The following is a 60,948-nucleotide window of genomic DNA, read 5'->3' as shown; positions in this document are numbered from 1 at the left end:
GTTGTCGAATTATCTTTTTCATTTAATGGAATTGTTGTCGAATCTTCTTCAAAAGGAGTTATTACCGAAATTTCTTCATTTAATGGAGATATCAAAATATCTTCATTTATCGGATTTTCTTCTAACGAAGTTATTGTCGAATCCTCTTCTTGATTAATTAGTAACAATGAAGCCAAACCACTATTAAGATTCGAGTCAGTTGTGTTTTCCGCCACTTCGTGAAGCATTTTGGTTCGTGTTACAACCAGTTTTCCATTACATTTGTCACAATAACAAGGTACTTTGGTTCTTTTTTTGCTAAACCTTCTAGAAGATAGTCGGTTTGCTATCCTTTCCGAACCCATAATTTGATTAATCGATCTTCTTCTCGTCATGTTTTATAAAATTTGATAAAGAATCGGTTATAATTAATATGTACTTTAAAATTTAACGAAATTTTGACAAATGAAGTCAATTTTTCTCTTAATTTTATGAAATTTTTTTTTAATTTGAAAATTTCGGTTAAATTGATCCGTTAGCAATTGATTTAATAAAAGTTTAATTTCGAGATTTTGATTTAGTCGATTTAATTAAATTTTCAATCATGAGAAATTTTTTTTAATTTGAAAATTTCGGTTAAATTGATCCGTTAGCAATTGATTTAATAAAAGTTTAATTTTGAGATTTTGATTTAGTCGATTTAATTAAATTTTCAATCATGAGAAATTTTTTAATTTGAAAATTTCGGTTAAATTGATCCGTTAGCAATTGATTTAATAAAAGTTTAATTTCGAGATTTTGATTTAGTCGATTTAATTAAATTTTCAATCATGAGAAATTTTTTTAATTTGAAAATTTCGGTTAAATTGATCCGTTAGCAATTGATTTAATAAAAGTTTAATTTCGATTAGACTTTTTTTAACGATTAATTAACTTATAAATCAAATTTTGGTTTTATTTTTATCAAATAAACTTTTTCCCAGGAAAGCTTATTTTGAATTTATAAAGCTCCATCAATCGAATTTTTTTCGCAAAAATAATTTTATTTTTTCGATAAACAATTCTCGTAATTTTTATAAAATCTGCAATACATTTTTATATTGATCAACTTTTATATAAATCGAACAATATTTTTCGTCATTTTGAAAGAAAGTACTACTTTATTTACTAATTTTACTATTCTTCTGTTTATTAAAATCTCTATAAAGAATGAAACGATCTGGAAAAAAAAGTGTCGAAAAAAGTCGTCAAGAAATCTCACAAACAAACTTCTTCGCAGGAATTTGTAAGTTCCGATTCTCCCAAACAAATGTCGATATTGAAACAACAATCCGCAGCTTCCGGTTCCGGTTCTACATAAACTCAAAAACAAGCGTCGAAACAACAATCCGCAGCTTCCGGTTCCATTTCTACCAAAACTCAAAAACAAACGTCGATACAGGAATCTGCAGCTTCCGGTTCCAGTTCTACCAAAACTCAAAAACAAGCGTCGAAACAGGAATCCGCAGCTTCCGGTTCCGGTACTACCAAAACTCAAAAACAAGCATCGAAACAACAATCCGCAGCTTCCGGTTCCGGTACTACCAAAACTCAAAAACAAATGTCGATACAGGAATCCGTAGCTTCCGGTTCCAGTTCTACCAAAACTCAAAAACAAACGTCGATACAGGAATCCGCAGCTTCCGGTTCCGGTTCTACCAAAACTCAAAAACAAACGTCGATACCAGAAGCTTCGGAAGATAATGGGCCATTTCGCTTAGTGGTACCATCCAGCTTGTACTCGCAACAAAGCAGGATGGTACGCCGTCGTCAATGTGACCGTACGTAGAATTAACGCCCGTTGCACGCACAGCCGAACCATATAGGAGCAATGTACGTAGGGAATTAACGCCCATTACACGCACAGGCGAACCGTATAGAACAATATACATAGGGAATTAACGCCCGTTACACGCACCACCGAACCGTATAGGAACATGTACGCACGCCGAACCAATATAGGAGTAATATACGCATCGCCGAACCATATAGAGGAGAATCAACGCCAATTATACGTGAACCTTATAGTAGTAATTGGACTAGAGATGTAAATGGTGAGCTACAATTGACTTTTGTATTCATTTTAGAGTTCTGGTCGACTTTAACATTTTTTAGAAACGTATGATCTCCGAGAAGAAAATGCCTACTTACGGGGAAGAATCGACGAATTAAATCGGCAACTCGATAATGCAAATGGCGAGTTGCGTGACCTACGGCTAGATGTTGGCCAATTACAATCGTATAACAATATACTTAGTCAGGAAAACGACGGCTTGCGTCACCGACATTCATCTGACCTTCAAGATATCGAATTTGAAGAGGATCAATGACCAACAAAGCGTAGGAAAGGAAAAAATCTTGTGCGCGATCCTGAAGATGAAATGGAAGTAGATGAAGAAGAAGCTAGGGTTCGTCCAAAATTCCTCTTTCAATGTATGCTTTTAACGCTCGCTAAACCGATATTTTGTTCAATTTAGGCCGAGATGAAGACGATTCTAAAAACTTTTCCGATTGAACTAGAATTAATATACGATGAAAAGTTTAGCAGTGAGTCGAATGATGAAATTCTTCAACAGATTATACCTCGATTAATTGAAGCGATGAAGCCAAGGTATACTCCACGATACAGGCAAGTCAAGTCTTGGCTTGCCGCTTTACATAAACATCGCAGAGTGCGTTTGTTATATAAACAATGTGGCACTTTAGACAAAGATAATCGTCGTCTACATCGAAACAATCGGTTAAATGAGGTAAATAATTTCTTTATTATTTCAAAAAAAAAAATCTCATCATTCATCAAAACTTTAAATATAGAAAAAAGCACGACGAGTTAAAGGCGCAAAATCGCTTTTCGACAAAAATGACGAAAAACTGGAGAATTATGATCGAAAAGAACTTTTGAATGTTTTAAGCGACAACCGATATCACTCTCCAGAGTATTCTGAATCGGATGAGGAGCAACCAGACGGTAAAAGACATATCAATGTTTATAATCCGTCTTGGAGATCTGAAGAGGTTCAATAACTTATTTGTCGTATTTTTATTTTTTATTTTTTATTTGTTTTATTTTTTTCGTAATAGGGTTGATTTTTTTTCTAATAATAGTTAATAGATTTATTACAAAATATCTTGGACTAACACGCTTTCTCTCTTCAATCTGCACAACTGATACGAACGCGAAATTATGACGATGAGATATATAATATCGTCTCTCGTCATCCACGAGGTGCTCCAAATTGGACCTATGTGGAGCAGAATACGCCGGCCGATACCGACTTTTCTGAGCCGGAGACGCCGATTCAAACGATGGATAATCTAATAATGGCGGAAGATGCGGAAGTGTCGGCGGAGATGGATGAAATAGAGGTAATAGAAGATTCAGAACCAACGGGAATGGAAGAATCGGAACCAATTGGAGTGGAAGAATCGGAACCAATTGGAGTGGAAGAATCGCCGGAAACGGAAGATGAAACAGAAAAATGGTATAAATTTGTACTTTAATTTTTGTTTTGAGTTTTTGTTATACTAACTTTTTTTCGAATTTTAGATTGATTCGTCAGTTTTTTTTTGGATTTTTTTTTTGAAAATTATGGGTTTTTTTGTGGAATTGTGGATTGGATTTTTTTATCATTTTCGTATTATTTTCGTAGGAAATTTTTATTATTTTCGTATTATTTTCATATTATTTTCGTAGGAAATTTTTATTATTTTAGTATTATTTTCATATTATTTTCGTAGGAAATTTTTATTATTTTAGTATTATTTTCGTATTATTTTCGTAGGAAATTTTATTATTTTAGTATTATTTTCATATTATTTTCGTAGGAAATTTTTATTATTTTAGTATTATTTTCGTATTATTTTCGTAGGAAATTTTATTATTTTAGTATTATTTTCATATTATTTTCGTAGGAAATTTTTATTATTTTAGTATTATTTTCGTATTATTTTCGTAGGAAATTTTTATTATTTTAGTATTATTTTCGTATTATTTTCGTAGGAAATTTTTACTATTTTTGTAGGAAATTTTTGCGATTTAATTAAAATAATTGGTAAATCAATCGAAATAAAATCGCTATTTTAAAACTTAAATTTGCTAAATTTTGTCAAAATTATTATGGTCGATTTTATTTATTTTTGCAAATCGGCAATTTAAATCAATATCGATTTTTAGACGAATAGTCGATTGTTTATGACGAATTTCATTTGCATGGCAGGTTCGAATTTTATTGATATGTACAGCCGATTTTTTTTAACTAATTCCGAAACTTTGCCAATTTCTAATTGCGAGTGGCAGGCGTTACGGTGCAAATCGCCTATAAAATTAGTTGCCGATTTTTTTGGTACTGATCGGCTAAGGTCAGACCAAATTTCGTCCAACATTCGGCAATTTAAAATTTTGCCGAAATGGACTATTCTGACCAGTGTATTGCGCAATAATCCTTTATCTTATTCTGTTGCTCATGAACATAAGTGGTCTACTCATTTGCACAGACTTCAAAACATTCTTCAATTGTATAAGAAAGTATTTACTTCCATTCCCACTTTGCCCTTTTCTCTTTCATCATGTCGACAAGATAATTTCAAGTCACTTCTTGATAATTTATCTGATATCTCAAAATCCTTACGGGGACTTCATTTATTACAAGAAAAGGAATTTCAAGACTCCTCCATCCGTGCTCATTTGGACGATAGAAATAATAACTTTGAGACTGACCTTTCCTCTTTTATTGATTCAGCACTTTCTCGCACTCGTCGCCGTATCACTTTGGACCGTGTTTTTATCAACTATCCTACTCACCCCCAGTTGCTAACTGATCCTAAGGACATAGATGATGCTGTTGTTAACCATTTTCAAAACTTTGTACCTATAAAGTCCACTCCTCCGGTGTCTATCGATACATTACCTGATCGATGGTCTTCTGCCTATCAACCTATGGATAATGTGTTCTCCTCCATTTATGATTCTTTAATGATTCCCCCTACCCTTGATGAATGGTTCTCCACTGTTTCTTCCACTCCTAACGGTAAAGCCTCTGGTCCTTCCATGATTACATACGAAATGCTCAAACACCTTGGTACTCGTACTTTGGCTTTGCTCCTTATTTTAATTCAAGCATGCCTTTCCAAAGCTGATATTCCCGATTTATGGCGACAAGCAATGGTTTTCCCCATTCCCAAGCCTCACGAATGGAAATGTCAATTAAAAAATACTCGTCCTATTACTCTACTTGACATGATTAGAAAATCTCTTGTCAAACTTTTTTATAATCGCCTTTTTATTATTATGGCTTCACATGATGTTCTTAAAGGTGGTAACTTCGCTGGTCTTCCTGGTGGTTCTTGCCGTGACCCTATTATTACTTTAGAATCTATTATCCATGATGCTGATATCAATAAAAACCCACTTTGGATTCTCTCCCAAGATATCTCTAAAGCTTTTGACTCAGTCGATCTGACAATGCTACATTTTGCTCTAGAACGTATACGTCTTCTAGCTTCCGCTGTTAAGTTTATCCTTTTACTTTTCACGAAACGCACTAATCGCGTTTTCACTGCTCATGGATCTACTTCTGCTTATAGGGTTCACATTGGTATTGACTAAGGCGAAGTTATCTCTCCTCTTTTATGGGTTATATATATTGACCCCTTACTTACTGTTTTGAAGAATGAAATGATGGACCCTTATGTTCTTTTTACATCGTCTTTAATTGATTCTCCAAATCCTTCTTCTGATTTGAAGATTAATAATTTAGTATTTATGGATAACTCTACTCTTATTTCCTCGTCAAAGGCTGGCATGGAATTTATGTTATCCATTACTGAAGAATTTTATCAGATCAATAACACTTCTGCCAATCATAACAAATATGTGTTAATTACCAATTCGTTGCTTTTGACTTCGAATTCCACTTTATTCCCTATTACTTTTAATTTGGATTTATCCTCTTTAAATAGTGTCCCTTTCATTACTATTACCCCAATTTCTATGACAACTTCTTTTCGTTTTTTAGGCGTCTGGTTTAACATCAAGAGCTCCCGTGATTTTGTCAAAAAACAACTCAAACGCAAATGCTGCTCATTTGCTGTGACCATCCGACCCGCAAAGCTCTCCCCTAAACAAGTCGTGTATTTACATAATGCTGTTCTTATACCAAAGCTTGAATACCGGATGCAAGTTACTCACTTGTCTGAGTCTGACTGCCACCTAATAACGAGAAGTATACGATCTGTTGTAAAGCACAAAGCGAATTTTTCTCGTTCTTTACCCAATCCTATTCTCTTTTTGTCTCAAGCCTTGGGCTTGATTAATTTGTTTGCTCATCAACGACAATGTCATATTACTAATTTATTTTTAATGGCTAATTCTTCTTCTTTTTTTATTCAATCTCTTTTTATTTATAGATTGTGTTTAATTCAATATAATTTTTTGATTCCTATTTCTCCTCTTTTAATTAAGGACTGGTCTATATGGTCTTCTTTATTTTCATTTAAGAAAGATTATATCGCATGCACTATTGCTATCTTATCTTCTACTCCTTTTCGTTTGCTTCATACTCAACTTTCGAAGCTTCCGAACCTATCTCTGTTAGATGGATGCGTTCCTTTATTTGAATGCATGACGCCTAAAGCCTTTAAAGCTTATTTTCCCATTCTGCGAAAATGACAACTGTTTTATCTATCTCAGCTTGTTACTCCCCAAGGAACTCATTTAATTTCCTGAAAGGCTTACTATGACAATTTGGTTGGACGACGTGGCCCTGGTCGTATCCCTTATTGGTACAAAGATCTTCAACAAGCTACCACTATTCCTGACTCCAATAATCGTTTACTGGATCATTTCGTTACTATGCATACGAATGATTCTTCATTTTATGAATTAGCACCTTGTTTATCCTCTCCTCCCACTACAAAAAATTGGATTGTCACGTTGGATGATCTTGGTTCTCCCATCTTTGGCAAACAACTTTTGGTCCAAGCAAGCCGTGGTACTTGTTCTATTGTCCATTGGGTTTCTCCTGATTGTGAATCTTCGCCTGGTGATCTCATTAGACTTTCTCCTTGCTAAGGATGGTGCCGCAAATATGTAATTGCGGAATAATTGTGATTTACGGTATTGCGGAACATTGCGGATTTTTAAATCTAAAAATCCGCAAATCCGCAAATCCGCAATTATCCGCAATCCCGCAAATATTCCGCAAAAAAAACTTTCTTTTTTTTAATAAAATATAATTACTACTAAAAAAAATATTTCTATTTATTATTAATAATAAAAGAAATTATTTTACATAAAAAAAATTAAAAAAAACGCTGGAACCTATAGTTCCGGCGTTTTAATTAAAAAAAAATTTAAAAGAAACCGCCGGAACCTATAGTTCCGGCGTTTTTACATAAAAAAAAATTAAAAGAAACCGCCGGAACTTATAGTTCCAGCGTTTTAATTAAAAAAAATTTAAAGAAAACGCCGGAACCTATAGTTCTGGCGTTTTTATTAAAAAAAAATTAAAGAAAACGCTGGAACTCATAGTTCTGGCGTTTTTACATAATAAAATTAAAAGAAAACGCCAGAACCTTAGTTCTGGCATTTTTATTAAAAAAAAATTAAAAGAAAACGCCAGAACCTTAGTTCCGGCGTTTTTATTAAAAAAAAAAATAAAAGAAAACGCCAGAACCTTAGTTCCGGCGTTTTTATTAAAAAAAAAATTAAAAGAAAACGCCGGAACCTTAGTTCCGGCGTTTTTATTAAAAAAAACTAAAAAGAAAATGCTGGAACCTTAGTTCCGGCGTTTTTACATAAAAAAATTAAAAGAAAACGCCGGAACCTATAGTTCCGGCATTTTTACATAAAAAAATTCAAAGAAAACGCCGGAACCTATAGTTCCAGCGTTTTTACATAAAAAAATTCAAAGAAAACGCCGCAACCTATAGTTCCGGCGTTTTTACATAAAAAAAATTAAAAGAAAATGCCAGAACCCATAGTTCTGGCGTTTTTATATAAATAAATTAAAAGAAAACGCCGGAATCTTAGTTCCGGCGTTTTTACATAAAAAAATCAAAAGAAAACGCCGGAACCTATAGTTCCGGCATTTTTATATAAAATAATTAAAAGAAAACGCCAGAACCTTAGTTCCGGCATTTTTATTAAAAAAAAATTTAAAGAAAACGCCAGAACCTTAGTTCCAGCGTTTTTACATAAAAAAATCAAAAGAAAACGCCGGAACCTATAGTTCCAACGTTTTTACATAAAAAAAAATCAAAAGAAAACGCCGGAACCTATAGTTCCGGCGTTTTTACATAAAAAAAATTCAAAAGAAAATGCCAGAACTATAGGTTCCGGCGTTTTATATAGTTCCAGCGTTTTTACATAAAAAAAATCAAAAGAAAACGCCGGAACCCATAGTTCCGGCGTTTTATATAAATAAATTAAAAGAAAACGCCGGAACCTATAGTTCCGGCGTTTTTATATAAAATAATTAAAAGAAAACGCCGGAACCCATAGTTCCGGCGTTTTTATTAAAAAAAATTAAAAAATATGCTGGAAGCAATAGTTCCAGCATTTTTGTATAAAAAACCTATTAGTTCTGGTGTTTTTTGTATGTAAGAAAACACCAAAACTGAATTGCGGAATTACGGGCTACTAACCGCAATTCAACTTCAAAATCCGCAATATTGCGGAATTTGAAAATCATTTGCGGACCCATCCTTACTCCTTGCCCTGGCTGTGCTGCCCATATTTCCTTACCTTTTTCCAAAAAACGAAATGCTGATTTAACCCTTTGTACACCTACGATCTCTTTACAACATTCGCTCATTCTGCCTACTACCAATGAGCGGATCAGACGTAATACTTCTGAAGTGACTTCTCCTTTTACTTAGGCTGATATAGAAGATGGTGTGCGTCTTTATTACAGTAGATTGGACTTTGCTTCTGATTTCCCTTCTGCCGATACCATTGTAGCTCCTGTTGCTCCTATCACTATTGAATCCTCGACTGCTGCTGTTTTTGCAAACTCTCCGTTGGTCGCTTCTCTGGACTCGTGATATATTTTTTTCACAGATGGATCTCTTATTAATTTAGGCACTCCTGATGTTTCTATTGGCTGGTCCTGGATGCAAATCGTTCCAGATGCAGGCTTTCCCAACTCAATCGCCACTTATGCTCACGGCCTTATTCAAGATAATCCTTCTTCTTCTCGAGCTGAAGCTGCTGCTATTTATGCAGTTTTAACTAGTATCTCTTCTCGCGACTCAGAAGTTACTATTTATACTGACTCGCAAACTGCCATTGATGGTCTTCGAAGTTGCTTTTCCTTTGTCTACTCAAATAGTCGTCTGTACTACAAAACTACAAATTTTGAGCTTTGGGCTATTATTGAGCGAACCATCCTCTCCAAGAATTTGACCATCCTTCCCGTCAAAGTTAAAGCTCATTCTGGCAATTATTTAAACGATTTTGCTGATTCTTTGGCCAATACTGCTCATACTGCGTCATCCAGTATTTTGATTTCTGGAATGGACCTGGCCTCTGCTCATGATTTTGTCTTAACTTATGACAATGATGTTGTCTGTGAATCTAATCTGCGACACCTTCTCAAACAATATTATCAAACGCAGTTAATGCGTGATTTGTTAGACTTAACGTGATTTCACTTTATTTCTTTATTATCATCTAATATAGATTATATTGTCGACTGGGATCTTACCTGGTTCACTTTAAATTTCAAGCCTTCTTATGATGCATCCTTTACTCCCTGAGCACGCTTCAAAACACCTAACCTTTAAATTCAAACTTTTCTTGGATGATTTGCCTACATTGGAAAAGCTTAAACGGATTCGACCAGACTTATACATGGACGAATTAACTTGCCGTTCTTGTATCAACCGCATGGAAGACCTGATGCACCTTTTTATGTGCAAAAGACATCGTCTACCTATGCAACAAATTCTTCAATCTTATCAAAATCATTTGATTTCCAAAATTCTGGAAGCCGGTAAATTGGCTGACATTGATTCCACTCCATTTATTGCTAAACTCACTTATCTTTCATGCTGGTCCTTTTCTTCTACAAATTGGTCCTCCTATGCCCTAGTCCGTGGTTGTCTACCCAAACTCTTTATTGACTTATTCGTCGATTTATCCATTCCAAGGCTTTCTGCGATAAAGGTCATCGCTGCTATTCATAATAATTTTGTCCAAAAATTCAGAAGACGAATTTGGAATTCGCGTTCTTATGAAAAAAGTAGATGGGAAAACGCGATGAATATTACCTATAAATTGAAAACTACTCCGATGCCATCTAATTTGCCATTGTCAACGTACATACCTTACTCATCTTTACCTCCTCCGACCCTACACGATTCACGTGACTCTGGAACTGATTGGTTAAAGAACTCGATGAAATATGGTTTGCCTTAATTTAATCACTTTTCGGGTTTTATGGGTCGTCTAATGGTGCTACTTAATAACAGCTTTTGCAGGATGGAGTGTCGATTTTTATAGTGGGCATGCTATTCATTATTTTGTTAGCATAGTTGCTTCTACTTTGGTTGGAATATATCAAAGGGGAAGATCTGGGGAAATTTAGTGTAATGCGATTTTTTTTTTTTAGATTAATTTTTTTACTTTATTTTTTCTTAGGAGACTATATAGCTTTGTTTTTAGTTAGTTTTATTTTTTTAATTTTCTTTTTAATTTTCTTGTAAATTGTAAAGTTCAAATAAATTTAATAAAGATAAAGGCTACTATGCCACATTTACCTAGTTTTTGACCAGTTTGATGCACCTTTTTATGTGCAAACAACATCGTCTATCTATGCAACAAATTCTCCATTCTTATCAAAATCATTTAGTTTCTAAAATTCATGAAGCTGGAAAATTGGCTGATATTGATTTATCTCCATTTATTACTATACTTACTTCTCTTTCATGTTAGTCCTTTTCTTCTACAAATTGGTCCTTCTATGCCCTTGTCCGTGGCTATTTACCCAAGCTCTTTGTTGACTTATTTGTTGACTTATCTATTCCAAGAAATTCTGTGATAAAGGTTGTCGCTGCTATCTATAACAATTTTGTTCAGAAATTCAGAAGACGAATTTGGAACTCACGTTCTTATGAGAAAAGTAGATGGGAAAACATGATGAATATTACTTACAAGTTGAAAACTACTCTGAGACCTTCTAATTTGCCATTGTCAACGTACACGCTTTACTCATCTTTACCACCTCTGACCCTACACGATTCACGTGACTTCAGAACTGATTGGTTGAAGAACTCGATAAAATATAGTTTACCTTAGTTTAATCACTTTTAAGTTTTATGGGTCGTCTAACAGTGCTACTAAATAACAGCTTTTGCAGGATGGAGTGTCGATTTTTATAGTGGGCGTGCTATTCGTTATTTTGTTAACATAGTTGCTTCTACTTTAGTTGGAATATATCAAGGGGAAAGATCTGGGGAAATTTAGTGTAATGCGATTTTTCTTTTTAGATTAATTTTTTTTACTTTATTTTTTCTTAGGAGACTATATAACTTTGTTTTTAGTTAGTTTTATTTTATATTTTTCTTTTTATTTTTTTGTAAATTGTAAAGTTTGAATAAATTTAATAAAGATAAGAGCTACTATGCCACATTTACCTAGTTTTTTACTAGTGATATAGATTATGTTCATGCATATTTATGGTCTATATTCTGCATGTGTAATGTTAATACTAATCAAGGATATGAATATAGTCATTTCAAGGAATGGAAGAATGAAATAACTGAAATGGAAAAGGAATTTGACAAATTATCAATTGTGAAGCCTAGACTGACTTTAACTTCTTGGGCAATAAATGTGCGAATTCTATTACAAGAATTATGGGCAAAGAATTTATAAAGAAATATATGGCCATTGCTTTTATTGTTGGAAATTAATAAAAATCAATGATAAAAGTAATCATGTTGAAGCTGCAGACTTGTTAAGAATCATTTTTGTACAAAGATGGAAGTGCGCGTCTTATCCAAAAGATATCATACAGAAATTATAGGAGGAGACCACTTCATATTCCAAAAGAATTTGGGGAAATTGGTAAGAAATGATAATACCATTAAGGAAAAGAAATTTCTAAGTATGCCATATTTTGAGAAAAAAATGATTATGTACTCGGTCTATTGGGACTTGTTCATCACAAAGTTTAACCAAATGGAGTCTTGAATGAATATTTGAGTTTAAAAAAAAATAAATTATAGGAAATTATTGTGATTTATAAGTTGAGATACAGAGAATTTATGAAAAAGAAACTATCAAAGTTTGAAAGTTAAGTAAATAAATAAATGTAAAAATTTAAACCAAGCAAAAATAAATTAATATTTTGTTGAGAATTATTTTAAAGATAAATTTAGGGAGAAATCTTGTTTATTCAGCTTGCGGCAGAAGTTGGGTGATAACAGGTAATCTTATCAATGACCAAAAATAATAAACTGATTAATTACCAGTTGATATTTAAAGAGATAATATAAGATAAAAGCTATTTAATAATGAAGAGATAGTAACTAATGCTTATATATCTTATTATGTTATTTTAAAAAAATATTATATTAAGTCAAGCAACTTAACACTTCTATACAGTGAAGTGGTCAGTCATAAGTAATTCAATAAGCTGATAGGTAAAATTTTTTTAATTATACTTTTGATAAAGATGATATTACTATGATCTGAATATTTAAAGAAGGTATACTTCATGAAAGGAAAGTTGCAATAGAGAAAAATTATAGAGTGATGCATTATATATTTACAAAAGGCATCTTACTTTTATAGAAGCTGGATATAAATATCATTAATTAGTAGTATAATAAAATATTGCAAGTATTAGAAAAGCATAAGAAAGCTAAATGTAAAGTTCAGTTAAATATGATAAATGCAACAATCACAAATAACTTATTAGTTCTGTTGTAAAAAGACCTAGTTTTTATTATTTTTATGTTGTGATATTATTTTAATTTTTTCTTTTATTTTTTAAATAAAACTTATTTTATATCCAACATTTATCATTTTACATCTAACATTATTTATGTATAGATAACTTTAATTAAAAAAGAAATATGGTCTCTTTTAAGAGATGGTTTGAATGAAAAGGTAATTGGTCAAAATTTTGAGTCTTTTATAACATGTTACCTTTGATCTCAAGATGACAGGTCAGTCTTTTCCTTCGGGAGAAGCCCCACTGTGATGTTGATCTTTTACTTCACTCAGTATATTAATAATGTTTAAATTTATTTACTTTTGTAATTACTTTAACATTATTAACAATAAACATGATCATACCTTTACAAAGAAAAAAAAACCAAAAGTTGCATTCTACTTCTATAGTAAAAAAGGTACTTGATATCAGTCAAATATAATACTTAAAATAGGTATATAAAAATTTCAGATACTGAAATGATTTAAGTAAATTTATTAAATTGATATTTATAGTATTACAACTACACTTTTTAAAAGTACCTAGAATAAAGATTATAATATAAAATATTCCACAAAGTATAATTCTTGAAGGAAAATAAAATAAAATATATAAAAATACTATATACTTCTAATCATAAATATTATGACTTAATTAATTATGATCAAATTGTTATTAAAAAGTTTATAATAAAATTAAAATTATTTTTATTACTGATTTACATATTTATTACTTGGCAACAACGTATCTTCCATTATGATTCTCAGTAGTCATTTCAGAAATCGTTTTATGCAAGATTTCCCATTCATCATCACGTGGATTTGCCAACTAAAAAAAAAAATTTCAATAAAATGGGACGGTTCTAAGTAAATATTTATATAACTAAAAATTACCTCTCCAATATCATAAATATGGACTCGACCATCCGAAGAACCGATTGCTGTCTTTCGCCCTTCCTTGTCCCAATTAATTTTATTCAAAGCTTTAGCTTGACTTCCAACTTGAGTACTCACAATTGGCACCTATTAAATATAATGTGAGAATTTAAACTCTAACTCTAATAAACTTTTAAAAAAATGGGTTCTTACCTCTGTGTCAACATTCAAATTCCACAAAGAGAATTTTCCTGTACCGTCTACAGAAGCAAACAGAGCTGGATGTGTGGGGGACCATTTAACATCATAAACATAATCATCAGCGCCTTCAAATGAATATAATGGAGTAATTGTCTGTGGTGATGTCGATGGTTTTGAAATAGACTATTTTTAATGGAAAAAATTTAAATTAGTACTAATTACTGTCTTGTATAAGATAAATTGTTGGTTTCTTTTCTATCTTACTTTAGCTCTCCACAATTTACATGTCCAGTCCACAGAAGAAGTCAAAAATAAATCTGAAAAGTTATGTTGACCAGTCATAGGATGAAAATGAAGACCTGTAATAGGTCCCCAATGTCCTTTATATACATCATATGGATTAATACCGGCTTTGCTGTTGTTAATAAAAAAGAAAGCCTTAGCATCTGATGTTATGTTCTTATTGCATCATAGAAATCAATTAAGTTCTTTACCCGCCAGCACGGCCATATCTATTAGCTTGATAAGCAATACCCTCTTCCGTACCAACCCAGAAAGCTGCAGTTTCATTTTCTGGAAAACCAAGAGCTGTAACCGAAACTTCGTCTGTCTTGCTATGTTCGGCATGAACTAGTTCTAGGGTTTCCTAAGAAGAGAAGAAAAGAAAAAAAAAATAAAATAAAACAATCCATTAAATCACTGTTTAAACCACGAAAAATCAATAATTACCTGTGGTTGAGCTAACATATCCAATTGCCAAGAACATATTAATCCATCCGTACTTGCAGTGATGAGATTATGAGCATTTTGTGTCCCCACCATTTGCATTGAGTATACAGGATGAGTATGCCCAGAAGCTGAAAGAGGTGTTTTGAGAACAGGTAAAGATTTTGATCTCATGTCCCAAAGAACTATTTGACCTGAATATGTTCCTCCTATTACAAGAGTTGGGTGAAACTCAGAGAACATTGTAGTAAGAACATCCGACTACGACAGGTAAAGGACATTGATGAGAATTGATGAGAGGGTTAGGTTATGTATTATATTACTTTTAAAAATTTACTATAGTGAAAGAAGAAGTACCTGCGAATGGAAAACATATTCGGGTCGTTCTAATAATTTTAAACTCCATACTACAGCGACACCGTCTGGTTCATTCATTGCCATAGGGTTTTTATTATATGAAGCAACACAAATTTCAGGATTCTAAAACAACAATTTTATTAATATCCTAATATTTTAGATCACTGAAAAACAATAAATCAAAAAATATTTAGACATATATTTACTTTGCGCGACCAATTTACATCAGTGACTGAACGATTTTTGGTCCATCGGTCGTCAAAGAATGAGTTTACATATTTAACCCTGGAGCCTGACTGGTCATCACTTTTATATAGGATAATATAAGGATGAATAAATAAATAAATAACACTTTTAGTAAAAAAAAAAAAAATATCTTACTTCTCATTGTCCTTAATAATTGAATAATCTTTCATATAATCATAATTTTCATTAAGCACTCTCTCAACAATTTTAGTTGAATGATCAATAAATTCAACAAATTCATTTGAACTAATAATCTTTTTTCTAACATCTTCTGAAATATCTTTAAGTTGTTGCATTTTCTTCTTTTCATCTTCCAATCTCGATCTTTCTTCTTCCAGAGCAGCTTGACGTGCTTTTTCTTTTTCCTCTTGTTCTTTTAAAAATTTAGCTCGGATTTCGTCTTCGTTAGGTGGTGGTGGTCCAAAGGATCTTTCAGTGGTTTGAACTTCTTTACTGTAAAGAATGAGTTCCTAATGGATAGTGATAATTGTAAGAAAATCAGTAATTTATTATGATAAATAATAGAATTCAATTACTAACTACCTTTGGAGCAATATCTAATATTACTGCTTCGAAAGAAGAGAAATCTGGAATATAACGGGAAGGTGCCAATATACTCGGACTGCATCATTCAAAAATTAAAACTATTATTTACAAGCATTCAAATATTGACGGACAGTTTATAAACTTTACCTTTGAGGAACAGAAGTTCCAGGCGAATAACCTGTGGAAATAGAACTGAGACGTGCATGATGTGAGGTTATTCCCTTTTCGGGCTCTACGTCGTCAGATTTTGATGATGTTGGTGTTCCAGGATGGTCTCCAGTAGCTTTGTCTTTTAACAGGGATTTGACAAGATCATCGATCTGTTCCTTGCGACTCCTTTCCTATATAAACAAAAAAGGTAAACTAAAGCTGAATATTAAAATCGTCTTTGTAAAAAACACGAAATTTATGTTGCTAACCACAGATTTTTCCTCTTGTTTCTGAGTCGCAGTGGTAAACACTTGTTTCCTCTCTTCTCTTGCACGACGAAGTTCGGCAAGTTTTTGCCTTTTCTTTTCTAACTCTTCTTTTCTACGTTCCATTTCCATCGTGAAATAATTTTAAATTGTTCCGTTAAAATTTTGGGTTAAAGTTGATAAGGCCGGTTTAAAAAACATTCGCCGCCACACGCTAATGACCCAAAAGCAAGGAATCCAATGGATTAAAAAGATTGTACATATTTGGAAAAACTGAATGCGTATATCACGTCCGTGATATATAATATAAAGATTGTCTTTTTTGTATGGTGAAATTCTCATTTTTTATTATTATGAGTTGTGCCTTCTCAAAATTTAAATATAGCGCGTTAGGCGTAAGGCTATATTCCAACAAAGTTTTAGGTTTATTTTCAACCACGCATAAGCGAAATTATGCAGTTTCCACTGAAGAGGTAACAATAATGTCAGTTTTAAATAACACCATATAATTTAGCACGTTTTTTGAACATAAATTGGTAATTTTTATTAAATTCTATCCTCTAGAATTTTTTTATTAACAACGTTCATGTTTAACTTTCGATTTAATTTTTACATAGCCTTTGAAAAAGACACCTTTGTACGACTTTCACGTTGAAAATGGCGGGAAAATGGTGAGTCATTAAATTTTTATATTTTCTAAAATTATTCAAGAAAAAGTATCATTATCGATATATATATACGTATATTTTAGGTTCCTTTTGCTGGTTGGTCTATGCCAGTTCAATATTCAAGCTTAGGAGTGCTAGCGTCGCATCTGCACACTCGTGAGAACGCTTCATTATTCGATGTATCACATATGCTCCAGATGAGGTAAATCGACAAGATCATCGTCCCTTTTATGATGACTGTCTAATCCATAGCGGTTGCTAATTTTTAATCTATATATCTTCTTAGACTTACTGGAAGAGATCGTGTGTCTTTTCTTGAAAAGTTAGTCGTGGCTGATCTAGAAGAATTACCAGTTGATAATTCTATTTTATCAGTTTTCACTAACGAAAATGGAGGCATTATTGATGATACTGTTATATGCAAACATAATGATCACATTCATATAGTCTCTAATGCCGCTTGTGCTGATAAAGATACTACTCATATTCGTAAAGAAATAAACAAATTTCAGCAACGAGGTGGCGATGTTAATTTAAAAATTATTGATGATCATGCTTTGTTGGCTCTGCAAGGTATTAATCAATTTCGAAAGTATTATTATTATAAAAGAACGTAAATCTATATTTTTAAATAGGTCCCAAAGCTGCATCAGTTCTTCAAGAGTTATGCGATAAAGACTTGAGTGATTTTATGTTTATGACGGCACGCCATCTGAACATAAAAGGCTTTGATTGTCATGTGACGCGTTCAGGATATACTGGGGAAGATGGGTTTGAGGTAAAAATTATTTTACTTTTACTTATAATTTAATTTCACTATCTTTGTATACTTTGTATATTATTATTAATAACTTTGCTATTATTAATAACTATGCTATTTTCAAAAATTATTTCATTCCTTTAACTTAAATTTAATGAATTATAATTTTTCAATATTATTATAAGATTGGCGTTCCGTCACCAGCTTCTGTACATTTAGCAAACCTTCTTTTAAAATATCCCAGTGTTCAACTAGCTGGGTTAGGTGCTCGCGATAGTTTGCGATTAGAAGCTGGATTATGTTTGTATGGTCATGATCTTGATGAAACAACGACACCGGTAGAAGCCGGTTTAACGTGGACAATTGGTATTTCAATTTGTTTATTAAGTTATTGTCAAGTTTACACTTTTTAACGTTTAATGTTCGTATTTTATTTAATAGGCAAACGAAGAAGAAAAGAAAGTGATTTTTTAGGAGCTGAACATGTAATACCTCAAATAAAAGGAGGAGTAATGCGTCGACGAATTGGTTTTATTGTTGAAGGTGCACCGGCAAGAGGTATTTTTTACAACTTCTTTTTGGTATTTATAGACAATATTAATATAGATTGTTTGATCAGAAAATGCTGAAATTTACAATAACAAAGACGAGTTAATTGGTAAGACATATTTTTTATTTATATCTTTCTATTATAGTATTTATTTATTTTTGTCTTATTAGGCAAAGTAACAAGTGGGGGACCATCTCCTTCATTGCAAAAAAATATTGCGATGGGTTATGTTAAATCAGGATATCACAAACTCTCAACTGAACTTCAGGTTAAAGTTAGAAATCGCATGCAAAAGGCTCAAGTTGTTAAAATGCCGTTTGTTCCTACAAGGTATTATAAATAAATATTTAAATAGATGGAATAAGAAAATATTCTTTTGTTTCAACATAATTTTTACTTTGATAATAATAGTATAATTTGGCTAAAAGCAATTTGGTAATTACAAGTATAAATACAAATAAATTGATTTATTGAAGATGCTCCACTGCAAAAACATTATTTGTTAAGCATCTCGTCCAAGGCCTTAATTTTTTATTGTCGTTTCTTTCACTAAATCTAACATGTGACAGCTCTATAAAGTCACATGATTACTATTTAAGAAAGTTCCGCAGTAACGTATTTCAACTGTATTTCATAACATGCGCCAAACTATTTTATAATTCATACATTTTTTCATTAAACAATTTAACATCACTTTACATTTCTATTCCTTCCATGGCTCAAATTCTCGTAGATGTTTTCTTGGTGACTTTTACCGAATTGAAGAATGATCTTTCTTCTTTATATTCATGTGTCTTGGGAATACACACTCCCACACTCCAATTACTAATTATTGCGTCATATCACGTATTTTGATAACTATAAAAACTGTCAACTTAACCTTTAGTTATCAGTGATTATATCCCTTGGTTCTAAAAATGTCCACAACAGTAAACGAGTCTTTTGTATCTTCTCGTCGAAGTTCCTTAGCCTCTATTCTAAGCATCTCCTCATCAACTGCTTCAAGTTCTCGTAGAGGTTCAGTAACATCCGTAACTTCCTTAGATCTAACTGCAGATGAGTTGGCGTTTCAGGAATGTATTGAAGTTATCGATGCTAATGTGGAAGAAGTCATCACTAATAAAGCGAGGGAGAAAAAATGGTGGGTCGACGGTAATTACAAAATCATTGACGAAAATAGGTAAAGTCATAGTCATAACACTACATAAATTCGATTCTCAATGTTCACGCTAAATTTGTTTCATTTTATTAGACTCCCTCTGATCCTTATTGAAGGTGTAAGTTATGAAGAGTTCGAAAAAAAATGTGAGATCGCGAACGCAGCAAGGTGCTGGGAGTTTCTAGACGGAATTGTAGTCATAATCGAGTTGCCAAATCGTGATCATGAAGTTGCACATCGTACATTCTCTAATCAATTTAAACGTCAGGATCCTCAAGATGCAGTTGATTCTTCGGGATCAACAAGTATGTACTTTAGTGTTTGTTTGTGAATGTATATTACTATATTGATTTTGTTGTATCCAGCTTGTCATGCTACCCCAGGACGTATAACAAGGGGTTCTAGTAAACAGCCGGATGATTCATTTGTACCAACACTTCTGCCTAAGCCAGCCCCAAACCCTTGTGATCTTCTCTTGAATTATATTATTGAAAATACAAAGACCAATCTGAATCATCTGAATCTATAATGGTTTATAGGGTAATCCTTGGCCTACCATTATCATTGAGGTGGCTAATTCAGAAAGTCTTTCGAGAATAATGCATAAGACTACTCAATTCTGGTTGGCTCCGAACCGTGTAGAGGACGTGTTTGTACTAAAATTATGGAAATGGACTTTAGGAAGAGATCAAAACGGAACTCCTTTGCGCCGTTTCACAGTTCAGTATTACTTTTTTTGGTGTCATTTCATTTATTTCATTTGTCTAATAATTGTCCTGTGTTTTTGGCAGTGCTATAAATTCTGTCGTAGAAATGGTGTAGTAAACGTACACGGAAATTACCAACCAGTACAAATTGTAAGAATTAGTATTCTTGGCATTTGCTTTTTTTTTCAATATCATTTATGCATGTATTTTTTTTAGGTTGAATTCGGAACCATTGATAGGCATAATCAACCGTATAATGGATGTACCGCCCCAGGAATGTGTATTATGAATATTTTTCCAGGTTGTATTTTCCGTGGCTGTCCTCGAGTCCCACCATACCCAATCAACAATGTGGTTATTGATTTCTTTCCTATCCAGCAAGCAATATTTCGTGCTATGTAGATTAGCAATAGAATTTTTACAAAAAAAATAGACATAAAAATTTGGGCTAATGCACTTTATATATAATATGTACAAAATAAAAAAAATGGCGGAATAAAATACTTTATTAATTCTAATAAAATTTGCATATCTCAACCTGTATAAGCATCTGATTACTTTTGCCAAGAAAATTTTTTATTAATACATGCAAAAATAAATACAAAGGTTCGGGACGTAGCCCGCGATACATGACGAATTTTTTTTTCTATTCTAATGTCTATACATACGATATTTTTTTTCGAAAAAGATATGACTATCTTATTTATTTTCTGTTTTTACCCGCTTCAATGATTCCTGCGATTCAATCTGGCGACCAAACACCCATTAATTTGCCCGAACAAGTTCTTGAGTTTTTCAAGCAAGACTTTATCGAATACACTCTCATTAATGGGAAAAGCAAATGGTGTTCGCGAACTCAATAATACCTCGACATTCCCATTATCGCTATCGTTATATTCGCCAGTAGTAGTAACTAACTTAATTATGACCCAGTCGACCCCTGTCGAAACAATACCATACATTACATCTTCGCGCAAAGCCTCATTATATGTGTGTTTCTTTTTATTACGCTGGGATGAAGCTTGTAATTGGATTGCATTCTGACCAACCCCCTAGTTAATATCCTCTCTTTTAGCCTCAGTAACAACGATAATCGTGTCTTATAATCCAATCCAATGGCCCTTTACCATGACTTCCAGGTAACTCGTATTCTGGACATACTTTCACTTCGCCATCATAACAAGAGGCTACGCCATGAAGAACGGAAGAAATAGGTTCGCGTCTTGTTGCTTCGTTTGCACTAGTGACGTGAATGCAGGTCTTATGCTTCATAGTTCATAGCTATATCTTCCAAAACGTGGTCCATTACCCTTTTGTAATCGGTTGTGTGACTTGTGTCAGCTAACTCTCCATCGAACTTTTCAAATTTAATGATTATTTATAAACGAGTTTATAATATATTATATAGAAATTATTTTTTTTTTTTTATGTTACATTTTTAGGTTTAAAGTTTTTTAAATTTAAAATTTTTTAGTATAGACATAATTTATTAGTTTATAAAAAAAGATTTTAGTATTAATACTAGGTTTTGCAATTTGATTTGACATTTTAATTTAAATTTGATTTGGATTTGACAAATTCAAATTAGTTTTAGATTCAATTTTTAAAAAATCCCAATTAATATAATCAATCAGTTACCTTTTAATACTTCTCAGATTTTTACATATCTTTCAATAATATAAAATCATTATATCTATTATTAGAGAACTGGTATATTTATAATTAAACCTTCTATAGTTTTAAATAATACTAATATAACTTATACAGTTTAAATAAAAAAGTATATTTCAGTGATTCAGTCAATATTAATAATAAAAATATGATTTTACTATTATTAGATTTCTCTTATTTCTCATGAAGTATATTTGTCATTGCACTATGATGAGTAGAGTTTATCTTATTAATATATTTTTATTTACCAATCTACTAATAAAATAACCTGTTTCCTTTAAAGATAATTTTTTTTTTTAAAAAAAAAATTCTTTTATTAAGATATATATATAAATTGTATTATATAGTATGATTTTTTTTTGCATAAATTGAATAATAAACTTATAATTAAGATCTATATCATCTCTTAAACCGTATTGTAGGCAAATTTGCTCACAATTTCTAAATTAAGATAAATAATACTATAAAAAATTCTTTAATTTTGACCAGATCGTCACATAATTTTGCAGCCAAATTGATCTACATTCTGGCCATAAATTGTATAAATTAGATATATACAGTTGATCATTAAAATTGGGTACAAACTTAAATCTAAGTTAAATTAGTATAATTTAGAGTTCTATTAAAGTTAGTTATTTTTAAAACTAATAAATATAATTTATAAAGAAAAAAATAGATTAATTGGTATAAAAAAATTACTAAGCTTCGTTTTTTTTAAAAAAAAATCATTATAACTAATCATTATAACTTAATTTATGCATTATATTTTATTATCAATTATACAAATTACTGTATTATAATTACTTTATAAATAGTTTGTTAAAATGTATGTATTTTTATTTTGTATTGTTATGGTTTTTTTAAGTAAAAATCTAAATTACCAATAATACAAATTTTTTTACTTTTGAATTAATAAAAAATGTCAATTTGTAATTAATAAACATATTCTTTTTATATAGTTTTACAAACAATTACATTATTATTAATTATTATAAAGTACTAAATGTAACATTATATTTTTTTCTGATAAATCTAATTGACTTTCAGATTTGTTAGAGGTAAGACAATCTCATCTCTTTCCCTTGCTTTTCTTTCTTTTCTGTCTACATCTAATTTAGCTTCATTATACATATAAAGACCAACAAAAGTTAATGTTATACCAACACCTTGTATAAAAGTGGTTTTTTGTCCAAACCACAATATACTGGCAGTTATAACAAAAATTCTTTTCACTAATGATGCGATCGAATAAGTTACAGGTGATGTCATCGATAAGATTGATAATGCTAAAATGACTTGCGTAAAATGCGTTGTGCCATTTAGCCAAAAATAAAATAGTATCGTCCATCCACTTGCAGCATTAGTATCGGTTGATGATGATGTAAAATATTCTAATAGTAAATGAAAACCATCATAATATAGCCACATTGGAGTCATTATACTAAATGCTAATAAACTTGAATAAAATGAAACATTCAATTTATCCAACTTATGTGTCTCATACCCAGAATGTTTCTCATTAAAGAGAATTTTTTTTGAAAAAATATTTTGGGCAACAAAAATTACGGTAGAAATTAGTGCAAATAAGAATCCAATAAAACTTGATGCTGCTGAGGACGAACACGCGAGCATAACTCCAATTGTGAGTGGTATTAATGACACATATACCGGATAAGAATAATTTACTCCAAACCCAAATCTATAAAAAAACACTGTAAATAATGGTGATAACGCCTATAGAAGAAAAGAAAAAGAATATAGTTAACGATTTTCTCTTCGTCTACTCTACTCTCACTTCGTCCTTACCTTTATTGTGTGAACAAAACTAACTGGAACTTGAGATGTAGCAATACTCGAAAAAACATGACTCCCTATTTGAAATAAACATAACGGTAAAGTTCTGCGTATAATATCAATGGATGGACTTCGAATTTTAGTTAAACCCATTCCTTGTCCAAAAGAATAACAATAAATTCCAACAAATCCAAATTGTATCCACGTAAGAGTAACCGGATAATTAAACTGATTTAATAATTGTTTGCCAGTGTTATTAGTTATGGCTGAAGACGCATACCAACACAAACAATATACTAAAAATTTTAGCGTGTCGTAATTTAATGTATTAAATGTATTAAATATATTAAATTTAATTTTTGTAAGGTTTAAAGGCGAAAATTTTGTTTTAATTTTTGATTTTTCACGTGAAATCCCTGGATCCCTAAAATTAAGAGGATTAACTTTTTCTTCTTCATGTTGACGTAATTTTCCTATAAGACTTTCATAATTATGCTGCGTTACAAAGTCTAAATTCTGCAACCCATTTTTAAACATATGTATATTTGGTACCGTTGAGGATAATGTTGTATGACCTTCTGATGGTTTTGAAAACGATCTCTTCCGTGTTGGTCCCTGTTGTTTTGCTTGCTGACTACTACTATACCCATTAGTTACAAACTCCATATCTATTCGAGGACTATCCGCAACAATTCCGTTTATTGTTGTTGCTGTTATTGTGGTGCTCATATTATTAAGATTAGAAGTTTGAAAGGAAGATGAGTTATAAGGATTAGTTGTTCTCCTTTTTGATGTAAGTTTTGGTGTTGAATAAATTTGTGCCTCCGCTATATCTTCTGCATACGAGCTAGTAACGTTAACAGGCGAAAACTCTTCTGGAGGATTGGGTGGCATTGTTTTATTCCTTCAGAAGTTTTTTCTTTTTATTAAAAAAATTTTTGTTTGGTTGCTTGGTATTTAGGTATAGGGGATGATGTGCTGAATTTATACAATTTATTAACCCACCTATCAAACTTATCTCCCTTCGGAAGTTTTTGGAATTCCTTTTAAACTATTTATATAATGAATGTTGTTTATTTATAGTTGTGCCAGGTTTTTTTTGTGGCTTTTTTTCTGATTTGCTGGTTTTTTTGAGGCTAGGTCGTCATAGTCTTAAAATTTCCGGTTAATAGTAAACAGATTTAAAAGATAACATCCGTCTTACCTGCATTTTGTATAAACAGTAAGTCCGATATTCTGGGAAGCAAAAACGACATTCTGATTGTTATCTTTGTGTGACACTGCTATTTGATTTTTCGTTGTTCTTTAATTTTAATTCTCAACGATAAAGAGTAATTAAAAACTTTCTATTTTTAAGCAAACGTTATTTTATAAATAGAGAAATAATTATATTATTATTTATGATGTACACCTATGCAAAGTATACGAAATTTCCTAATCGTTATTAATTATGATCAATTAGATAAAAGTTTTTTTTGTCATTTGTTTTATACAGATATTGTTATAATCTTTCAATTATATGATTAGAAAGATACACCACAATATATTCATCAATGCCATATTTACTCTCTTCCATTAGCTCTTCCGGTTGTAAATCGACGTCCAACCTTCGATTTACTTCTGAATCGGAAGCTTGCCTCTAACTTCGATTCTTCTTTCACATCAACATTCATAGAAACATTTTTTGCTTGAACAGGAAATCGTTCAATTGGTTCAGGCTTATTCCCACTTTCCGGATAATCTCTCTTTTAAATTTAATTATTTTTTTAAAAAAAATATTAAAAAAAAGAATACAAAATAAAGGGGATAAATTGCAAGTACACAAATTACCTTTCGTCGTTTTGACCTCAATTTAGTACCAGGTGATAACCAGTCATCTATATCTCTCATATTATTAGAATTTTGACAAGAATCAAATAAATCATTATTAGTTTGTCCTGATTGAATTATAACATTTTGGGAAACGTGTTCGGTTTCTTGTAACTATAATAAAAACAACATATTTATAGTAATTTAGTAATTTATTAATTCTAGGTGTATTTCAACAACTCACCATTAAAGTATTATTAAGTTCCTCTGTTTTTCGAACATCATTAACTTTTGTATCTACATTAGTGAATCTCCCCGATGTTGATTCCTATATGTTATATTTAAATGAATAAATAAGTTTATAAAAATGAATGTAAATAAAATAAAATCACCAAGATCATTGCATCAATTTCGGTTAATGTTAAAAGTCTACGAGCAAATTGATAATGTTGTTCATTTTTTAAAATCTCTGAGTTTTCTTGGGTAATTCTCGAATTTCCACATTCCTTTTTCATTAATAATCTAGTTAATAATTTTTTTATTATTTATTCAAATCCAATATTTGAAAGAAAATGAATCGACATTTACTCCGGGCGGAGAAAGTTTAGATATTACTGAGTCACTACTTTCTAAGTTTACTTTATTCTACAACAAAACAAATATTAATCAGTGTTAACAGTGATGAAATTTATCCATATCTTTACTTTTTCAGAAGCCGATGCGACATTTTCCGAATTAACATTGTTTTCCAAAGAATCCTAAACGTTTTGTTTCGGTTCGAAAATCAGATCTAAATTTATAAATAACAAAAATATATAAAATACTTACTAATTGGCATTGTAAAGATTTATTATGATTTTCCATTTCGGATAGCTTGGATTTTAACGCTTGCTAGAAAAAGAATAGTAGCAATAAATGAATATAATGATTATTCTCGATTCAAAAAAATCAACATACATTTTCTTCTGTTAAAAAAGCCTCTTTTGTTTCCGCTTCACGAATTTTACAATCACGTTTACGAATCTCACTTTCATGTTCTATATTAATTCTCTTAACTGTTTCCTGGTAATCGTTAGCAGCGAGTTTAAGCGCTTTATTCACTGCTTCTTTGTTCTAAATTATTGAAGTTTAGACTGATTAATGGTCTGATCTCACATTTAAAGTAAGTAAACGGAAATTACCTGCAGATAATTGTTACTAATCTCCACAAGGGATCTGCTGTGTTCGTTTTGCAACTCGTCATATTTTAATTTCAATGAAGTCAGTTGTGATTCAAATGAACTAGCCCTTGACTTAGAAGATAAAACATGAAATTAATGGTTTTATTATAAGGAAGAGTATGGATAAAATAAATTTATCTATATTTTACTTTCCAAGTCTCCAGCTCAGATATTAATTCTTCAATTCTCTTTTTATCATCAAAGCTTTCTTGACTAAGTTCAGAAACAATTTTTTTATGCTCAATTTGAAGATCCAGCTCCAGGATATCAGCTGTTCCAACAGCGACTAAAATTTACAATTAAATTTTATATAATCGTTCATTTAATATGGTTTAAGAAAGAAATTAAGTACCAGTAGAAATGTCCGTTTGACGGCGATCTATTTCGTTTAATTGAGATTCTAATTGTGCAATCCTATTTAATGATTTAACATAATTTTTTTTTTAAGTAACAAAATTAATGTCCGTAGCATTAGACAACTCAGTCTACCTTATATTATTTTTATCGTTAGTCTTGGATAATTCTTCTATTTTTTGTTCAGAACTTCTCAATTCAATTTCAATTCTAAAGCGCTTTGATATTTCGTCCCGACATTCGTCTTCTAGACGTGAACGATGAGTACGTTCCTCACGGTATTCTGATTCTAACCGAATACGTTCTTCACGCAATTTGGCTTCAAACTGACAGCGTTCTTTGTGAAAATCATTCTGTAGTATATAATGGTCCTCACGAAATTTTGCTTCGACACACTTAATATCAATTTCATGTCGAGCACGCGTCATTTCCATCTCTTGTTTGAGTGAATGAACTTCTTTTTCCGCATAATCCTTTGCTTGGCTAATCTCTACTTTAAACTCATCTTTTTCCTTTTCAACTATGCCTAACTGATTTATTCTATAAAGGAAAAACCCGCGTAAGGTAAAGAGAAGGTGAATATATAAATGTATAATCTTATCTTTAAAAAAATCTACCGCTCATCTTTCTCCTTAATTATTGAATTCAATCGGGTGCATTCCAATTTGGCGGACTCAATTTCCCGATCATTATTGGCTGTTAGAGAAGTAATTCTAAATTAAAATAAATGAACGAAATTATCAGTTGATAAATAAAAAATTTATCAGTTTATAAATTAATAACATACTTTTCTTCATTTTCTTTATTCGACTTTACCAAATTTCGATTATCTTCTTCAGCACGCTCAAATTTGAGTTTGAGTTTTTGAAATTCTTCTGCATATGCTGACTTCTCACTTTCAAGCTCATTTAACAAATGTTCTAACTTTAAGCGAATAGCATCAAGAACAGATGATGATCGCGATACTTTGTTATCTATCTCCTGTGTACCTTGACGTGATTGAGTTATAGCGTTATTAAGATGTGCGTTAAGTTCAGAAATTTGTGCAGTTTGAGCTTGCTCTAAATATCCAAAATTTTATAAAAATCTAAAATATTAATAAAAAAAAACAATAAATTTAAATACTAAAGACATACGTGTTTGAGATATTACGGCGTAATTATCCAAGGTTGATTTATGTTTAGTAGTAAGCTTACTAAATTCTTTTATCAGAAAATTCAATTTGAGTATTTATAAGCGAATAAAAGAAATGTTAATGCCATTTACCTAATCTCATTGACTCGATCTCTTTTTCGATTCTTTCTTTCTGGCTATATATTTCTTCAATATTCTTGCCCATATTACAAAGTAGGTTTCTAAACAAAGAATACTTTAACTTGACATTATTTATCCTTTCTCGACTACGTTCAGTATAACTATTTTGACGTTTGACCATTGACTCCACAAAAAACATACGCTCGCGATAATGAGATAAAGAATGTTCTTTATGTTCTAAAGTATCGCGAAGTGTGAAAGTCTGACCACGCTGATAACCAATCATATTAGTTTGGATTCCTAAAGTTCATTAGAGTTAACAAATAAAACGCGAAAATATAACGCATCTCACCAATTCTCCTATAAGGTAATCTCTTCTAATCACCTCATCTCTCCATCTTTGAACAGCTTTAACTATTAGATTTAAATCATCATCACTTCTTAAATGACCATTTGTATCAGAATTGCTATGTTCCGTATTAGGAAATATATTGTTATCCTTATTTAAGTTTGCCATAACTTGAAACTGATTTGAAGAGTCAACTTTATCATGAAATTTAAGCTTTGGCTGTTGATCATCAACTTTTGAGTAAGATATTTGTATTTGTGTTCGAGGTGTTCGAGGTGATGAAGTATTGCTCGAAGGGTTTCCAGAACAATAGGAATTAGTATTATTTTGATTATTTTCCGGAAGTGGTTTTTTAAATAAATTAGATTTTTCGGTGATATCTTTGTCATTTTCTTTAAGTATATCGGTACTATCTTTTATTTCGTTATAATCTAAAGTTGTCTGATCTGTACAAGTACCAGATTTTGTATCATGAACTAAATGTTTATCCTCGGATAATGGTTGCCCGGACAATTCTAGAGATTGAGGTGAAGGATTATCAAGTAAACTATAATCAACATAATCCACATCATCTGAAGTCTTTCTAAGTTTCTCTTGAATTGGGGGTGTTTGATCAAAAGTATCGTTAGATTTATCGTGAATTGAAAGTTCTTGATTAGGATGTTCTACTGCTTTTTTATTATCTGAGGAATTCCCTTGATTTAAAATTTCCTTGTCTGAAATAGTTTTCTTTTTAAAATTAGGTGGGTTAAGTTTAAATGGCTCATTTGTAGTGTCTTTTAATTCTTTTCCATTTTTCTCGAAAGATAAACCTGCAATATTATTTTGAGCAGCGGGTGAACTTAGCGGATTATTAATCTCTTTCTTTTGAAATTCTTTAAACGATAAACGTGTTCTTGTCCTGAAAAGCGGAGATGCAAATACATTTGGAGTTTTAATATTAGTATTGATATCAGATGCATCAGAAAACTCTGCGGCTTGGTCATGAACAATTCTTTTTTCCTTTAAAAAAGGATTCCGATTTTGGTGTTTAAAGAATAATTCTGGTTTTTGCCTTGAATCATTAGCAAAAATCGAACGAGATAATGATTCAAATTTTAAAGTTGGTGATATTACTTCAATATTTTCTTGGTTAATTGGTTTGGAATATTCCTCCGTAGACATGTTGCTAATTGTAACGAGTTAAATTAGTATAAAACTTTTTAACTGAAAATTATATATATATATTTTTACTTTACTGAAAGTAAAGAAAACAAAGAAATTTGAAAGTTTAGGTTGAACTTTATTTTATCTTTCAATAAATAATATAATAAAATTTTTATAAGCTTAAAAATTTAAAAAGATGTTAAAAAATTACGATAGTCAATGTCATTGTTGTCTGTTCCTCATGAGAGTCAGTCAATTGCATTGATTAACATAAACTTTAGCTTAAATCTTGAAACTATAATAGTCAATTATGAGTAAAAAATGAAACGAAATAAACTTTCTTAGATACAGTTTATATTAATTATCACGATTTATTCACGAACAACACGAACGACATCAAAAAGTAATCATATTAGGAGCACTATAATAATATTTATTATTATGGTTTTTTTTTTGAGTAAATTACATGATATTAAATTAGGTGATAATATATAACCGCGTTTATAAATGTATTTCATTTTAATGTTATTAGTAATTTTAAGTTAGTAATTAATACCCATTATTTACTTTGATACTTACCAATCATCTTAAGAATTAAATAGCTAAAATATCTCATTACCATAAATATAAAAATTAGTTTAATTATCTCCAAATAAATTTGACTTCAGGCTCAGCAGCAAGAATTTCATCTAGTTTACGGGCACTACAACCCTCCATTGTACAGATCTCATCATAATGATGCTTCCCATTAAGTAATCTTTAATGTATGCAAGAGAACATCAATAAAAATAAAAGGAAATATATATATTTTTTTGATATTTTTTTACTCACTTTCGCAGTCGAGATGGTAATTCACTTTGTTGGTTATGTGGTTCAGGTAATATTGGATATTTGTGAACTCGATATAAAAACCCTTTGATTACACCAAAGGATATGAAACGTCTGAATAAGTTTACAGGAATTGTAAAAATAACCAGTTAATAATAATTCAACTCTAGTTTGTAAAAAATTTTTTTTTTACAATACCTTATGTCTATATTCAGAGACTCAACTTGATTATCCTGAACCCATTCTTTGAGTGTAGATCCATGTTTTAATGAACAGTATAGAGAAAATAATTTGGCAAACGAAGGTGGTGTCGTGCCTACAAATAAAAAAATGCTTAATATCAAAGGAACGCAGAATAGGTGTCAATATTTTGCTTACCAGGTTTTTTCACATATGATAAACATTCGCTCTGAACTGTTTCATCCTCAATTATTCTCATAATATCTGGTTTTACGGCATATACATTTGAAAACTAAGAAGTTGAAAATGTATTTACGTTCTTATAAAAATAACGCGTCAAGAAAATAAATTTTATTTTATTGATTACCTGGAAAATATCAATCATGATAACACATCCATAATACCTAATGAAAATAAATTAAATAAAACATTAACCAGTTTATTAAAACATTCGCATACACGTACAACAAATGTTCCATGCATTTTCTAGCAAGTCCATAATCCACATCCGCCATTTCTGCTATTTTTTTAACATGATGTATGCCATTTATATGCATCGCTATCTAATTCGTTCAAACGAATAAAGTTCTTTTTTAGTTAATTAAATAATAATTTTTCAAAATTCTCAACTAGCCTTTTTCATCGTAATATCCCAATTGTCATCCATCAATGCTTTAAGATTAACTGTGCAAATTGGCACTTGATAATCATAAACTGGCGGAGGATTACGATAAGTTGGAAATAATTTTAAATTAATTGTATTTGCAGAGTCTGAAAATAATTTAATAATATTTATTTAGAATTTACTATCAAGCGAATAGCTAAATAAAAAAATAATTACTGACTGATCGGGATTTGGCATTCGCAGTAGCTATTAAGATCCTCAAGAAGTTGTTCGATAATATTGTACATAACATCCTTTGTAGCTTCATTTGACAAAAACTCATTTTCAGTCTTTCAAAAGAAATATTAATTAACTTGATGATAATGTAATAAAATTACAATTCTACGGCAACTTACTTCTAAAGAAGTTAGAACTCTCGCAACTTTTCTTACAACAGGTTCATAACTCGAAGTATCGGCATCACGGTCAAATACAAAACTTAAATTAAACATAAATGCATTCCTCTCATACTTATCATCTTCTATATACACCGGGAATCCCATAATTTTATATGATTCAGTACATATACTAACTAAATGTCCGCATAATTGTTGTTTTGGTATAATATACTCCGAAATTGAATCAAAATCTATGATCGATGTTGACAGTCCTGTGGATATTATGGAACCTTCTGGTACTTCAAATACTACCTTTGGCCCTTTATTGAGATCAAATACTGAATAAAATATTGAAATTAGACGCGGTGGAATTCCAGCTTGAAAATCACTTTCTTGTTGAGCGTAATCTTGCATATCAAAAAAAAATTAAGGAAAAAAGGGAATTGAAAATTGATTATCTGATGAAATGTGCATTAATTGCATCATTGATTTTTTTTTTTACCAGATTATAGCGTTATATGGTATTTTTAATCTCACCTAATTAAGAAATTTGTACAAAAAAAACTAAAGATCCTTCTTTATTCTAAAAATTTTTGTTTGAATTCCATAATGTAAATCATTTAGGAAAAAATGAAATATTAAAATATTTTCTTTGTTTCCTCTTATAGTTATATTGAAACTATTATACTATCTCGTTTTAATACTGAATTGCAAATAGCCAATAGTTTCCTTCCAAATTTTTTTTCCTTTTCATTTATATATAAACGGACCTTCGCTTTCACCATGTCTTTCAGTCCTTGCAATTATAATACAAGTGACATTTCAACTTTCGAACTGCATGTTGACTCTATGTTGCCAAAGAGAATTAACGACCCTATCCATGTAACGTATAAAATAAATTTTAGGCTCAATTTTAAACAACATATTAATTAATTTATTAATAGGGATTAATGGAATTCGATGATTGGGTAATCCAATTCATCGATACTCCACATTTTCAAAGATTACGTAATATAAAGCAATTAGGAACAACTTATTACGTATTTCCTGGTGCCAGTCACAATAGGTTTGAACATTCTATAGGTAACGAAATCAGGTCACATTAAACCCATAATTCTGGCTAAATTAGGAGATCATGAATGATTTTGTCCAAGACTAATCTGTTATATTTTAGGCGTTGCACATCTTGCCTACTCTTTGGTGAAAGGACTTCAGGACAGGCAGCCTGACCTTGAAGTTGAGAAAGATTTAGAATGTGTGACATTAGCTGCCTTGTGTCATGATTTGGGTATGTTGATCAATCTGAACTGACCGTAAGTCCTCCATTCCATTTCGAATTGATGATGTATAATTTATAGGACATGGCCCATTTAGTCATGCTTTCGATAATGAAGTTATTCCACGTACAAGGTTAGTTAAAGAAATTATCTAGCATTCTAAATCATTACTATCACATAATTTAATTATTAACACCTTTTTTATATAAAAGACCCAATATTGAATGGAAACATGAAATAGGTTCTGAAAAGATGTTTGATCATCTTTTAGAAACTAATGAAATAGATTTTGAATTAGGTACAGATGATGTAAAGTTCATTAAAGCTTTAATCGCTGGGGATTGGAGCAAATGGTAAATTTATGAACATTCTATTGCTGTGTGATTATCATATTCAAGAAATATTCATATATGATAATTTAAATTTAGTCCAAATCGATCTCGATATTTATTTGATGTAGTTGCAAATAAACGCAATTCAATTGATGTCGATAAATTTGATTACCTGGAACGTGATTGTTACTATCTTGGGATGAAATCTGTGTTCGATTTCTCAAGACTTATGAGATATTCACGTGTTGTCGATGAACAAATTGCGTATTATTTTAAGGAATGCTATAATATTTATGAATTGTTTCAAACACGGTATTCTTTACACAAGCAGGTTTATAATCATCGCGTTGGTAAGTGAATTTTACACAGTTTGTTCAGTTTATTCTTAGTTTTATGATTCAATTAAATATTTACCTATGTAAATATTTATGTAAAATGTCAGGCAAAGCCATAGAATACATGTTATGTGATGCTTTAGTTGAAGCAGATTCAATTCTCGGAATATCAAAAAGTATCGATAATCCGGAAGACTATTTGCAATTAAATGATACAATCCTAAATCAAATTGAATTTTCAAAAGAACCGGTAAATTACAGTTAAATGTTTGTACATGTAGTGTTAAGATAAATAGTTTATCTTATAATCCTTTTTAGGGTTTGGCAAAGTCAAGAGAGATCATTAATCGAATCCGAACTAGAAAACTTTATAAGTTTGTTGATGAATATTTAGTCTCTGATGAGTTAAAAGACCACTTAACTGAGGTAAAAGTTAGACATGTTTAACATTAAATATTTAAACTTATAAATTTAATGAATATTTTTGCTTATATAACAGCAAAAAATAAATGCTCGAGAAATCATAGCGCACCAGGGGGAAAATGATAGACTCGAGGAAGATGATATAATTGTGGATCGACTTAAGTTGAATTATGCAATGAATGATAAGAATCCTGTTGATTATGTTAAATTTTATAATCAATATAATTTGGATGAAAGTAAATATTTATTAATACGTATTATATAATTCGTATAATTTCAATTATTTAATTTATTTCAAATCTTTATAGCCTTTAATTTGACAAAATCACAAGTAAGTTATTTTGTTCCAGAGAAGTATGAAGAAATTAGTATTCGGATTTTTGCCAGAAAACCTGAAAAGGTAAACTTATTAAATTTATTCGAGCATATGTTTTCAATATTATATTATTAACCACTTTATTTATTATCAGATGAAACCTATTCAGGAATGTTTTCGAAAATTATTGAAAATCCACGCTCCTCATAATACAATACCTAACGAAGAAATAACTCCGAGTCGGGGCTATACATTACCTGAAGGTTATGAAACTTCTAAAAAAAGACGTCATTCAAGTCAAAGTTCAAATGATCAAAGAATATCAAAACATAGAGTTAGCATTATTAATTCATAAATTTACATATTTTCTAAATTATACTGAAAATGTGTCAAATATTTGTATTTTTACTTAAGTTTAATGTAAATTTTTTAATAAATAATAAATTATACTTAATTTAAAGAAATTTTTATACATAAATATTAAAATGTTTGTTACTTAAAATAAAGTCTTTAACAATAATATAGATAAGAAAAGTGCGTAGATTCATCAATGATGTAAAATGCTGAGGTTGCTAGTTGTCTGATCAAATCCCATTCACTTAGTTTTGTCCTGAACTACTGTACGTGTAAAATATCATGCAAGACTATAACCAAGAACTTAAGGCCAACAAGCAATAAAATGTAATTAATAATAAAATAAAAAACAGCGCTAAATGAATACAGTACCTTCGATTCAGATTTCATGTTATGTAATTAATAATATTAGTAATAAAATTTCCGGGTTTAACATATACAGCATATAGTGTGGTGCAGATTGTCACCATTTTATTTGACAATTAGGATGTAAGTAGTATATAACTTTGTACTGTATCTTATTCTACTGTAGTAATCTCTCTTATCCTGCTGAAAATGTTTGTGGTTTGTTGCATGCATGTTCAGAATGATATGAATATGATGGTATAGAAACGATGGAGAGGTAGTGTGAAAATAACCACAAAATGCCTGGATGACATTTCTCTTCAGAAATATAAGGATGACAAGTTGTAAACAGTTGTGTAAAATGTGTGAAAACTGCCAATTGGCCACTATTATCCGGCCACTTTTCAGTATAAAAAAATTTATAAACGTATATATATATTAAAGATAAAAATTTAAGTTAAATATAACTATTATCTGTTATGTCTTTATCTACTAATTTAAATAATAAATTCTATTCTCATTTGCAACAATAACTGCTTAAATTCTGATATGCTATTATGAGTGGTATGCAAATGTAAATTTTTAAAGTTTGTGTAAGTTTGCTTAGTTTAAAATTTAAAACAGTAAATTAAGGACATTTTGTTATCTAATGATTGTAATTTCATAATTTTAGATTCATTACATTTGTCTCATTGAGAGAATTCGAATGATAATAATCTTGCATTTATGGTATTGATATTTGGCACGTAATTTCACTTTAAAATGTTTAGACATTAAGTTTAGATGTTCTCTATGGTATCTTTTGTTCTGGTGATTGGATTTTCATAATTTTTAGCTCATTAGATTCGTCTCATTGAGACGATTCAGATGGTGGTAAATTTATGATGATCTGATTAATATTGACCGAATTATGGTATTTTTTAACCTTCTAAATATTTTTTTGTGCAAATTGTAAATTTATGTAATATATCTCCAAAAAATTCTGAAATGATATAAAGCAATTGAATCATGGAAGTTTATTTATTGTTTTTGTTATTATTGTTAGTACAAAATTATATGTTTCTTATATTACATCAACATGTGATGATCTGCATAATTTTGGTCAAAAGAAAGTGGCCCCACCATCTGGTATTAATAATACAAATTGTAAATAAAAATTGCATAGAAAGAGTATGACCCAAAGTATATCATAGATTTCACTTTAAAATAGTAATTATTAACAAATATCTATTAATACTTAAATAAGAAATACATAAATTATAGTAAAATAAGTTATTTAATGACTTCTAGCTATCTCTGAGAAATAACCCAACAAATCATCCATAGAAAATTCTAAAGTAATATTAGCATTGGGATAACATTTATTAATTATTAATGTAAACCTTTCATGATTACGAATTACTTCTTCCTCTATTGCATGCCATACAACTTGCAACAAACGACCTCCTTCTTCTTCCTTGAAATGTTTTTCAACTCGCTTGTACAGTGAGTCAAGACCTTTCTTAATCTATAAAACAAACTAATAAGTTAATTGTTATATGAAAACGATATACACTTAAGAAATTTTATTTTACCTCTTTTCCAGGATATTGTGATATAACTTTCTTTAATGCTGCTTTATTAAATTGAATTCTGAATCCAACTTCTTCTGGAGCTGTATTTGTTCTCAATAAACTTTCTATACCTTCAAAAAATTCCTAATCATAATACAAAAAACTAATAAAATACATTGTAAATAAATATTTAAATCAAACGATAAAAATAATACATACCAGCAATTTTCCAAATGGTCTTCGAACCATTGCTTTAGCATATGCCTCCATATGTTTATCATACGAACTCTTTGCATATCTCATAAATGGCTCAAGAATATTAATTCGACGTGAACGAATTTCAGAATAAAAATAATGCATATTTTCTAGTAAAAAAAAAATGTATTAAGATAACAATACATTAACCACTTAAAATTATAATAAATACCTAAAGTCATTATATGAGCATTCAATTGTTCTTTGTCATCGACAGGAGAATCCGCATCTTTTGCGATAGCTTCTACACATTCGAACATTGTTTTAACAATGCGTTCATATGCTCTATTTACAATACTACGCATTTCAAGCTTCTCTGATTCTATCATTGAATGTTCAATGCGTTCAACAAAGCGCTATAAAAATAAAACAGATAAATTTAAAATAGAGGAAAATAATAAGAAGATAGGCAATTAACTTACCGGAAATATACGCATAAAAACAACTATGCCCTTTCGCTTTTTTGTTGTAACTTTAGTTTCTTCAATAGCTTTAAGCTGATCATTCTATATCACAAATTAATATTAATATAAATTTATAATAAAATAAAATAAATCAACATGATTTAGAAGCAACTTACAATGAATACTTCAAATTTGCCAAGACAATGTAATCTTACTTTCTGTAACATTCTTACAACATAATCTTGGCCAATTTTTTCATTTGCATGCATATACTTTTCCAGAGAAGCTATCATACCAATAACTTGACTTTCGATAAAAAAAAATTCGTTATCAAATTTTTTGGAAGATAAATATGATTTTTGTATTTAAATTATACTTACATGTTATCATGCTTACAGCCATAATCAACGAATGATGACAACTCTTCAGGCAGAAAACTGAAGAGTTTTTCCATATGTTCACTAAAATAATTAAACCATATTAAATAAATCTTAGTTCAATATGTATCAAACATACAATTATACTAACGTTAATTTATTTTGCATTCTAACGTCTTCAATGTTCCGATCTTCTTTTTTGGTTTCGGCATATTTTTTTAGATGGAAAAAGTCAACAATGAAATTTTGCTCATTAACCACAAGTGGTATAATAGTTAGAAGATTGTGGTCAAAAGCCTAGATATGTTAATTGAAAATAAAATATGAATATGAATACACCCTTAGATAATATAAAAAATATTAGGTAGAAAGATTGAAACTGCTTTTAAAATTATATTTACCTCTTCAGGTGGTAGTTTGCCACCACCTCCATCTTTAAATTCCCACGGTGGCTTTGTACTTTCTGACGTCAGCCAATTCGCGTAGCCATAACTTAAACTGGCACGGCCACTTTGATTTAATGCAGCACTGAAAACTTATGGCATATAACAATTGATTAAAATTGATCGAAAACTCGCTAAACTTCAATCATATAAGACACAAAGAATCTCACCGTATGTTGCTTCTTCTGCTAATTCCCTCTTTGACAACAAATGCCTCATTTGTGACAGATATTCCTTTGTCTCTTTCTTATATATAGGTTCTTTGGAAATCACATAAAGCTAAACACGGACAATTTATTAATGGTTTTTCTTTTTAATATAACGTAATCTATATTTGACATACCGACTGAATTTCCAAGTGTCGTTTAGGATCCATTTCTTTCATCCATAATGAGAGTCCACGATATTTTGATAAATTTTCTACTATACTTTCATGATCTTGTATGGTAAGAGAGTTATGACGAGGTCCTCTGCTCTTGTCACTTATTAAAGTTTCTGCCTAAGACAAATGGTCATTTGAAATCCACCCAAATCATCAATAATAACGGATTTGAAAAAAAAATATGAAATTAATCAAGGGTAAGTCTAGATACCTATCTTACCTGAAATTGAAAAATCATTCTCATATATTCATAAAATCGGGAACAAAAATTCTTACAGTGGAAATTGTAAGTTTCCAATTTTTCTTTTATAGCCATCATTTGTCTAGTACCTAATAAAGAAAAAAAATAATTATTTATATACGGAAAAATTAAATAATCTTAATAAACTCATCTTATTCACATACTTTCGTCGAACGGGGTTTCTAATACGCGCTTTATTTGTGCTGCAACATGTTCAATATTCTGAATTCCTTGTACGGTATCCATTGATTCTTTAAACAATATCTGAATGACTTGTTCGGGCAAAGTGATAGATTGCTATATGAATATAATAGCTAATTAAAATTCCATTTCATAAATAGAAAAAAATGATATCGTATTTTACATACGATTAGCCTATCAAGTTCAGAAAGCAAAGCTTTTTGATTTGCAGTTTGTACTTGTAATCCCCGATTTTGAGATTCAATGTGATGAATATCATCTCCCATGCTCTATAGAATGCGCAATAAAAAAACGAAGAATTTTTAATATAAAATTAAATGTTAATAAAATTGTACTCATAAAGATCATTACATTTAGTTCAGCTGTATATAGCGAAAGCCATTGATCCATATTGTCTAATTCAGCAATAGCATTGTCAATTTGCTCGATAACAGAATGGATGCGATCATCAGATTCCACCATAGCGTGTATATTCGCAGCTTCTAAAGCAGCTAACTCATTTAATAATCTTTCTTCCAGAGCTGCTGCGTTACCACTTCCCTTCCAATCAAAATCATTAAGTAACTCTCCAACATTTATTAAAGATAATTCTTCTTCTTTGAGTTCTTTATTAACATTTAAAGAAAATTTAGTTTTTCCTATCGGGGGGAACATAGTAATATATAAAATACGAACCATCATCTTCCGTATGATGATGAACGCTATTTGTATCACTTCCTTGGGCTCCAGAAGTTAAATTTGGTGTTGATCGACCGTTTCTTTGGTTAAGACTTCGTAAACTTGATGATGATTTATTGGCATTTGCAAGGCGCTCTTGTAATGAAGCTGCTACATTATAACTATCAGTCTCATTTTGTATAACTGGCTTAGTTGGGGTCGAGGGTGATTTCATCTCTAAATAATAGATTTAATGTACCAATGTGTTAATAATAGAAATTATTACTTAAATTTAACGATTTGAATATTTTTATACCTGCAAGTATTTCATTATCAAAGTTTATTAGTTTAGGAGATTTTTTTGTGTGTTTTCTAAATGTCTAGAATATAAATTGACGCGTCGGTAAATTGATCAGCTTCTTTCAAGTGTAAATATTACTTCCAACGAACCTTTAAAAGCTGACTTAAAAAAACATCTTTTTCTCCTTGAGTTTCAGTCGACCAACAATAAGGCTTAGATATTGTTATCACAAATGTGACATTCTACAAGAAAAAATATAAATGAAAAAAAATACTTCGACTTCTTTAAAATTAATCAATATTAAAACCTACATCAACTGACTCGATTTTTCGAACTTGCTCCAACTGCCAAGTTCTTCCAATGGAAAAAGTATCATTTGGATTTTTTTTTGCCTTATGAAGTTGGACTTTTTGAACTTTACCGTTTTTACTAACAACTGTTTAAGAAATAAGATAAAATTCAATTTTTCAAACATACAAGATAAAAACTTTCATTTTGATATGACAAATGGTGATAATTACTTGTTACCAATAAATAACGAATTTTTACGTCTATTCTAGAATTTGTTTTACCAATCCCAAAAGGGCGATCAACAGTAGGTGAATTACCTCCACCAGTATCTTCTGATACTTTACAGTAAGTAATTAAAGACTCAGTACCTGAACTATGAGCTAATAAAAAAGGTCATTTAGTAAATATTTTTGTATCTAAAAAAAAGAAGAAATAGACAGACTTGGTGATACGGGATCTTCGGCACCATCGGAGAATAACGAATTGACAATTAACTGCCTTTCAGGATCTAGAGACGGTTGTCTATTCTCGGCCATCGATCATATTATACAGAATTTTTCTTTTGCGTTTTTTTAAAAAAAGTTTTTTAACGCATAACGCATGCATTTAAACGTGCACAAATCAAACCAAATCCATGGAACTGATGGTAATTGTGATGATAATTGCCATAAAAAGTTAAAACACAATAAACATTTATTTAATTTGGGTCAGTCTTGTGAAAAACTGGTATTAATTCTGGTCAAAATTATAGTTAAAAAAAATAGGATCTTTATTTAATATTCACCTCGTCCATGGTAAGCTTTTAATTTCGGATTTAAGAGTTCGCGATGGCAAATAAATCTAATTCATACTTGTGCAATAGATTCGATTTATACTTGTACAAAACCGACAAGGTAAAACACGCCTATCAAAATGGTATGTTCCTTATGAGGATGAAGAAAAAGTAAAACTTAAAGGCGAAGTACACAGATTAGTTGCACCTCGAGATCAAAAGCATCAATCCAATTTCGTCGAGGTAAGGTATATATTTACACAAATAATCGTTTATTCGTTATACTTATAAGTTTTCTCTTCAACAGTTTCGAAATTATAAAGTGGTCTATAGAAGATACGCAGGATTGTTTTTTTGTGTGTGTGTAGATGCAAATGATAATGAATTAGCATATTTAGAAGCGATACACTTTTTTGTAGAGGTGTTGGATGCATTTTTCGGTAACGTATGTGAGCTGGATTTAGTCTTCAATTTTTACAAGGTAAGCTTATATGATAACTATATTTGAACAATTATAGAAACTTAAAAATGATTCTTTTTATTATTAGGTGTATGCAATATTAGATGAAGTATTTTTGGCGGGTGAAATCGAAGAAACTAGTAAGAATATTGTATTAACTAGATTAGATCATTTGGATAAATTGGAATAGCATCAATAATTATGTTAATTAGATTAAACAGAAGTATATATATATATATTATATAAATATAAATAATTAATTAAATAGAAATAATATTGGTAAAAATAAAATAATTTAAGCAAACAAACTTTTGGTATTTAGTATCACTAAATTACATGTTAACAGTTCCAGTATTAGCATTATTAACTTTATATGAATTAGTGTTTTGTCGTGTCAATTCTTGACTATTAGTTCTATTATTAATATTCAAGCTCCCTCGATTACTATTACTCAAACTCAATTCATTATTCATCATATCAGAAGGCATTACTGATGGGTTTATATTACTTCTCGTTGTATTAATAAATCCAGTAGTAATACTATATCGAGATGGATCAAGTGTTGGTGAAGGTGATGGGTTTGTAGTTATTAATTGTTGGGAATGCATCATAAATGGCGGTAGTAAATACGAATTTGGTCTAGAATTTGATGGTGATGGTTTTACATAATGTACATGCAATGTAGATAAATTACCGCTTAACCATGATGTCATAATTTTAGTTCTCTGTTTTTCACCTAATCTTGATTTTGGTAATGTTCCAGGTCCAATGAATACAATTACGTCAATAATAAATTGATGTTCATCAAGTATTGAATTCATTATACATGGTACCAAGTTAAGAATCCCTTCTGACGATCTCACTTCTACTATACATACTGTTTCTCCATTAGCTTGGAATACCACACATCCATCTGTTGCGATCAAATTACAATGGCTCAATTGATGACATCTTTCAACTGTAAATTCGATGTCCACCGGAAAATGTATTAATCCATTAACTTCAAATGTTTCTGCAATAGGCCCCAAAAAGAATAAACATTGGAATTCCACCAATGCACCTCCTTCCCCTACCGGTTTTTGAACTGTATATAAAAATCCTAAATCACCCGTACGTAAATAAGTTATTCTCGGATCTCCCCCGTCTATTATCGCGGAGTATCGTTCTTGATCTAACGGATCCATTGACCCATACGAGGATTTGGCATTAGAATCGCTGCTAACCCAGATTTCTCCAAATTCGTTTGATAAACATGGACGTCTTGTTTCTGGATGTACTATGGCTACCTGTGTAGACACTGGGACCTACATAACAAATAAAAATATTTGAATATTCATCTCGCTCCCTTTTTTTTCATTCCATTAAATAATCATACCATTCCAGAATCATGTAATAATACCCCAAAAGGTTCATCTTCAGGATCAACAACTTTAATAATTCCTCTTCTCAAACTTTTTAAATCCAAATATAACTCAAATGGTTCTACGCACATATAAGATCTTGTGGTTATCATTGGATTTGCTATATGACTATATATATAATTTACATTCACTTCTTCCAATCGATTCGCCAAAAATGTTTTCACCATCTTCTTATCTACAGACGCAAACAAAAAAAAACAAGTTAAGCCAAATTCGGATAAATATACCATTAAACAATTTTTTTTTCTTACATAAATTCGCATTCGGTCTACAGTCAACCGGAATCATTAAGTTCTTTAAATTTTGTAAAGAAAAATTTCGGTAATCCACACTATCATAATATGACATTGCATGTTGCAGCATTGGGAACGTGGCGTAAGTATCCTTAACTATGTAATCAAGAAAAGATAGTTAAATTGTAGTTTATAATCTCATAATAATCATTATTATATTTATTACTTTTGAATTTGGATAAAGTTTCAAACCACATCAATGGATTCGCGTGGTAATCAAGTGGTGAAATGAGAATTGTTTGTGATCCTAAATAAATAAATAAATAAATAAATAATATAAATAGAATAACTCTCTAATTCATATATTAGCTTACCCAAGTATATGCCAATTAATACAGTATACACAAATCCAATACCGTTAAAATGCCTAACACAACTTAATATCGCTCGTATGCTTGTCAATCTACAAGTCTCTTTTTGTACTTTGCATAATGCTAACAATGTGTCATGATTCAATCTTACACAACTTCTTCGTTGATCTGCAGAGAAATAGCACATAACAACCGTTGCCCATTGTGGTTGTAACCATTCTTCCATCATAACATAATTTGATTCTTTCAATGTTCTTGTATATTTTGGTGCTTTGGCTATATTTATTAACAAAGGTAACGCTTTTGAATTGTTACTGTCCAACTGCTTTGAACCTCCGCTCATTGTTTTTATGAAATTTTGTATTTGTCGGCTTTTAAGAACTTGTTCTGTGTCAGTATTTACCAATAAATAGTTGACTTTAAAATCCTCAATTAATCCAAATAGTGCAGGTATATCTTCTGATGCTTTCGTAGGTTCTGTTTGTGATATGGGAATTGCTATAATACCTAATACCATACATGCAAATATGCTACACACAAAATCTATTCCATGTGGAAATATTAATACTGTATGGTCTCCCGCTTTGCATCCTTTTTTTTGCAAATAATTCGCAACGGTCGCTATTCGATTATTTAATTTTTTCCATGAGATTGGTTTTCCTTCTTTTCCTTTCGTATCCAATATATTATATGCGGTCTCTTCAGGTGACATTTGTGTACGCCATAATAATACATCAACTATACTTCGGAATTTTAATAAATTAATACTAGTTTTTTCGTCTAATACCTCTAGTGGAATATCCATTCTCGTATATTGAGTTCTTCTTAATCCGTTACTCATCTCTTGTCTTGCTGCCATAGCGTCTAGCGAAAGAAAAAAAATTTTTTTTTAAGTACACTTATTCCAATGTAATATTATCTATATTTCATTCAAAATCAACCACAACTTACTAGGTCCCCATATGCCGGCAACCATATCTTCTCCGATCGGAATATTAAATACCGTGTCTAATACACAAGTCTTCACATGTAAAACTTGTAAACGTCCATATTCGAAATATTTTTTACATGTTATGCTATTTGTCAGTTTTTTACCATTCTTCCATACACGTGGCAATGATCCTTGTGCACATATTGATATCGTATAAAGACGGAGTCCATGATACATAACTAATTTTTCGAATATTTCATCAGCAAGAGCAGTTAATTTTTCTATGGGTAATGTAGATTCTGCTATCATCACTGGTAAGCTTTGATCCTTTATATAAATCTCAATTACAACACTACGAGAGAGATTAGGTGTAAATGAAAAAATTTTTTTCTCATTTAAATGCAATTTAAATACTTATTAATCTTTATTGTAACTTACCAATCATGAACGCCTTCAATCATTTTCTTAACAGTATTCTCCAAATCCAAAGTATAATGAAACCTATATTTATCTTTTTCTTCTTCGTCTTGTTTCTTATCATCATTTATTTCCTCTTCGTCACTTCCTCCGTCATATTCGCTCCTATTTACTACAACCAACTTCTTTTGCTTTTCCTTATTAACAGGTTCAATTAATTGTCTTATTCGATGTTCATATAATCCAAATATAACCAATTGTCCATTAATTAATGACCCTAAAAGTCCTGTTCTCAAAAATTCTTGATCAAAATATTCGGGTTGTTTGGTGTCGCCTGGTACAAATATCGGACGAGCGTGGAAAATCGATTCGGTATGTTTTGGCAAGTTCCAAAATCCTCCCGATAATGATGGTGAATCAACCCATATTTCTCCAATTGTATTAGGCAGACATAGTGCTGTTGTTTCTGGATCAACAACTGCTATTGTAGCTATATATTTAGATACACTAAGTTAAAAAATTAAAGAAAAAAAATCAGAGAAAACATTTATGGCATAAACTTCTCTTACTTTCAGGCATAACAAATCCAAAAGCTCCAACTTTCATAACACCTTGTTCCCAATCCTTTTTCTTACTCCCCTCTTCAGTTCCTACGACAACAACTCGATTTTCTTTCAGTTCTTCACGATCTAATAAAAATACTTTCACACCTCGTTCTCCTTCGACTCTATCGTCCAGTCCCTGCACACCTAACAAATCTCCAAAACTTAACACCATTCCTCCATGTTCCGGTAAACTACTCAATGGAGTCAAAACATCTTTCGGAAATTGTGCCCCTAATGGAACAAGGAATTGTTCAATAATTTCTTGATTCTTTTGAACATCTATTGTCAGTGTATCGACAAACAAAAAGCGTAATGATGACAAGTCCGGTGTTTGCTTTTTCAAAAAATTCAAAGTTGCCGAAGGATCTGATATAAATGAGGACACTATTGGATTTAAGCCTGGATAATCTGCTAATGCAATTGTAGCTTTGTATTTTGAAATACAATTTACCCATAAACCAGGTACATCAGGTCCAAGGCTACCTAGATATATAGTAGTATTACCACAGTACACTCCCCATAGGGCGCCCAATATTAATCCAAATTGTTGTCTCGGCTCTAAATAACTTAACACTGTATCAACAATTTTACCACTCACTTCGTTATTTCTCTCATCTCCACCATTAGACTGTCGTTGATAGCCTTGATTCCTTTGCTTGTCCAAATATTCTCTCATTTTTTTATCCGTTACGCTCCCTCTCATAACATTACATTGTGCCATGATTGTTTGATGACTTATCGCTACTCCTTTTAATTCGCCATTAGGACTTTTTGTGTATTCAATATATGCCAATTCAGTAACATTAATTGGTCCAAGCTCATCACCTTTCTTTAAATTTAATGCCCCATATTCATTAGTTTTCCACCAGATTACATTCGTTGGTAATTCTTTTTTTTGAGCCAATAAATCTCGTGTAAAAACTTTATGGTTATGTTCTGTAGTTAACGCCAGCCTAGCTTCTGTTGCTTCCAATATAAACTTAAGTTCTCTAAATTCTTCCACAGCATTAATTGGTACTGCCACAACTCCAGCAAAGAAACATCCATACAACGCTACTAAAAAATCCAAAATTTCTGCTTTCCTATAAATTAATGCTACTCTTTCACCTTTCATTAATCCACTATCTTTTGAAATTACTTGTGCCATTTTTTCGGCTTTCAAATGTAATTTTTCCCATGTCCATTCATGCACTTCACGACCTTTTTGGTCCAGTACTATAAAGGCTGTCTTTTTGGGAGTCGTCTGGCCTCTATATCTTAATAATGCAGCTATATCTGCGAAATTTGACAGTGACATTGAAGGATTCAATGGGTCCAAATTTTCAAATGGTAATTCCCGTGGTTCAAATGGCATAAATTGTAATCCTCCTAACTTTGATAATCCCGGATCAAATGTAGGCGTTGGATCTAATATTTCTGAATATACCATACTATTATATAAAGATATTCGATTTCCAACACCTAAAAATAAAAAAGAGATTAATTTGGCATCAAAAAAAAAAATAATATAATAAACATAAATTATTTACTTCTTCCGGGTCTATCATCAGGACTAATCATTCCACCAAACCTTTGTCCGTTCGAATTCGACGTAGTATAAATGCTAGATCGCCCTGACCTGATCGAAGCATTGTCATCTTGAATACGTGCGGCTAAATTTAAGAAATATCGTTAATATAATAACAATTATTTATAAGGGAACACTCACCGATCGTGCTTTTTGATTATACTTACGCAAATAATCATATTCTCCCGTACTTCTAGTATATCCTTTAATACTTGCAGTATCACTTATGTCCAAACTTGACCTAGCTCCACTAATACTTCGCGCACGCTCGATAGCATCTTCATTTACTAAGTGTCTTGTTCTACCAATTGGACCAGATGGAGCAGCTCCTGGAGGAACTTCTATTCCATAAGGTGACGGAACAGGACGAATTTGTGGAATTTGTGCCATTTGAGGTCTGTTTGGTCTAACAGGAAATCCACCTGTATTTGGAGGAAAATATTGTAATGATGTTTGATGATGATACCCATGTGGAGGTAAAGGAGGACGCCCTGGCGGTTGCATTGGCCTAAATTGGGGTGGTGGCGCGGTTCCGAATGGTGCAAAAGAATGATTATATTGATGCGGAGGTCTATAATTCATATTAGGAATTTGTTGATTGTTGAGATTTAAAGGAGACATATTAGGTGAAGTGGATGTAGCAGTAGGATTTATATGAGTTGGATCAAGTCTTAAATCAGAATTCATTGCTCTGTGAGGAAGTTGATGGTGTGAAAAAGAATTATGAGGAATAGGTGGCTGATTAGCAACGTATGATTGTTGTACCGAATGTCCAGGATATCGCTGATTTGGATTATATTGGTTTGAATTAGTTGAATAGCCACCATCTTGTTGGATATAATAATTTCCACTACTAATACTATTAGTTGGAGAAACGCCTCCTTCACTGGCCTCGCCCGTCACCATTGGGGATGGATAAATTGAAAGTGTCTCTAATATATCACTAACAATATCAACATGATTTTCTCCAATATATTGTCGATATTCTGCAAATAAAGAATTCTTTTTCTTTTCAAATCCTTTTTTTGTTAATTCTCCTTCTTCATATTCTTGCTCTAATTTTGCTAATCTACCTTGAAATTCTGGTGGTAACGAACTATAATCCATTTATTATTTTTGTTTAGTGCTTAAAAGTTGACAAAATGTCAAGTTGATTAAATAGTTTAATAGAGTTTGTATTTACTAAATGCAATTTTGTTTATCAATATATTATATTGTTACTTAATACAAACAGGATGAAACAAGTAAACTGTTATGATTTTAATTACATTTATTGTAAAAGTTCTATTATTAAATAAATATTGGTTAAAATTTACTGCTAAAGACAGCTACTATAAACAAATCTATCACGATAAGAAGTTGATTAAATCGCTTTGATAGATTTCAACGTCTATTCTTAACCTCTAAATAAAAAAAAAGAAGCTTAATATATTTTAAATCAGGCAAAGATTAAGGAAACTAATCATCTTACTAATAAAAATCAAGGAAGTACAATCTGACTAATAATAAGCAGACTTACTGAAATCAATTTCAAACCGAAAAAGTCGGCCAACGCTTTTTGGTAGAATCAGTCTAATATAGCTTAGTCGCTTTCTCAAAATATGGTAAGATAAAAACAAGACTTTAGAAAAAAAACGTAATATATACAAATAAATTCAACAAAAATTTAATAAATATATAGTCACGTGAATTCGAGTAGAAGTTTACCAAAACAGGAAATAATCAGAACTTCGATTCATTTGATTCATTTGAAGAAAAATCTGCAGCGGTATAAATATTTATTAACATTATCCAACAAATCTGTAAACAAATCAAATTTTTTTTTAGATAATTAATAGTGTACGATAGATAGAATATAAAAAAATTCTCGATTTTCTTTGCATACAAGCATACAAACAGCCCATCAATTAATACTATGTGAGGCTAATTATGGTCACTATTTTTCACGTGATTGTAAATACTTTCGTTATATAGTATCAATACTTTAAATAGAATTCTATTCTTCGGCAAGAATTTTACCGAATATCTTCTGCGCTTAGGATTATTTTCTTGTAATAATTAAAGCAATCACTTGAACTCTATTAAATACATGGACATACGCATAAAAAAAATTCTGCAAAGACGCAAATAACTTTTTAATATTGTATTAAAATAAAAATACATGTTTCATATAAAACATATAAAATTAATATAATTGATTGATTAATTTCTTCTAAAGGATATTTAGTATAAAATATTTTTTTTAAATGTCGCAAAGATAATTGATAAGCCTTAAATGTTAAAGATACGTTGGTAATCCTCCAATTCCGCCGTACGTTCAGTAACTTTCGTTACTCTAAAACAGTTTCCAACATCCGGAACATTTGGATTGGTTCGATCGTGGTACGACCTATATTTGAGAAGGTTAGAAACATTGCAAATATTTCTAGAAAATAATAATAATAAAGCTTAACACTAACCAAGCTGGTAAGCCGTTCAAACAATTTGTGAGTTGACGTCCATTTTGAAATGAGAAAATTACATCGGAATTAAATTCGTTAATACCTCCATGCGTCGTGATATATTGAATAAGCGCGCGCTAAAATAATTTGTACATATTAGTTTTAATTAACAAACAATGAATAACAAATAATTTAAAAATACCTTCGTCTGACCTCTTCCAGTACGAGGAAATGGAACGGTCCATTCAATTACGATAATTGGATCTTCAACAGTTCAACGCACATATTTTCTATAATCTCATTGAGAAGGCCCGCATTCTCTTTTAAAATGTTGGGAATAGCCTTTACGCCTAAATGGTAATGAAAAAGATTATAAATTGTTCTGTACTTTTCATTTATTTGTATCATTTAATGCTTACCCAAGGAAAATGTTTTAGCAAGCACTTTTACGTTTTCGATGTCTTCGGAACTAATACTCATGGTACTCCTGATTACTAAGCAATAGCTTTTACGCGTCGTGTAATTAGAAGCATCTTTTTTACACTCACGTGATAATAGTAATTGGTAGTTTATCTAGGGGATAGGTAAATATACGGGGGGGCCAACTCAAGGTTACACAGGCCATGGTCATAAGACCAGAACTGAAGCCTATAGTAATTTTATAAGTAACTATATTAAAATTCAAAAATACCCCATGTTTAAAGCGAGAAATGGGCTGATAATCAATATGATCTATGAAAAAAAAATTAGCCCCCGAAAATGACAAAATCCGAAACTACACAAATATATAATTTTTGTCAAGGTTTCGCTTCTATATATTTCAAAAAACTTGATCGGCTATTTTAAATACCTCAAAAATATATAAAAGTTTATTAAATACTTGAAAATAATGCACAACGAAAGAAGAAAACACTATTTTTAAATGTTTTAAGCAAAAAAAAAAATTATTTTTTTATTGAAATCTCAAAAAAAAAGTTTGTAATTTCTAACTTCCTATTGTTATGTAATAAAACATATAAAAATACGAAAGAAATTAACCAGTGGTCCAATTTGGATGAAAAAACTTCGTCTATATAAAGCTAATATGAACAAACTTAACTTCTAAGATCGGCTACTTTCTTATGTGTGCGTGTCGAAAAAATAAAAAAAAGCGAAATTTTAATATGAAATTTCGTTTGTGTAACCAATTTATGAAGGCTTCAGTTCAATCGGTAATTGATCAGCCTGTGTAACCTTGAGTGGCCCCCCCGTATATTTACCTATCCCCTAGAGTTTATTAGATCTGACAAGCATGGTTAAAAAAACGTCATAAACGTTTTTTTTATTTTATTTTATTGTAGGAAATCAGAATACCGAATTCCTTAGATAAGTTTCGAAATTTTTTTCAAAACTATTAAAAAAAACGTTAATAAATGTTTTTTTTATTTTATTTTATTATAGGAAATCGGGATACTGAATCCCATAGGTAAGTTTTGAAAATTTTTTTCGAAACTATTAAAAAAAATGTTAATAAACATTTTTTTTTATTTATTTTATTGTAAGGAATCAGGATACTAAATCCCATAAGTAAGTTTTGAAAAAAAAAATTTTGAAACTATTACTGTAACATTCTGATAGATTTATTAATCTTTTTATCAAAATATTTTTACTGTAACGTTTTGAATGTTCTTTTTTAAATCTATCAGAAAAAAATATATCAGAATGTTATATATATGTTAATGTTCTGATTTTTTAATTATTGATTCTGCCATTCCAACTTGAAAGTCCCCGGTACAGTCAAACCTTCATATAATGATATATCATTATATCAAAGTTATACTGATATTTATATGTCCTCACATATAGTCAGAAAATAAAATTTTATCAGTATATCAAGTTTTTAATAGTAATATCGGTATATTGAATATCGGTATATCGAGGTTAGATTGTATTATAAGTGCGATCCAGATTGATCAAATATATCACAGGTTCTGATAAGTCTGATAATTGTCCGAAGCGTAGCGAAGGACATTAACGGTTAGACACATTGTAATGCAAGGTATGTCTGTCCATACGTGTGATTAACCAATAAGATGTATTGTTGATTATTATCACGTGATCATGTTTTCGGTAACGTGCCTGGTGCGTGATTTTAAATGAGTGTTTCAGATATTACAACGGATCCCATTACCTAGTAAATAACAGATTATCAGATTATGATCTTTTTTTTTATTTAAAAAAAATTTTTTTTTAAACCTTTCTTTATAGGACACGGAACTGATGGAATGATCCTCAAAAGGTGCTTAAAAAATTTTTTTTAATCTTGTTCTATTTTCAATATTTTTTTATTATTATAAAACCCTTTATGATCGGTCGAATCGATTTAAACACTCCAAAAGGTATTTAAAAAGGCGGGAAAATGTTTTTAAATTGGTAATGTTAGAAATATTGCTAACGTTTTATTTTCAATATTTTTTTTATTATAGAAACCTCAAGATGCTCCAGAATCACAAATTAGACAAATTTGTAAGTAGTTCTTTTCTACACAACAAACACAGATTCACTTTCAGAATTTGGACATCTGTAGCAAGAAAGTCTGGTGTGATTTAAGATTATTTATTGAGAGAGCTATAATTTGTGATTTATCCATACTGTCTCGTTTCACTTCTCATGTAAAGTAAAGAAACTTAAGCAAAAAAATGCCCAGTTTGTTTTATATTGCTTAACAACTCAGTAGGATAAAGCAATTCTGGATCTTTACTAGCAATTACACATTGCATTTCATAATTTCGTAATTTTGTAATTTCGATAATATGATAAAGGATTAGCATATACATCCCTAAATTCCAAAATAAGGTTTGCCAAAAAATACCTATATTCGAATATTTTGTTAGTGTGAAAAATGTATTATTTTTTTTGACTTTTTAGAAACATTTAACATTTATTTTTTCTTTTTGTAGGTTCCAGTATTTCTAAGATTCTGAAAATATGAAATGTAAGTTTTGTTATGTGAGTACAGTCGGATCTCTATGTACTGATACTGTTGTTTTGGGAAAAATATATCGGTATATCAAATTATCGTTACATAACCGTCATCAGTGAATCATAATGCAGGCCAAAATCCAATTTTTGCTAGCATTATGTAAACTCCGGATAGCTAATATATTAAATGTCATGTGATTTGGATGGAACCTTTATGTTAACTCCGGCCAAATTCATAGTGTTGTCGAATTAATACCGAGTGTAACGTAAAGTATCGTCGGTGCGTATACAACATGTATTAATTATAAAGGGGCGAAAGAAAGTATCGTACATGTTATATCGTGAAACCATATATAATATCAGTACAACGAGATTTTTTTATTAATTGTGAAACAGGACATAGAAAATTTATCGGTACAGGCAATTATCGGTACATAGGATATTGGTACATAGAGGTCTGACTGTATACAAAACTTATTTTTTTTTGTTTTTTTTTAAATTAGAAACATTTAATGTTTTTTTTTTCTTTTCTTATAGGTATCTAGCCAAAAAGTAAAAGTGGTAAGTTTTAGCATAACTTATCATTTTCTTATCACTAGAAACGGTTTTAATGTTTTCTTTTCCATTTTTTTTGTAGGTTTTATTGTTTTAATTGGGAATTTTTAAATTTAGTAAGTTTAACATTGCGAAATTATAAAAAATTTTCTTTTAAAGAAATAACTAACATTTTTTGTCTTTTTGTAGTTTGAAGGTTTAGGATATTGGAAATATACTGGTCAAAATTAAGTACATATCAGATACCTGATATATATACAATATATGTGATATATGTGTATGATATTTAACAATGCTACACATATCAGGTACCTGACACTGGTCAAAATCAAGGTTATCGAGTACATATCAGGTACCCGATATGTGTGCAATATATGTGATATATGTGTATGATATTTAACAATACTACATATATCGGGTGCCCGATAAGTGTAGTAGAAATGTAGAAAATCGGTGACATATATTGTAAACATCATGTACATATCTTATACATATCGGGTAGTCAAATATCAGTCACATATCATAGATTTATCAGATACCCGATATATTATAGTAAAATATCGGATAGATATCGTACATTTATCAGATAGTGCCGATATACGTGTCGAAGTATACCTAATAGGCTTAATAGGCTAATAGCTATAATTTACTGATTTTATTATTGAACGCATATCAAAAATAATATTTATTTAATGCAATAATATGAATGCTAATAAATTTATAATTTAAATTCAATTATAATATTAATTTATTTATTTAATTGTTAATTAATTACAAATAAATAAAATTACAAAAAATCATAAAAATTATTCTAGCTGTATAAAAAATTAGAATTATGTGTAAAATAATGTGTTCACTTATTTGCTGCATATTTTTATCTGTTTAATATTTAAAAGAAAAAAATAGAAATAGTAAAGTATTTTAGTAATAAAGATATTAGTATGAATAATGTTAAACGAAATTGTTAAAGAAAAGGAATGGTATTAGAAAATGTTAGTAAAAAAAAAGAAAAATAAAATGGATAGAAAATGTTAGTATGTTTAGTAGTATTAGTAGAAATAAACGTTAGATTAGAAAAAAGAAAGAGTGTTAAAAAAAATATTAATAATATAAATAAAAATTAGTAAAAAATATACCTTTATATTTATTCCAGTTTTATTCCACCTCTTTTTTTCGAAGTTTGCTATTTAAAGAGAAAATAGATCTTGTTATTATATTTTTTTTAATAAAATAAAAAATAAATATTTAAGTTACCTTGATATGCGTTACTATCATATTCTTCTGAAAATACATTATATCTTCTTTTTCCTTGGGTTTACTGTATATAAACCAAATTAATCTTTGATTAAATTTTTTTAAAAAGAATGCTTAAATTACCTTGACATGTGTTGGTTCCAAATTCTTTTGATTTAGATTTTTTTTCTTGAATTCACAGATATAGGATTACCGCCTCGATGCACAGTATCAAAAAATGTCCGCTCTTGATGTGGAATGTACTTAGGAACCACCTCTTCTCCTGATTAATGAGACCCTAAGTCAGAGGAGGCTAGCATATCGGGCAGGAGTATCCTAAAACTTCATCCCTAGGTAGTCAAAAACCTCGGGTGTTCCAGATCACAGCGTACTACATGATTAGTCTTTGGACATGTTGAGATTTGATAAGTGAGAGAAAAAATAACTCCAGCGCCAGCGTTTTGTAAAGAATAATAAAATAATATTTTTAAGTTAGTTCTTTCTTTATTAAATTTTTGAAAAAGTTTTGTTTCTTAAAATCATAATATTGTAAAAAAATGCTGGTTGCTAACAACTGACGGACAACGACAAATTATCAGGCTACCCCTGGACAAAGTAATTGGAAGGCAGAAAATGTCATAAAATATCCAGCCCTATTTCATAACATTTTCCTCCAGGCTAAAGCAAATATTACAAAAGAAATTGCAAATATATTTAACAAGCAATAGATACATAGCCGTTGAAAAATATATTCACACTTCATATTGTAATACCACAGTCTAACAAAGAAAAACAAGAAATTGCAAATATTTAATTTAACAAGCAATGATGTAATAATGGCCGTGAAAAATATATTCACACTTATACCACAAAGAAAGACTCAAACCACAACATATTGTAAAGAAAAATATGAAAAATACGTGTATATCCTATTTTCATACCTTGCTTAACAGCTTCACTATTTATTTTAAATCAGCTTTTCTCTTTTTTGTATGTGGGTAGTTGGGCATATTATTTCCTTTCTTTTATTCTTTTCTTTTGAATGAGTTGGTGGGTACATTTTTGTAAGTTTTAATAAGAAAAGAATTGAAAATAAACAAAAAAACAATCACACGATTTTATCTATTTTTAGATATCACATGCATGTAATCATAATGATCCTAATTGGTTAATATATATCAATAACAATGATGATTATTAGAGAATTAAGTTGATTTATAATATTATTGATGTAATTATTTATTGGACGAACTTATTAATGATTATTGAGAATTTTTTTTATTTATGTATATAATTTTATATCATTTTTAATATTTTTAAATATTACAGAATTAATTTTTTTATTATCTTAAACAACATCGACGTGACATAATTAAAATTACGTTGATAAATTTATATTTCAAAATAATCTGATTGAATAATCATACGTGATATACATCCAATATCCAATATGAATAAATTTAGCCGCTGCTTTGCATCGGGTATTAATTGATTAATAAACTTATAATAGATCACGGGCGATGGTCGCTAAGGTTGCTTGTCTAAACCTCTTCAAAATCCTACGATTAGTTTCGTCAAAATTTTACTATAGATTTATTATAGTTTCAGAAGAGTTTCGGCAGTTTCGGCATTTATAATAAGTTTCGGCAGTTTCGCCTTTCTCCAAAGTTTCGCCAGTTTTTTAATATAACTTTAATATAGTTTCGGCAGAATTTCGCTTTTCGGCGAAACGCCATCTTGCCTAAACCCCTAGGTTTCGGCAAGCAACCTTAATGGTCGCAATTATAATTTATTTATACAGACTAAATGTTTTAATTATATAGATTCTAGATGGCATAATAATGAAGATTAAGGATTATCATTTTTGTTTACCCGCATAGCTTTTATGTTTATCAGTTGTTTTTTATAAGCCCAAAAATCAAAAACCAATTAACAATATTATATTAAAAAATAAGAAAATTTGATATAAGAATATTGTTTATTATTATAATAAAAAAATATAATAAAAATAATAAACTAAAATAAAAGATTAAAAATGACGATTTCAGGAAGGAAGAAGAAGGGAAGGGGAAGGGAAAAACGAAAGGGAAGGGAAGGGAAAGGGAAAGGGGAGAACGAAAGGTAAAGGGGAAAACGAAAGGGAAGGGCACTGGTCGAAATCAAAAAAATTGGACATATGGAAAATCAGCAAAAAATCAGACCAAAATCGACTGACATTACAAATCAGCATATCTGATTGATGCCAATCAGACAATTTAATAAAAATCCAGCAAAAAATCATCATATTTGATTGACGGCTGATTAATGCTTGTTGAAATCAAAAAAAAAATCAGACAAATGGCAAATCAACCTAAAATTTGCCCAATATTCAAATATGCACTTCCGATTTATGGAATATTGACAATTCAATAAAAATTCAATAAAAATTTGGCAAAAAATCATTATATTTGGTTGACGGCTGATTGATACTGGTTGAAATCAAAAAAAAAATTGGACAAAATGACAAATCAACCTAAAATTTACCCAAAATTGGCTAAAATTACAAATCAGCACTTCTGATTTATGGAAATTTAATACATTATTAAAATTCAATAAAAATTCAATAAAAATTCAGCAAAAAATCATCATATTTGATTGATGGCTGATTGATACTGGTTGAAATCAAAAAAAAAAGTTGGAAAAAATGGCAAATCAACCTAAAATTTGCCCAATATTCAAATATGCACTTCTGATTATTTATGGAAAATTGACAATTCAATAAAACTCCAATAAAAATTTAGCAAAAAATTATCATATTTTTGATTGAAATCAAAAAAAATTGGACAAATGGCAAATCAGCTTAAAATTTGCCTAATATTGTCTGATTTATAGCACTTTTATACCAAATTGCACTGGTCGAAATCAAAACTTTCAGTCATGTGATAAATTGGCAAAAGTTCAGAAGATTTTTGGTTCAATTTCAGAAGTTATTCAAATTTTGACATATATGATTTATGGTCAATTTATAAAAATTGGTAGAATATCGATAATGTAAATAATTGAATAAACGATTTTTCAAAATCAACTTATATGGCAAGCCGCAGCCACAGTAAATTTAATGGCTTATCAATTAGTTGATCTATTACCAAATTTAGACTTTATTTAAACTAAAGTTTCGAAACTTTATCTTCATCTAACCTCATTCCTAAACAAAACGGTTTTAAACGTTTCGGGATTTTTTTTAGAAATAATGTTCTGATTTTTAACATTTTTATTTTTTACGAAACATTTTTTAACTTTTCATTTAATATTTTCAATCGGAACATTAGTTAACGTTCCAATTTTATTAATTTTTTTTTTGCAAAACTATTACTTTAAAAAACATTTCTGCCATTTTTTTTTATACTTTTATGTAGGAAATCAGCTCCTACTTAGATGCCGAACTCCAAAGGTAAGTTTCGAAAAATTTCTTCGAAACTTTATAAAAAAAATGTTTTCTAACGTAAAAAACATTTTTTTTTATATTATTGTAAGGAAATCGGTTTCGGCGTGGATACCGATATTCCAGATAAGTTTCGAAAAAAAAATTCGAAACTTTATAAAAAAAAATGTTTCTACCGTTTTTTTTTTATACTTTTATATAGGAAATCAGCTCCTACTTGGATACCGAATTCCAAAGGTAAATTTTGAAACATATGTTTCAAAACTTAAAAAACGTTTTTTAATATTAAAAACGTTTTTCTTTTTTTATTTTTGTATAGGAAATCGGCTCCAACGTGGACGCCAATATTTCAGATAAGTTTCGAAACATTTTCGAAACTTCTTTGAAAAAAATGTTTTTTAAAACGTTTTTTTTTAACATTATTGTAAAGTTTCGAAGTTTCAAAACTTTATGAAACTTAATAAAAAAACGTTTAAATTAACGTTTTTTTATTATTTTTATTAATTTTTTTGCAGTAAATCGGCTCCAAATTGGATACCGGAATCTTGCAAGTAAAGTTTCAAAGTTTCGTTTTGAAACTTTACGAAACTTAATAAAAAAACGTTTAAATTAACGTTTTTTTATTATTTTTATTATTTTTTTTTTGCAGGAAATCGGCTCCAAATTGGATACCGGAATCCCGCAAGTAAAGTTTCGAAGTTTCGAAACTTTATGAAACTTAATAATAAAACGTTTAAATTAACGTTTTTTTATTATTTTTATTAATTTTTTTTGCAGGAAATCGGCTTCAAATCGGATACCGAAATCTTGCAAGTAAAGTTTCGAAGTTTCATTTTGAAACTTTACAAAACTTAATAAAAAAACGTTTAAATTAACGTTTTTTTATTATTTTTATTATTTTTTTTTTGCAGAAAATCGGCTCCAAATTGGATACCGGAATCCTGCAAGTAAAGTTTTGAAGTTTCGAAACTTTACAAAACTTAATAAAAAAACGTTTAAATTAACGTTTTTTTATTATTTTTATTATTTTTTTTTGCAGGAAATCGGCTCCAAATTGGATACCAGAATTCCGCAAGTAAAGTTTCGAAGTTTCGAAACTTTATGAAACTTAATAAAAAAAATGTTTAAATTAACGTTTTTTTATTATTTTTATTATTTTTTTTTTGCAGGAAATCGGCTCCAAATTGGATACCAGAATCCCGCAAGTAAAGTTTCGAAGTTTTGAAACTTTACGAAATTTAATAAAAAAACGTTTAAATTAACGTTTTTTTATTATTTTTATTAATTTTTTTTGCAGGAAATCGGCTCCAAATTGGATACTGGAATCTTGCAAGTAAAGTTTTGAAGTTTCGTTTTGAAACTTTACAAAACTTAATAAAAAAACGTTTAAATTACCGTTTTTTTATTATTTTTATTATTTTTTTTTGCAGGAAATCGGCTCCAAATTGGATACCAGAATCCGCAAGTAAAGTTTCGAAGTTTCGAAACTTTATGAAACTTAATAAAAAACCGTTTAAATTAACGTTTTTTTATTATTTTTATTATTTTTTTTTGCAGGAAATCGGCTCCAAATTGGATACCAGAATCCTGCAAGTAAAGTTTCGAAGTTTCGAAACTTTACGAAATTTAATAAAAAAATGTTTAAATTAACGTTTTTTTATTATTTTTATTAATTTTTTTTGCAGGAAATCGGCTCCAAATTGGATACCGGAATCTTGTAAGTAAAGTTTCATTTTAAAATTTTACGAAACTTAATAAAAAAACGTTTAAATTAACGTTTTTTTATTATTTTTATTATTTTTTTTTTGCAGAAAATTGGCTCCAAATTGGATACCGGAATCCCGCAAGTAAAGTTTTGAAGTTTCAAAACTTTACGAAACTTAATAAAAAAATGTTTAAATTAACGTTTTTTTATTATTTTTATTATTTTTTTTTTGCAGGAAATCGGCTCCAAATTGGATACCAGAATCCTGCAAGTAAAGTTTTGAAGTTTCGAAACTTTATGAAACTTAATAAAAAAAACGTTTAAATTAACGTTTTTTATTATTTTTATTATTTTTTTTTTGCAGGAAATCGGCTCCAAATTGGATACCAGAATCCCGCAAGTAAAGTTTTGAAGTTTCGAAACTTTACGAAATTTAATAAAAAAACGTTTAAATTAACGTTTTTTTTATTAGATTTTATTATTTTTTTGCAGGGAAATCAGCTCCAAATTGTACCAAAATCCCGCAGGTAAAGTTTCGATTTTCGAAACTTTTTGACGCAAATTAATAAAAAAACGTTTAATTTAACGTTTTTTTATTATTTTTTATTATTTTTTTTTGTAAGGAATCAGCTCCGATTCGGATACCAATCCCACAGGTAAAGTTTCGAAGTTTCTTTTCGAAACTTAATGAAAAAACGTTTATTAACGTTTTTTTTTTATTTTTTTGTAGAAAATCGGCTCCGAAGCTTGGATACTGAATTCCAGGTAAGTTTCAAAATAAAATTTTCGAAACTTTATTTAAAAAAACCGTTAACTTTTTTTCCTTTTTGTAGGGAAATCGGCAAAATCTCCTTAGTCAGGTTTCAGAAGGTAAAACTGAAAGATTTTATTAATTTATCTAACGAATGTTACTAACATTCATTCTTATTTTTTGTAGGGCCGGGAAGCCGATAGACAAATTTCGGTCTTCCATTCTGAAGGTATGAACCTTCAAAATTTTTTATTTTATTTACTCTATTTTAATGAACGCTAACTAACGTTCGTTCTTAATTTTGTAGGTCCAGAACACCAAAGTGCGGGGCTCCGATTGGCAAAATCTTCATATTTTTGAAACTTAATAAAAACGTTAATTTTAACGTTTTTTATATTTTTTTATAGGAAATTGGCTCTGAATTGGCCAATCCTATAGGTAAAGTTTCATATTTTCGAAACTTAATAAAAAAACGTGTATTTTAACGTTTTTTAATTTGTTATTATTTTTTTTTTGCAGGGAAATCAGCTCTAATTTGGATACCGGAATCCCGCAGGTTAAGTTTCGATTTTCAAAACTTTTTGACGAAACTTAATAAAAAATGTTTAATTTAACGTTTTTTTTTATTATATTTTATTAGGGAAATCAGCTCAGATTTGCCATCCTACAGGTAATGTTTTGATTTTCAAAACTTAAAACTTGAAAAAAAATGTTAACGTTTTTTCTTTTTTTTTGTAGGAAAATCGTCTCCAATTTGTAGAAACAAATGGGAATTAAGGAATTTAACGTATACCAGATTTGTTAGAAAGTTGGGATGATTTTTGGTGAAATTGTTTTATATGT

General features: G+C 30.1%; 15 protein-coding genes across 15 annotated transcripts; 7 read left to right on the top strand and 8 right to left on the bottom strand.

Moving 5' to 3' along the window:
• Positions 1–1,188: 1,188 nt before the first annotated feature.
• Positions 1,189–2,348, top strand: OCT59_029955 (uncharacterized protein; the record flags this gene model as incomplete). The annotated part of the gene is made up of 4 exons (XM_066146331.1): positions 1,189–1,264; positions 1,374–1,777; positions 1,952–2,072; positions 2,134–2,348. The coding sequence occupies 4 exons, from the start codon at positions 1,189–1,191 to the stop codon at positions 2,346–2,348; spliced, it is 816 nt and encodes a 271-aa protein (XP_065994985.1).
• An 11,081-nt stretch (positions 2,349–13,429) lies between these two features.
• OCT59_029954 (uncharacterized protein) lies at positions 13,430–16,553 on the bottom strand. The gene is made up of 12 exons (XM_025320977.2): positions 16,327–16,553; positions 16,055–16,248; positions 15,905–15,983; positions 15,497–15,831; positions 15,322–15,421; positions 15,116–15,238; positions 14,762–15,019; positions 14,527–14,678; positions 14,297–14,447; positions 14,045–14,215; positions 13,850–13,978; positions 13,430–13,784 (listed from the first exon to the last, which is right to left on the bottom strand). Exons 1-12 carry the CDS (start codon positions 16,453–16,455, stop codon positions 13,686–13,688), a joined length of 1,920 nt encoding a protein of 639 aa, XP_025170062.1. The 5' UTR covers positions 16,456–16,553; the 3' UTR covers positions 13,430–13,685.
• Positions 16,554–16,651: 98 nt separating this feature from the next.
• OCT59_029953 (uncharacterized protein) lies at positions 16,652–18,791 on the top strand. The gene is made up of 9 exons (XM_025320978.2): positions 16,652–16,796; positions 16,941–16,994; positions 17,075–17,193; positions 17,278–17,564; positions 17,627–17,769; positions 17,937–18,117; positions 18,193–18,309; positions 18,371–18,409; positions 18,472–18,791. Exons 1-9 carry the CDS (start codon positions 16,677–16,679, stop codon positions 18,642–18,644), a joined length of 1,233 nt encoding a protein of 410 aa, XP_025170063.1. The 5' UTR covers positions 16,652–16,676; the 3' UTR covers positions 18,645–18,791.
• Positions 18,792–19,218: 427 nt separating this feature from the next.
• Positions 19,219–19,989, top strand: OCT59_029952 (uncharacterized protein; the record flags this gene model as incomplete). Its single annotated transcript, XM_066146330.1, has 3 exons — positions 19,219–19,481; positions 19,554–19,765; positions 19,826–19,989. The coding sequence occupies 3 exons, from the start codon at positions 19,219–19,221 to the stop codon at positions 19,987–19,989; spliced, it is 639 nt and encodes a 212-aa protein (XP_065994984.1).
• A 70-nt stretch (positions 19,990–20,059) lies between these two features.
• OCT59_029951 (uncharacterized protein) lies at positions 20,060–20,569 on the top strand (the record flags this gene model as incomplete). Its single annotated transcript, XM_025320979.2, has 3 exons — positions 20,060–20,179; positions 20,252–20,317; positions 20,384–20,569. The coding sequence occupies 3 exons, from the start codon at positions 20,060–20,062 to the stop codon at positions 20,567–20,569; spliced, it is 372 nt and encodes a 123-aa protein (XP_025170064.2).
• A 323-nt stretch (positions 20,570–20,892) lies between these two features.
• Positions 20,893–21,439, bottom strand: OCT59_029950 (uncharacterized protein; the record flags this gene model as incomplete). The annotated part of the gene is made up of 2 exons (XM_066146329.1): positions 20,893–21,219; positions 21,329–21,439. The coding sequence occupies 2 exons, from the start codon at positions 21,437–21,439 to the stop codon at positions 20,893–20,895; spliced, it is 438 nt and encodes a 145-aa protein (XP_065994983.1).
• Positions 21,440–22,666: 1,227 nt separating this feature from the next.
• OCT59_029949 (uncharacterized protein) lies at positions 22,667–24,587 on the bottom strand. Its single transcript, XM_025320980.2, has 2 exons — positions 23,645–24,587; positions 22,667–23,572 (listed from the first exon to the last, which is right to left on the bottom strand). Exons 1-2 carry the CDS (start codon positions 24,524–24,526, stop codon positions 22,871–22,873), a joined length of 1,584 nt encoding a protein of 527 aa, XP_025170066.1. The 5' UTR covers positions 24,527–24,587; the 3' UTR covers positions 22,667–22,870.
• Positions 24,588–25,194: 607 nt separating this feature from the next.
• Positions 25,195–29,782, bottom strand: OCT59_029948 (uncharacterized protein; the record flags this gene model as incomplete). Its single annotated transcript, XM_066146328.1, has 17 exons — positions 25,195–25,377; positions 25,463–25,615; positions 25,686–25,769; positions 25,834–25,947; positions 26,030–26,086; positions 26,146–26,199; positions 26,270–26,332; positions 26,399–26,554; positions 26,623–26,733; positions 26,811–26,947; positions 27,014–27,075; positions 27,151–27,555; positions 27,633–27,728; positions 27,803–28,076; positions 28,152–28,217; positions 28,282–28,540; positions 28,622–29,782. The coding sequence occupies 17 exons, from the start codon at positions 29,780–29,782 to the stop codon at positions 25,195–25,197; spliced, it is 3,435 nt and encodes a 1,144-aa protein (XP_065994982.1).
• A 624-nt stretch (positions 29,783–30,406) lies between these two features.
• OCT59_029947 (uncharacterized protein) lies at positions 30,407–32,188 on the bottom strand (the record flags this gene model as incomplete). The annotated part of the gene is made up of 9 exons (XM_025320984.2): positions 30,407–30,521; positions 30,596–30,706; positions 30,791–30,908; positions 30,971–31,064; positions 31,140–31,176; positions 31,238–31,335; positions 31,407–31,543; positions 31,618–31,726; positions 31,793–32,188. 9 exons carry the CDS (start codon positions 32,186–32,188, stop codon positions 30,407–30,409), a joined length of 1,215 nt encoding a protein of 404 aa, XP_025170070.1.
• A 369-nt stretch (positions 32,189–32,557) lies between these two features.
• Positions 32,558–35,702, top strand: OCT59_029946 (uncharacterized protein; the record flags this gene model as incomplete). The annotated part of the gene is made up of 11 exons (XM_025320985.2): positions 32,558–32,656; positions 32,719–32,857; positions 32,949–33,062; positions 33,133–33,184; positions 33,264–33,404; positions 33,480–33,733; positions 33,826–33,968; positions 34,037–34,144; positions 34,218–34,377; positions 34,450–34,541; positions 34,612–35,702. The coding sequence occupies 11 exons, from the start codon at positions 32,558–32,560 to the stop codon at positions 34,810–34,812; spliced, it is 1,503 nt and encodes a 500-aa protein (XP_025170071.1). The 3' UTR covers positions 34,813–35,702.
• A 650-nt stretch (positions 35,703–36,352) lies between these two features.
• On the bottom strand, positions 36,353–40,810 carry OCT59_029945 (uncharacterized protein). The gene is made up of 21 exons (XM_025320986.2): positions 40,704–40,810; positions 40,492–40,641; positions 40,282–40,406; positions 40,120–40,212; positions 39,986–40,049; positions 39,688–39,906; positions 39,364–39,617; positions 39,180–39,281; positions 38,976–39,108; positions 38,791–38,900; positions 38,532–38,687; positions 38,359–38,467; positions 38,147–38,280; positions 37,897–38,042; positions 37,749–37,829; positions 37,545–37,674; positions 37,387–37,470; positions 37,137–37,320; positions 36,929–37,074; positions 36,731–36,853; positions 36,353–36,663 (listed from the first exon to the last, which is right to left on the bottom strand). Exons 1-21 carry the CDS (start codon positions 40,795–40,797, stop codon positions 36,433–36,435), a joined length of 2,868 nt encoding a protein of 955 aa, XP_025170072.1. The 5' UTR covers positions 40,798–40,810; the 3' UTR covers positions 36,353–36,432.
• Positions 40,811–41,024: 214 nt separating this feature from the next.
• OCT59_029944 (AP-2 complex subunit sigma) lies at positions 41,025–41,822 on the top strand. The gene is made up of 4 exons (XM_025320987.2): positions 41,025–41,055; positions 41,124–41,276; positions 41,341–41,514; positions 41,582–41,822. Exons 1-4 carry the CDS (start codon positions 41,053–41,055, stop codon positions 41,681–41,683), a joined length of 432 nt encoding a protein of 143 aa, XP_025170073.1. The 5' UTR covers positions 41,025–41,052; the 3' UTR covers positions 41,684–41,822.
• OCT59_029943 (uncharacterized protein) lies at positions 41,748–48,145 on the bottom strand (the record flags this gene model as incomplete). Its single annotated transcript, XM_025320988.2, has 10 exons — positions 41,748–42,797; positions 42,869–43,089; positions 43,166–43,303; positions 43,374–43,454; positions 43,522–44,382; positions 44,470–44,801; positions 44,888–45,356; positions 45,436–46,932; positions 47,001–47,123; positions 47,206–48,145. The coding sequence occupies 10 exons, from the start codon at positions 48,143–48,145 to the stop codon at positions 41,826–41,828; spliced, it is 5,634 nt and encodes a 1,877-aa protein (XP_025170074.1). The 3' UTR covers positions 41,748–41,825.
• Positions 48,146–49,309: 1,164 nt separating this feature from the next.
• OCT59_029942 (uncharacterized protein) lies at positions 49,310–49,959 on the bottom strand (the record flags this gene model as incomplete). Its single annotated transcript, XM_066146326.1, has 5 exons — positions 49,310–49,427; positions 49,498–49,616; positions 49,682–49,694; positions 49,763–49,829; positions 49,899–49,959. 5 exons carry the CDS (start codon positions 49,957–49,959, stop codon positions 49,310–49,312), a joined length of 378 nt encoding a protein of 125 aa, XP_065994981.1.
• Positions 49,960–58,040: 8,081 nt separating this feature from the next.
• Positions 58,041–60,865, top strand: OCT59_029941 (uncharacterized protein; the record flags this gene model as incomplete). The annotated part of the gene is made up of 22 exons (XM_066146325.1): positions 58,041–58,054; positions 58,165–58,200; positions 58,299–58,334; positions 58,427–58,462; positions 58,561–58,596; positions 58,689–58,724; positions 58,819–58,854; positions 58,947–58,982; positions 59,080–59,127; positions 59,207–59,242; positions 59,335–59,370; positions 59,461–59,496; positions 59,590–59,625; positions 59,719–59,754; positions 59,827–59,881; positions 59,978–60,010; positions 60,085–60,119; positions 60,292–60,334; positions 60,513–60,543; positions 60,625–60,661; positions 60,746–60,775; positions 60,844–60,865. The coding sequence occupies 22 exons, from the start codon at positions 58,041–58,043 to the stop codon at positions 60,863–60,865; spliced, it is 780 nt and encodes a 259-aa protein (XP_065994980.1).
• Positions 60,866–60,948: the final 83 nt, after the last annotated feature.

The sequence above is a fragment of the Rhizophagus irregularis genome, chromosome 9, assembly GCF_026210795.1.
Source record: "Rhizophagus irregularis chromosome 9, complete sequence".
NCBI lineage: Eukaryota > Fungi > Glomeromycota > Glomeromycetes > Glomerales > Glomeraceae > Rhizophagus > Rhizophagus irregularis.
This window is presented reverse-complemented; position numbering and strand designations above follow the sequence as displayed.

What these genes read in the sequence shown, in the direction of transcription:
- OCT59_029954 (XM_025320977.2), bottom strand. Translation starts at nt 16,455, where the DNA reads ATGGAAATGGAACGTAGAAAAGAAGAGTTAGAAAAGAAAAGGCAAAAA. An exon ending in ATTATTAAGGACAATGAGAA is followed by an intron (nt 15,422 to 15,496) that starts GTAAGATATTTT and finishes CCTATATAAAAG; the next exon opens with TGATGACCAGTCAGGCTCCA. An exon ending in AGATATGGCCGTGCTGGCGG is followed by an intron (nt 14,448 to 14,526) that starts GTAAAGAACTTA and finishes TATTAACAACAG; the next exon opens with CAAAGCCGGTATTAATCCAT.
- OCT59_029953 (XM_025320978.2), top strand. Translation starts at nt 16,677, where the DNA reads ATGAGTTGTGCCTTCTCAAAATTTAAATATAGCGCGTTAGGCGTAAGG. An exon ending in TTGAAAATGGCGGGAAAATG is followed by an intron (nt 16,995 to 17,074) that starts GTGAGTCATTAA and finishes CGTATATTTTAG; the next exon opens with GTTCCTTTTGCTGGTTGGTC. An exon ending in TAACAAAGACGAGTTAATTG is followed by an intron (nt 18,410 to 18,471) that starts GTAAGACATATT and finishes TTGTCTTATTAG; the next exon opens with GCAAAGTAACAAGTGGGGGA.
- OCT59_029949 (XM_025320980.2), bottom strand. Translation starts at nt 24,526, where the DNA reads ATGCCACCCAATCCTCCAGAAGAGTTTTCGCCTGTTAACGTTACTAGC. An exon ending in GTTTTGTTCACACAATAAAG is followed by an intron (nt 23,573 to 23,644) that starts GTAAGGACGAAG and finishes TTTCTTCTATAG; the next exon opens with GCGTTATCACCATTATTTAC.
- OCT59_029945 (XM_025320986.2), bottom strand. Translation starts at nt 40,797, where the DNA reads ATGGCCGAGAATAGACAACCGTCTCTAGATCCTGAAAGGCAGTTAATT. An exon ending in CTGAACTTGATAGGCTAATC is followed by an intron (nt 39,109 to 39,179) that starts GTATGTAAAATA and finishes ATATTCATATAG; the next exon opens with CAATCTATCACTTTGCCCGA. An exon ending in GCAAATTTGAAGTATTCATT is followed by an intron (nt 37,471 to 37,544) that starts GTAAGTTGCTTC and finishes TTTGTGATATAG; the next exon opens with AATGATCAGCTTAAAGCTAT.
- OCT59_029944 (XM_025320987.2), top strand. An exon ending in ATCAATCCAATTTCGTCGAG is followed by an intron (nt 41,277 to 41,340) that starts GTAAGGTATATA and finishes TCTCTTCAACAG; the next exon opens with TTTCGAAATTATAAAGTGGT. An exon ending in TAGTCTTCAATTTTTACAAG is followed by an intron (nt 41,515 to 41,581) that starts GTAAGCTTATAT and finishes TTTTATTATTAG; the next exon opens with GTGTATGCAATATTAGATGA.